This window comes from Mustela lutreola, chromosome 6 (assembly GCF_030435805.1).
Source record: "Mustela lutreola isolate mMusLut2 chromosome 6, mMusLut2.pri, whole genome shotgun sequence".
NCBI lineage: Eukaryota > Metazoa > Chordata > Mammalia > Carnivora > Mustelidae > Mustela > Mustela lutreola.
In genome coordinates, this window is record NC_081295.1 from 44,163,685 (window position 1) to 44,235,773 (window position 72,089).

At 38.7% G+C, this 72,089-nt stretch overlaps 1 protein-coding gene, 1 long non-coding RNA gene and 2 other non-coding genes across 8 annotated transcripts; all 4 read left to right on the plus strand.

Annotated features, from left to right (window-relative positions):
* The first annotated feature begins 21,709 nt into the window (after window positions 1-21,709).
* LOC131833126 (adenosine 5'-monophosphoramidase HINT1-like) lies at window positions 21,710-22,292 on the plus strand. Its single transcript, XM_059176330.1, has one exon. It carries the CDS (start codon window positions 21,758-21,760, stop codon window positions 22,115-22,117), a length of 360 nt encoding a protein of 119 aa, XP_059032313.1. The 5' UTR covers window positions 21,710-21,757; the 3' UTR covers window positions 22,118-22,292.
* A 17,816-nt stretch (window positions 22,293-40,108) lies between these two features.
* Window positions 40,109-54,234, plus strand: LOC131833628 (uncharacterized). 5 transcript variants are annotated; one of them, XR_009354554.1, is made up of 9 exons: window positions 40,132-40,235; window positions 40,567-40,776; window positions 40,876-40,959; window positions 41,043-41,108; window positions 41,400-41,469; window positions 41,700-42,709; window positions 44,073-44,156; window positions 47,573-48,605; window positions 49,749-54,229. It is a non-coding gene; the product is annotated as an uncharacterized LOC131833628 (long non-coding RNA). The 5 variants fall into 5 exon arrangements; XR_009354553.1 differs by having other exon boundaries at window positions 47,573-54,234; XR_009354555.1 differs by lacking the exon at window positions 47,573-48,605 and having other exon boundaries at window positions 49,749-53,923.
* On the plus strand, window positions 41,186-41,255 carry LOC131834989 (small nucleolar RNA SNORD50). Its single transcript, XR_009355070.1, has one exon. It is a non-coding gene; the product is annotated as a small nucleolar RNA SNORD50 (small nucleolar RNA).
* Window positions 41,522-41,592, plus strand: LOC131834988 (small nucleolar RNA SNORD50). Its single transcript, XR_009355069.1, has one exon. It is a non-coding gene; the product is annotated as a small nucleolar RNA SNORD50 (small nucleolar RNA).
* Window positions 54,235-72,089: the final 17,855 nt, after the last annotated feature.

The window sequence follows — 72,089 nt, forward strand, 5'->3', positions numbered from 1 at the left end:
TGATCTCCTCCATTCGTTGACTGGACTCAATGAATCGCCTTAATGCCTGACCAAATTCTGTATTTTTTTATATTTTCTTTGCCTGGCATCAATTCTATAACTACTTAGCTGACAGGCTAGGAGAGACAGATATGAACAGGTAATTATTATTCAGTGAAATAGGGTAATGTAGAGCTATATACCTGACACTGCAATAGCAAGAATCAAAGTGTGTTCTACTCCATTTGAGTAGGAGGCAAGAAAACGGAGTTTTAAAGGATAAGCAGGTATTCCAAGCAAAGGAAATAGCATGTAGAAAGGCATGACAAACAGCTCATATGAGAAACATGAACTACAGTAACCAGAGGGAAGTGATGAAAAGTGAGCGTGGCCAAATAAGCAAATACCCAAAAAGTAGGGTTAGAGTTTCCATACCAAGGAGTTTGGGTTTTTCTGGTAAGTAATTGGGAATCAATAATGACTTTTAAGAAGCACAGGAATATGGGGCACCTGAGTGGCTCAGTGGGTTAAGCCTCTGCCTTCAGCTCAGGTCGTGATCTCAGGATCCTAAGATCGAGTCCCACACTGGGCTGTCTGCTCAGCAGGGAGCCTGCTCCCCCTCCCTCTCTGCCTGCCTCTCTGCCTACTTGTGATCTCTCTGTCAAATAAATAAATAAAATCTTAAAAAAAAAAAAAAAAGAAGCAGCACAGGAACACAACTAGAGTTTCATTTTAGCAATTGCCTCTGGCAACATCACAGAAGGTGAATTCAAAGCAGAGAGATTAGTCAAAAGGACAACTACAAAAGACAAATTGAAGAGCAATTTGACAACATTGGTCAGCATTAAAAATCTACCTACATTTGACTCAGCAATTCCACTTGGAGGAATTTATCCTATGGGTACATTTGCACATGTGTAGAAGGTTATATACAAGGTTATTCTTGGCACCTACATGTTCAATAGTCATCCAGAAAATAAAATAACTTAAAGCTATAAAAAATATTTTATGCACTGATATAAAATGATCTCCAAAAGTTATTATTAAACTACAAAAAAAAATTACAAAACAACATATAGTGTGTGCCATCACTTAAGTAAAAAAGGCAAAAGTATTTTATGATTTTAATATATACTCAGTACATGAAAAAAACCACATATGCATAAAATATCTTTGGAAAGAAACCCTAGAAACCAATAACATTAATTGCTTCTGGAGAAGTGAATCAGGTGGATAAGAAATAGGGGTGGGAACAGATATTTCACTAGAACTTTTGAATCTCAAACCATTTGAGTTTATTGCCATTTCCTAAATGAATAAATTCAAAGTTAATTTAAAGAGGAGGTGATTCTAGTAAGAGATAAAGAGGAGCTCTCAATCAAGACATTGGCCATCACAGGTGGAGCTAAAGAGATAGATAAGAAAAATGTTAAGGAAATAGAAACTAAAGAATTTCATGACTTTGGGGGCACCTGGGTGGCTCAGTCTGTTAAGTGGCAACTGGTTCTTGATTTCGGCTCAGGTCATGATCTCAGGGTCCTGGGATGGAGCCCCACATCAGGTCCATGGGGAGTTTGTTTCAGGATTCTCTCTCTCCCTCTGCCCCCCCACCCTGCTTGCTCTCTCTCTCAAATAAATAAATAAATCTTTAAAAAATTCATGACTCTTTAAAGATAGCTTGTAAGAAAGAAAAATTTATAGTAACCCCAGATTTCTGAACTGGGAAACTAAGTGACCGTACTGATGTCACTTATCAAGATAATGAAGGCAAAAGTAATAATAAGTTGAAGGAAAAGAAAATGAGTAAAATTGTAGGCAGGTTATGTCTAAAGTGTTGCAGGACCACATAACCAACTGCCTAGTAGGTGAGTTATTCATCCAATCAGATATGCTAAACACTGAGAGCATACACAGTGGACCTGTCCAAGAGGTATTGGGCTATACAGTCTGAAGACCAAAAAAAGGAGTCTAGACAAGAGAAATGGTTACAGATCTTTGAGTCATTAAGATATACATAATTGGCATAGACAAATTGTGTTCCCAAAAATTTATACATTGAAATCCTAACGTCTAATACCTCAGAATGTGATTGCATTTGGAGATAAAGTTTTCTAAGAGGTATTAAGTTTAAATAAGGTCATTAGAGTGGGTCATAATCCATTATGATTGGTGTCCTTGTAAGAGGAGGAAATTGGAAGGGGAGGTGAACCATGAGAGACTATGGACTCTGAAAAACAATCTGAGGGTTTTGAACAGGCGGGGGGGGGGGGGGGAGGTTGGGGGAACCAGGTGGTGGGTATTAGAAAGGGCACGGATTGCATGGAGCACTGGGTGTGGTGCAAAAACAATGAATACTGTTACACTGAAAAGAAATAAAAAATTAAAAAAAAAAAAAAGAGGAGGAAATTTGGACACAGACACAAATGAACAGGAGCCAAAACATAGACATAGGGAGAAGATAGCCATCCATACCTAGAACAGAATCCTCTTTCACACCCCCACATAAGATGTCAATGCTGCAAACACCTTGATGTTGGACTTCTCACAATGAGAAAATAAATTTCTGTTGTTTAAGCCATCCAGTCTGTGGTACTTTGTGATAGAAGCTCTAACAAACTAGTATAATAACTGTAGGCAATAAAAGCCATAAGCATGGCTTTTATTATTTTTCTTTAATACAAATCATAGAGGATTCTGGGAAATGCCAACAGAAGCAATATAGTTTTAGGATCTTCCTAAATCTCAACATAAAAACAGATAAAGTGGGGTGCCTGGATTGCTCAGTTGGTTAATCAACTGCCTTCAGCTCAGGTCATGATCCTGCAGTCCCAGAATTGAGTCCCACATCAAGTTCCCAGCTCTGCAGGAAGCCTGCTTCTCCCTCTGAACTTCTCTCCTCTCATGCTCTTGCTCTCTCCTGTGCTCCCTCTCTCTCAAATAAGTAAATAATGTCTTTTTTTTAAAAAAAAGATAAAGCAATTAATAAATTAATTAAAATTTTAAAAAAGATAAGCAATTAAGATAGCAATATAAAAATTAAAATTAAATTAAAATTTTAAAAAAGATAAGCAATTAAGATAGCAATACAAAAAGCCCACAAACAAAACTAGCCCTACAAAACATAAAATGTGGGCATAAAAACCAACAACTACAAGAGCTGCAAAGTACGGAGGGAAATAAAGAGAGGCAAAATGCAGCTGATTGACCTGAGAATCCCAAAAAAGCCAAGAGGTATTCACTGAAAAGTTCAAGGGGTCAATTTAAGAATAGCAGCTGAAACAAGGAAGGGTTTTATACACTCTAACATCAGGGGTCCATATTAAGGTCTGAAGAGGATGGAACAGTCTTGACCATTATCTCTCAAATCTAACCAGCTAAAGGACCTCTCTAGTATAACCCCACACTGAGGAAAATATCTGAGATAAGAACCAAATTGAGCAGCATAATGACAGTAGTGGCAAAGAAAAGAGAGGATTCAGGTAAAAATTGGGGAGGAGAATAGAATACAGAGAGCTCAAAAAAATAAGCCATCATATTTTTTTAATGCTTCACAAGCATAATAGAGAAGGGAACTCTAGAACAAAGAAGTTAGAAAACCCATCTTGCAACAACCTACTTTATTTTTTTTTAAAGATTTTATTTATTCGACAGAGAAAGATCACAAGTAGGCAGAGAGGCAGGCAGAGAGAGAGAGAGAGGAGGAAGCAGGCTCCCCGCTGAGCACAGAGCCCGATGCAGGACTCGATCCCAGGACCCCAAGATCATGACCTGAGCCGAAGGCAGCGGCTTAACCCACTGAGCCACCCAGGCGCCCCGCAACAACCTACTTTAAAAGATCAGCTAGATGAATTTGCCTCTCCCCCCATGCTTTCATGGTGTCTCTCTCTAAAGTAAATAAATAAATCTTCAAAAAATAAAGAAATTAAGAAGGAAATAAATATGATTAGTAAATGAACAAATATAGAAATACCAAAGACTCTTATAACATACCTATTACAGGCATCACCAAAGAACAAAACCAAAGCAAGAGTTAAAACAAATATTAAAATAAGTAATTTTAAAAATTTTTCCTGAAATTATCATATGGTTTCACTTATGTGTGGAGCATAACAAAAAGCATGGAGAACATGGGGAGTTAGAGAGAAGGGGGTTGGGGTAAATTGGAAGGGGAGGTGAATCACGAGAGACTATGGACTCTGAAAAACAATCTGAGGGGTTTGAAGTGGCGGGAGGGTGGGAGGTTGGGGTACCAGGTGGTGGGTATTATAGAGGGCACGGATTGCATGGAGCACTGGGTGTGGTGAAAAAATAATGATACTGTTATGCTGAAAATAAATAAATGAAAGAAAAAAAAAGAAATAACCTGAAAAAAATTTTTTTTCCTGAAATTAAAGAAAAAAATTTGAAATACATAATGAGAGGGCTTAATATTTGAGAAAAATTGACCCAGTGTGTCCCATATCAAGAAATACTGGGAGGATGGTCTTTAAAATGATGACATAGAAGGCTCCTGAAGTCCCCTCCTCCCAAGGATACACCAAATGCACAGCTAATGTGGAGAAATTCCCTCTGAAAGAAATCCAGAAACTAGCTGAGGGACTCTTACACATTGGGTGAAAAGGAGACTATACCCTCAACAAAATGGGTAGGAAAGGCTGAGAAACACTCTCACCATAAAACATATAGCAAGCAAGGCACTCACTATCCCATCAACACCCCACTCACCCCTGGGGAGCAAAGGGTTTGGACCTTATATCTAGCAACACAATATTTAAGACTCCCTCCAAAAGAACAGACCCCAAAAACACCTCACTCTGAAAGCCAATAGGCTTGCATATGGGAGGCCCATAAGACTGTAGCAAACAAAAAAAGCAATTCTTAATGGGCACGCAGCACTCACTATAGCTCAGCAAGAGGTAAGAATCAAAATCACCCATCTCCTAGTCTTTTCCTGAAAGGGTTTTATGTACATACTTTAAAAGATGATGCCTAAGGATCAGGCTTCTAATTTAGCTTACATCTAGTGGTTGACTAAAATCCTCCATGGACACCAAGGAAGCCAGTGGACACCTCCCCTGCTCTTTTCCTCTAACCTACTCCAACTGGTCATTATTCCTAGAGAAAGCTTGACACATATCCAGCACCCCAGCTTTTGCAGCTGCCACCTGAAGGGCAAGCCACCAGACCGCCTGGTTTTTAGGCAACAGGGCTTCTATTCAGCTTTGCCACAAAACTTAAGCAAACAAAGTAGTTCTTAACAGGCCCAGGAACACCTTTCATAACTATACACCCAAGTCTAGTGAGTGCAAAGGGAACAGGAAAATGCCCACTTCCTGGTTTCTCCCTGGAAGGACCCATCTACATACATTCCCAGCTGTTGCTTGATATTCCAGCTTCTCACTAACCTGCAACTAGTTGCTGATGTAATCCTCCCCTTTGGGACTCTGACAGCTCTTGGTACACCCTCAACTACTGGGAGACACCAAAAATAAAGAAGGTATCTTGGACAATCAAAGGTTTGAAAGACAACCAGGAACATGGGCCAGGCTGAATGACAAAGTTCATCTCCTACATGAGACCACTCTGTTAAGACTGTGAGTGGTGGCTGTTTTATACTGTAAACAAAAACCACACACACAGAGAATTAGGGAAAGTAAAGAAACAGAGGGATATGTTCCAAACCAAAAAAAAAAAAAAAAAAAAAAAGATATAACTTCTGCAACAGATCTTACTGAAACAGAGGTAAGTGTTTTATTGATAGTTCAAAATAATGTTCATAAAGATGCTCACCAAGTTCAAGAGAAAAAAGCATGAAAAAAGTGAAAATTTCAACAAAGAAAAAGAAAATACTGAAAAGAACAAAACACCCAAAGCTAGTATCATCCTCAATGGGGAAAACCTGAGAGCTTTCCTACTATGGTCAGTGACAAGACAGAGATATCTACTCTCACCTTTGTTATTTAACATAGTACTGAAAGTCCTAGCCTCAGCAATCCGCCAACAAAAAGAAAGAAAAGGCATCTAAATCGAAAAGGAAGATCTCAAACTTCCACTATTTCAGATGACATAATACTCTTTGTAGAAAACCTGAAAGCCTTCACCAAAAAATTGCTAGAACTGATACATGAATTCAGTAAAGTCACAGGATACAAAATCGACATACAGAAATCTGTTTCATTTCTATATACCAATAATAAAGCAGCAGAAAGAGAGATCCAGGAATCAATCCCATGTATAATTGTACCAAAACCCTTAAAATACCTAGGAATAAACCTAACTGAAGAGGTTAAAATATCTGTACTCTGAAAACTATAGAACACTTATGAAAGAAATTGAAGTTGATGCAAAGAAATGAAAAAATATTCCATGCTCATGAATTGGAAGAACAAATGTTAAAATGTCCATACTACCCAAAACAATCTACATATTTAATGCAATCTCTATCAAAATACCAATAGCATTTTCACAGAGCTAGAATAAACAAATACAAAAATTTGTATGGAACCACAAAAGACCCCCAATAGCCAAAGCAACCTTGAAAAAGAAAAAGCTGGAGGCATCACAATTCCAGACTTTCAGTTATATTACAAACCTATAGTCATCAAGACAGTATGGTACTAGCACAAAAACAGATACATATCAATAGAACAGACTAGAAAACCCAGAAATGAACCCATAGCTACATGGTCAACTAAACTTCAACTAAGCAAGAAAGAATACCCAGTAGAATAAAAACAGTCTCTTCAACAAAAGGTGTTAGGAAAATTAGAGAGCAACATGCAAAAGAATGGAACTGGACCACTCTCTTAAACCATACACAAAAATAAATTCAAAATGGATGAAAGACATAAATATGAATGTTCTTTTTTTTTTAAGATTTTATTTGACAGAGAGAAAGCGATCACAAGTAGGCAGAGAGGCAGGCAGAGAGAGGGGGAAGCAGGCTCCCTGCTGAGCAGAGAGCCTGATGCAGGGCTCCATCCCAGGACTCTGAGATCATGACCTGAGCTGTAGGCAGAGGCATAACCCACTGAGCCACCCAGATGCCCCAAAAGATCTAAATATGAGACAGAAAACCATCTCCTAGAGGAGAACACAGGTAGTAACCTCTTTGATATCACATGGCAACTTCTTACTAGACACATCTCCTGCAGTAAGGGAAACAAAAGCAAAAATAAACCATTGGTGAGCAGGGGCACCTGGGTGGCTCAATTAGTCAAGTGTTGCCTTTCGCTTGGGTCATGATTCCAGGGTCCTGGGATCCAAGCTAAAGGATCCTGGGATACAGCCCCATGTGGGGTTCCCTGCTCAGTGGGGAGCCTGCTTCTCCCTCTCTCTCTCTGCAGCTGCCCCCCCAACTTGTGCTCTCTCTCTCTCTCTGTCAAATAAATAAATTTTTTAAAAGACTTTTATTTATTTATTTATTTGACAGGGAGAGAAAGCACAAGCACAAGCTTTAAAAATCTTTAAAATCTTTAAAAAAATAAACTAGGGACTTTATCAAGATAAAATTTCTGCACAGCAAAGGAAACAATCAACAAAACTGAAAGGCAAACTTTGTAATGAGGGAAGATATTTGCAGATGACATATCTGACAAAGAGTTAGTATCCAATCTCTATAAAAAAATTTATTAAACTCAACACCCAAAAAACAAATAATCCAGTTAAGAAATGGGCAGGACATGAACAGACATTTCTCCAAAGAAGACATATAGATAGGCAACAGACACATGAAAAAATGCTCCACATCACTTGGCATCAGAGAACTACAGATCAAAACCACAATGAGATACCACCTCACACCTGTCAGAATGGTTAAAATGAACAACACAGGAAGCAACAGATGTTGGCGAGAATGTGGAGAAAGGGGGACACTCTTACACTGATGGTGGGAATGCAAACTCGTGTAACCACTCTGGAAAACAATATGCAGTTTCCTCAGAAAGTTAAAACTAGAACTACCTTATGATCCAGCAATTGCACTACTAATGTATTTACCCAAAGGATACAAAAACACTGACCCAAAGGGATACATGCACTCCAATGTGTATAGCAGCATTATCAACAATGGCTAAATTATCAACAATAGCCCGATGTTTATAGCTGCATCATCAACAATAGCCATCAACTGACAAAAGGATAAACATGTGGGATACACATACACACACACACACACACACAGAGTGGAATATTACTCCACCATCAAAAAGAATGAAATCTTGTCATTTGCAATTATATGGGTGGAGTTAAAGACCATTATGCTCTGTTATGGGTAACTGATGAATCATTGAACATTATATCAAAAACTAATGATATACTATATGTTGGTTAATTGAATTAAAATTTTAAAAAGACCATTATGCTAAGTGAAATAAGTCAGAGAAAGACAAATACCATATGATTTCATTCATATGCATGGAATTTAAGAAACAAAACAAATGAACATGGGGGAAAAATACATTTAATAAATGAATATTATAGGGGCGCCTGGGTGGCTCAGTGAGTTAAAGCCTCTGCCTTCGGCTCAGGTCATGATCCCAGGGTCAAGCCCCGCATTGGGCTCTCTGCTCGGCAGGGAGCCTGCTTCCTCCCCCCTCTTTCTCTGCCTGTCTCTCTGCCTACTTGTGATCTTTGCCTGTCAAATAAATAAATTTTTTAAAAATGAATATTATAAATCATGTGATTATCTCAATAGATGCAGAAAATCTTTTGGAAAAATTAAACATGCTTTCATAATTTAAATTTTTTTTAAAAAAGGAAAAAATCTGGGGCGCCTGGGTGGCTCAGTGGGTTAAAGCCTCTGCCTTCAGCTCAGGTCATGATCCCAGGGTCCTGGGATCAAGCCCCACGTTGGAATCTCTGCTCCGCGGGGAGCCTGCTTCCTCCTCTCTTTCTCTCTGCCTGCCTCTCTGCCTACTTGTGATTTCTCTCTCTCTGTCAAATAAAATCTTAAAAAAAAAAAATTTTTTTTAAATAAAAAAATTAAAAAAATAAAAAAGGAAAAAATCTCAACACACTGTGTAAGAGGGGATGTACCTCAAAATAATAAAGGCCATCTATGACAAGTCCACAGCAATATCACACTCACTGGTGAAAAGCTAAAGGCTTGGAGGAAGCAAGATGGTGGAAGAGTAGCAGAACGAACTATCATTAGGTCCCAGGACTTCAGCCAGATAGTCATCAAGCCATTCCTAACACCCACAGACTGAACAAGAGATCGAAGAGAAGAGCAGTGATACTAGGAACAGAAAATCGACCACTTTCTGGAAGGTAGGGCATGCAGAGAAGTGAATCTAAAGCAAGGGGAAGACAGACCACAGGGGGAGGGGCCAGCTTCCGGCAAGCAGTGGAGCTGCAGAGCACAAAATTGGAACTTTTAGAATTCTGCTCCACCAACAGATGTTGCTCCAGAGGCTAAGTGGGGATGAAGCCCTCACAGGGACAGTGTGGTCTCAGGTCCTGTGGGGTCACAAAAAGACCTGGGCTAAGTGTGGCAGAGCTCCCAGGTATCAGAGCGGGGAAGCTGGCTACAGAGACAGAGCCGAGGAGTGAGCTCTTGCCTCAGGGTTACCTTAAACCATGATCCAAGGCACAGTTGGGCCTCTGCTCTTTGAGCAGGGACCCCATAAGTGGCAGATCCAGGGAAACCCCTACCTTCCTCCTCCAGGAGGCGAGGCATAGGAGCACACAGCAGGAATCTGCTGAGTTTGGAGACTCCAAACAGGGCCACATGTCTGTGATAGAAACGTGCTCGGTCACAGGTTGGGTGAGCAAGGAGTGTAGTGGGAGACCAAAGAGAGGGGAGGAATCGACTGCTTCTCACTGAGGGCACACTGAGGAGCGGGGTCCTGGGCTCTCAGCTCCTATGGCCAGAAATTGGGAGGCTGCCATTCTCAATCCTGTCCGTCAAAGCTATAGAGAAAGAATTCAGGGACCAAAAACTCATAAGAGGGAATTAGCCTAGCCCCTGGGAAGGGTGGTACAAATCTGCCTCAGGGAAAGACATTTGAGAATCACTGCAACAGGCTCCTCCCCCAAAAGATCAGCAAGAACATCCAGCCAAGACCAAGTTCAAAGATCAATGAGAACTGTGGAACTCCAGAGCTAGGGGAAAGCAATACATAGAATTCATGGCTTCTTTCCCACGATTCTTTAGTCTTGCAAAGTTAAATTTTTTTTATTTTCTTTTTTTATTCTATTTCTTTATCTTTTCCTCTTTCATCTTTTAACACTTTTTAACTATTTTAGCTTAACAATACATTTTTTTAAATATTTTAAAATTTTTATTGTTATAGTCATATTTTATCCCTTCATTGTAATTAACCTTGTTTTTTGTACACGTATAGATTTTTAATCTAAAATTTTGGGATACAATTTCTTTTACTAGATCAAAATATACACTAAATCTAGCACATGACTTTGTTCTAGTCTCCAGGCTGATTACATTTCTCTTCTCTCTTTTTTTTTCTTTTTCCAACCAACTTATCTTATCAATTCCTTTTTTAGAATCTTTAATTTTCATCTTTACAGTCATATTCCATCCCTTCATTGTGTGTATATATATATATATATATATATATATATATATATATATGTTTTTCTTTCTTTAAAATTTTGGGAGGTAGTTTCCTCTAAGAGAGAAAAATACACACAAAATCAAATGGGTGGCTCTGTTCTATTCCCCAGTCTAATGTGTATATATATATATATATATATTCCCCCTTTCTTCTCACTCTGATTTTGGGTTTCTTCTGATTTGGTTAGCATATATTGTCAGAGGGTTGTTGCCACCCTTTTAGCATTTTATTCTCTTGTTCATATATTGTTATATGGATAAAATTACAAGGCAGAAAAACTCACCACAAAGGAAAAAAAAAAAAAAAAGAACAAGAGGCAGTACTGACAGCTAGGGACCTAATCAATATGGACATTGGTAATATGTGAAAACTAGAGTTCAGAATGAGGATTGCCAAGGTACGAGCTGGGCTCAAAAATGGCATGGAAGATATTAGGGAATCCCTCTCTGGAAAAATAAAATCCCTTTCTGGAGAAATAAAAGAACTAAAATCTAACCAAGCTGAAATCAAAAAAAGCTATTAATGAGGGACAATAAAAAATGGAGGCTTTTACTCTAGGATAAATGAGGCAAAAGAGAATTAGTGATACAGGAGAGCAAATGATGGAGAATAAAGAAGCTGAGCAAAAGAGAGACAAGGAACTACTGGATCATGAGGGGAGAATTCTAGAGATAAGAGATACCATAAGATAAAACAATATTAGAATAATTAGGATCCCAGAATAATAAGAAAGAGAGGGGCAGAAGGTATATTGGAGCAAATTATAGTAGAGAATTTCCCTAATATAGCAAAGGGAACAAGCATCAAAATCCAGGAAGCACAGAGAACCCCCATTGAAATCAATAAAAATAGGTCCATACCCCATCATCTAATACTAAAATCTACAAGTATTAGTGACACACAGAAAAATCTTGAAAGCAGCTCGGGACAAGAGCTGTAACATTGTAACATACAATGGCAGAAATATTAGATTGGCAGAAGACTTATCCACAGAGATGTGGCAGGCCAGAAAGAACTGGCAGGATATATTCAGAGCACTAAACAAGAAAAGTATGCAACCAAGAATACTATATCCAGCTAGGCTGTCATTGAAAAATAAAAGGAGAGATAAAAAAAAAAAAAAAAAAAACCTTCCAGGAAAAACTAAAATTAAAAGAATTTGCAAACACCAAACCAGCCTTACAGGAAATATTGAAAAGGGGTCCTCTAACCAAAGAGAGAGCCCAAAAGTAGTAGACCAGAAAGGAACAGAGACAATATACAGTAATAGTCACTTTATAGGCAATACAATGGCACTAAATTCATATCTTTCAATAGTTACCCTGAATGTAAATGGGCTAAATGCTCCAATCAAAAGATACAGGGTATCACAATGGATAAAAAACAAGACACATCAATATGCTGTCTGCAAGAAACCCATTTTAGACCCAATGACACCTCCAGATTTAAAGTGAGGGGGTGGAAAACAGTTTACCATGTTAATGGACATCAAAAGAAAGCTGGGGTGGTAATCCTTATAATAGATAAATTAGATTTTAAACCAAAGACTATAATAAGAGATGAGGAAGGACACTATATTATACTCAAAGGATCTGTCCAACAAGAAGCTCTAACAATTTTAAGTATCTATGCCCTTATCCTTGGAGCAGCCAAGGATAAACCAGTTAATAACAATTATATAAACCAGTTAATAACAAAATCAAAGAAACAAATCAAAAATAATACAATAATAGTAGGGGACTTTAACACCCCCCTCACTGAAATGGACAGATCATCCAAAAGATCAACAAGAACATGAAAGCTTAAAATGACACAGTGAAACAGATGGACATCATAGATATATTCAGAACATTCCATCCCAAAGCAACAGAATACACATTCTTCCCTAGTGCACATGGAATATTCTCCAGAATACATCACATCCCGGGTCACAAATCAGGTCTCAACCAGTACCAAAAGACTAGGATCATTCCCTGCATGTTTTCATGCTCTGAAGCTAGAGCTCAATCACAAGAGGAAAGCTAGAAAGAACTCAAATGGAGGCTAAAGAGCATCCTACTAAAGAATGAATGGGTCAAACAGGAAATTAAATAAGAATGAAAAAAATTCATGTAAAAAAATGAAAATAAAAGCACAACTGTTCAAAGTCATCATTACACAGCAAAGGTGGTCCTGACAGGAAGGTATATAGCCTTTCTCAAGAAACAAGTATAAGGCCTTTCTCAAGAAACAAGAAAGCTCTCAAGTACACAACCTAACCCTACACCTAAAGGAGCTGGAGAAAGAACAGTAATGAAAGCCTAAACCCAGCAGGAGAAGAGAAATAATAAAGATCAGAGCAGAAATCACTGAAATAGAAACCAAAAAAACAATAGAACAAATCAATGAAGCTAGGAGCTGGTTCTTTGAAAGAATTAATAGGATTGATAAACCCCTGGCCAGACTTATCAAAAAAAAAAAAAAAAAAAAAGAGAGAGAAAGGACCCAAATTAATAAAATCATGAATGAAAGAGGAGAAATCACAACCAACACCAAGGAAATGCAAACAATTATAAGAAGATATTATAAGCAACTATATGCCAGCAAATTTGACAATCTGAAAGAAATGGGTGCATTCCTAGAGAACTATAATCTACCAAAACTGAACCAGGGAGAAATAGAAAAACTGAACAGACCCATAAACAGTAAGGAGATTGAAGCTGTCATCAAAAATCTCCCAATAAACAAGAAGAGCCCAGGGCCAGATGGCTTCCCAGGGAAATTCTACCAAACATTTAAAGAACAACTAATACCTCTTCCCCTGAAACTGTTCCAAAACATAGAAATGGAAGGAGAACTTCCAAACTCATTTTATGAGACCAGTATTACCATGATCCCAAAACCAGACAAAGACCCCATCAAAAAGGAGAATTACAGAGCAATATCCTTCATGAACATGGATGCGAAAATTCTTGACAAAATACTAGCCAATAGGACCCAACAGTACATTAAAAGGATTATACACCACGACCAAGTGGGATTTATTCCTGGACTGCAAGGTTGGTTCAACATCTGCAAGTCAATGTGATACAATACATTGATAAAAGAAAGAACAAGAACCATATGATACTCTCAACAGATGCTGAAAAAGCATTTGACAAAGTACAGCATCCTTTCTTGATCAAAACTCTTCAAAGTGTAGGGATAGAAGGTACATAGCTCAATATCATCAAAGCCATCTATAAAAACCCACAGCGAGTATCATTCTCAATGGGGAAAAACTGAGAGCTTTTCACCTAAGGTCAAGAACATGGCAAGGATGTCCACTATCACCACTGCTATTCAACATAGTACTAGAAGTCCTATCTCAGCAATCAGACAACAAAAAGAAATTAAAGGCATCTGAATCAGCAAAGAAGTCAAACTCTCACATATCTCACATATCTTTGCAGATGATATGATACTTTATGTGGAAAACCCAAAAGACTCCACTCCGAAACTGCTAGAACTCAGACAGGAATTCAGTAAAGTGTCAGGATAGAAAAATCCATCCACAGAAATCAGTTGCATTTCAATACACCACAGCAAGACAGAAGAAAGAGAAATTCAGGAGTCGATCCCATTTACATTGCACCCAAAACCACAAGATACATAGGAATAAACCTAACCAAAGAGGCTAAGAATCTGCACTCAGAAAACTATAAAGTACTCATGAAAGAAATTGAGGAAGACACAAAGAAATGGAAAAACATTCCATGCTCATGGATTGAAAGAACAAATATTGTGAAGATGTCCATGCTACCTAAAGCAATCTATACATTTAATACAATCCCTATCAAAATACCATCAATGTTTTTCAAGGAAATGGAACAAATAATCCTAAAATTTATATGGAACCAGAAAAGACCTCGAATAGCCAGAGGAATGTTGAAAAAGAAAGCCAACGTTGGTGGCATCACAATTCCAGACTTCAAGCTCTATTACAAAGCTGTAATTATCAAGATAGTATGGTACTGGCACAAAAACAGACATATAGATCAATGGAACAGAATAGAGAGCCCAGAAGTAGACCCTCAACTCTATGTCAACTGATCTTTGACAAAGCAGGAAAGAATATCCAATGGAAAAAAAGACAGTCTCTTCAACAAATGGTGTTGGGAAAATTGGACAGCCACATGCAGAAGAATGAAACTGGATCATTTCCTTACACCACACAAAAACATAGACTCAAAATTAATGAAAGACCTCAACATGAGACAGGAATCCATCAAAATCCTTGTGGAGAACAGAGGCAGCAACCTCTTCACCCTCAACGGCAGCAACTTCTTCCTAGAAACATTGCCAAAGGCAAGGGAAGCAAGGGCAAAAATTAACTCTTGGGCCTTAAGATCAAAAGCTTCTGCACAGCAAAGGAAACAGTCAACAAAATAAGAAGACAATCAACAGAATGGGAGAAGATATTTGTAAATGACATACCAGATAAAGGGTTAGTATCCAAAATCTAGAAAGAACTTTTCAAACTCAACACCCAAAGAACAAATAGTCCAATCAGGAAATGGGCAGAAGACATGAACAGATATTTCCTCAAAGACATCCAGATGGCCAACAGACACATGAAAAAGTACTCAAAATCACTCACCATCAGGGAAATACAAATCAAAACCACAATGAGATACCACCTCACACCAGTCAGAATGACTAAAGTTAACAAGTCAGGAAATGACAGATGTTGAGAGGATCAGAGAAAGGGGAACCCTCCTACACTATGGGAATGCAAGCTGGTGCAGCCACTCTGTAAAACAGTAGGGAGATTCCTCAAAAGGTTGAAAAATGAGCTACCCTACAACCCAGCAATTGCACTAATGGGTATTTACCCTAAAGATATAAATGTAGTGACCCGAAGGGGCACCTGCACCCAAATGTTTATAGCAGCAATATCCACAATATCCAGACTTGGAAAGAACCTAGATATCCATCAACAGATGAATGGATAAAGAAGATGTGGTATGTATACAATGGAATACTATGCAGCCATCAAAAGAAATGCTTAGCAAAATAAGTCGATCAGAGAAAGACAATTATCACATGATTTCTCTGATATGAGGAATTTGAGAGGCAGGGTGAGGAGTTTTTTGGGGGGCAGGGAAGGAAAAAAATGACACAAGATGGGATCGGGAGGGAGACAAACCATAAGAGAATCTTAATCTCACAAAACAAACTGAGGGTTTCTGGGATGTGGGGAGGGTAGGGAGTAGGTGGTTGAGTTATGGACATTGGGGAGGGTATGTGCTATGGTGCGTGCTGTGAAATGTGTAAGCCTGATGATTCACATACCTGGACCCCTGGGGCAAATAACACACTATATGTTAATAAAAATAATTTTTTTTTTAAAGCTAAAGGCTTTTCCTCTAGAATCAAAAAACAGACAAAGATGCCCCCACTCTTGCCACTTCTGTCTTAGCTACAGAAATTAGAACAATAAATAAAACTCATCCAAATCAGACAAGAAAAAGTAAAATTATCTCTCTTTGCTTATGATATTATATATAAAAAAACCCTAAAGTCTCTACAAAAAAACTGTTAGAAAAGTTGCAAGATATAAAATAAATATGCAAAAATCAGTTGCATTTCTATACACTAACAACAAAATATCAGAAAGAGAAATGAACAGCTTCATTTATAACTGCATCAAAAGTAGTAAAATGCTTAGGAATAAATTTAACCAAGGAAGTAAAAGATCTATACACTGAAAACTATAATATGTTAATGAAAGAAATTGAAGAAGACACAAATAAATTGAAAGATACTCTATCCTCATGGATTCGAAGAATTAATATTAAAATGTCTGCACTATCCAGATACAATGCCTATCAAAATTCTGATAACATTACTCACAAAAATAGAAAAATGATCCTAAAATTTCCATAGAACCAAAAGACCCTGAATAGCCAAAGAAATCTTGAAAAATAAGAACAAAGCTGGAGGTATCATACACCCTGTTTTCAAATTATATAACAAAACTACAATAATCAAAACAGTACAGTACTGTCATAAAAACAGACACATAGATAAATGGAAGAGAAGAGAGGATCCCCAAAAAACCCACATATATATGGTCAATTAATTTATATGAATATGAATATACAATGGTGAAAGATAGTCCATTAATGATGCTGTGAAAACTGGATAAACGCAAGTAAAAAAATGAAACTGGACCATTATCTCACACTATATACACAAATCAGTTCAAACTGGTTTAAGACATTAAAACTCCTAGAAGAAATCATAGTGGGTACACTCCTTGACATTGACTTTTTGGATATGACACCCAAAGCAAAAGCTAAAAAAAAAAGCAAACATAAAGTGGAACTACATCAAACTAAAAAGCTTTTGTATAACAAAGGAAACCACCAACAAAATGAAAAGGCAGCTTAATGGGAGAAAATATTTGCTAATCATATATCTGAAATGGAGTTAATGACCAAAATATATAAAGAAAAACAACAGAAAAATCTGATGGGAAAAATGGGCAGAGGATCTGCAATAGACATTTTTCCAAAGGAGACATACCTATGGCCAACAGCTCAACATCACTAATCATCAGGGAGATGTAAATCAAAACCATAGTAAGATATTACTTCCCATTTGTTAGAATGGCTATGACTAAAAGACAAGATATAACAAGTGTTGGTAAGGAAGTGGAGAAAAGGTAACCATTATACATTGTTGGTGGGAATGTAAATTGGTACAGCTACTAGGAGAAACAATATAGAAATGCCTCAAAAATTAGAAATAGAACTTCTTTATGATCCTACAATACTTATATACATCTTGGTATATAGTCAAAGGAAATGAAAACAGGATATCAAAGAGATATTCTACACTTCCACGTTCACTGCAGTATTATCCACAATAGCCAACACATGGAAACAACATAAGTGTTCATCAACAGATGAATGGATAAAGATACGGTATCTATATAAACTATTACTCAGCAATGAGAAAGAAGGAAATCCTGCTATTTAGGATAACCTAAATGGACCTTGAGGAAACAAGGCAGAGAAAGACAAACACTATACGATAGCACTTGTATGTGGAATCTAAGAAAGCTGAACTCCTAAGACAAAGTCTAGAATAGTGGTTACCAGGATCTGAGGAGTGGGGAAAATGGGGAGATGATGGTCAAAGAGTATAAATTTCCAGTTACGAGATGAATAAGTTCTGGGGATATAATGCACAGCACGATGACTATAATTAACAATACTGTATTACATAGTTGGAAGTTGCTAAGAGAGTAAACTTAAATGTTCTCACTGCAATAAAAGAAACAGTAATTATGTGATATGATGAAGGTGTTCACTAACAGGTACAGTGGTAATCATTTTTCAATATATAAGTATATTAAATCAACACCTTAAACTTACACAATGTTATGCATCAATAATATCTCAATAAAGTTGGGGAGATGGAGAAAAATACTTGAATAAAATCACTGGCTTTGAAGAAAAGGAGAAAAAATTCTTTGGGGCATAGCCATAGGGCAAAGTTAATTAAATGGGAAAGAAATTCAAATTGTCAGTACACTTTTCAACAGAATAAAATGGCATAACTTATATAAGGTACTTAAGAAAAGAAGCATGTCTCAATGATTTTTATATTTGAAAGCCAACAAAACTGTCTTACAAAATTAAATAACACAGTTAACTGTTATCAATATGCAAGAACTCATATTGTTCACATGAACCTTTCCTACCAAATCTAGGGAATTAACTTCAGATAGCATAATGACTAGAGAAACATTGACATAAGAACTAGTGGTGAATATTAAATATTCATTTAGTTGTAGAATTAAGATTAGATGAAGGTTATGAGAGAATACATAAGAACTAGTGGTGAATATTAAATATTCATTTAGTTGTAGAATTAAGATTAGATGAAGGTTATGAGAGAATATAGTATACAATGGTTACACAAGTTTAGAGTGTTGATACACTGCAGCTATACTATACATCTTTTAAGTGGGGAAATGAGGTGAGGAAAGCATACACAAAAATAATGTAATTGTTAGCAACAATCATATAAGTGGTTGTTGTATTCACATTGTTTTTCTGAGACTACCCTATATATAATGCAGAATAAAACACAAATAATTACGTTATATTATAACATGCCAATATTCTTGAAAACCGGGATTATTCTTGATGAGGAAAAGAGATTAAGAAATTATGTTATAATTTCTAAAGCATTAATGAATTTAGGCATTGAGTTTCAAAGTTAACTAGCATCAAGAGAGACAATCTGCGTAAGACTGAGTAATATATTAAATACACTACGAGAATATAATCCACAAACCAAGACTGTAAGAAACTGTATAGGTCAAATGACTCAATTTTCTCAACAATAAAATATAAGGGAAAGATAAAAAGAGACAGAGGAGAACTCACGGATTAAGAGAGACTTAAAAGAAAGAACTAAACAATGATGTTTAGGGATGCATATATATAGCTGAAAAAACTTAATGAAAGCAAAGAATTCATTACTGTAAAATTTGTAATTATTACTTTTAGGTCGGTACAAAAGGGTTTGTGATTAAGATAAGGCATATATCAGGCATTTGGGGTAGCTGGCAAAATACTGTATCTTGACCTAGGTAGGAGTTACAAAGACATTCAACTTTTTGTAATTCATTAATGTATGTATTGGTTTTATACAGTTTCCAGTCTCTAACACGTTAGGCATAAAAAAGATTAAAAATAAACAAAAATATATATATACTTTTTTTGTACAGAGATCACAAGCAGGCAGAGAGAGAGCCTAGAGGAAGCAAGCTCCCCGCTGAGCAGAGAGCCCGATGTGGGCCTCGATTCCAGGACCCTGGGATCACGACCTGAGCTGAAGGCAGAGGCTTTAACCCACTGAGCTATCCAGGTGCCCCAACAAAAAAAAATATTTTAATGTAAATCATAGTATATTGCATTCCTACCTGTAACCCTCCAATAACATTCCATCACATTTATAATGAAACAAAAATTCTTTCCTTCCAATCTCAACTCCTGCCGTTCTCAGCCTTTAAAAAGCTTTCTAGTCAAGGCACCTGAGTGGCTCAGTCGGTTAAGCCCTTAAGTGTCTGCCTTCAGCTTAGGTCATGATCCCAGAGTCCTGGGATGGAAAACCCACAATGGGTTCACTGCTCTGCGGGGAGTCTGCTTCTCCCTCTCTTTCTGCCCCTCCCCCTGCTCATGTTCTCTTTCGCTTTCTCTTTCAAATAAATAAAATATTAAAAAAAAAAAAAAGCATTCAAGTCACTTTGCTTTTTTTTCTGTTTCTTGACTATGCCAATTTTATTTTACATTAACTCTTCTATCTTGGGACTTCATCATTACCTTTGTTTAAAGCAATATCCCCCTGCATTTTGCATGAAGGCCCCTCTGCTCTGTAGAATCCATTCTTTATTAAATTGAATCATCCTGCTTTTACTCTTTCTAGTACTTATCACCTGAAATTACCTTGCTTACTTTTTCTCACTGTGTCTTCCATTAGAACAAAAGCTCTTTGTAAGGACTTGTCTGACCTGGTCACTGTTGCAATCCCTGCTCCTAGAATAGTACCTGGCACATAGAAGATACTCAATGAATTAAATCACTCAGAAAGAATGAATATATGGAAAAGAACCAAGGACAAAACCATGGGGAAGGTTTAGGAGACAGGTAAAGGAAGAGAAAACAGTGAAAAAATCTTCTGAATCAAAGAAGGAATAGTCCCAGGAACTAGATAGTAAAGTGTCCTGATCAGTTTGGTTCTTGAATCCTTATATCATTTACTGGTTGTAGCTTAGAACTTGCTACTTGGATCTGATGCTTGATATTCTTCACCTGGTACCGACAGACTTCTGGTCTCCCCCTGCTCCAACTACCTCTTGAACTTAGAAGCTTCCAGCTGCTCCTGGAAGAGCTCATCTAAACCTTCACCCTGAGACTCACCCTTGGGACAGCCCTTGGCAGTTTGAATTCCTGCCAGATTCACCTCAGGAATGTGGACTAAATAGAACTAAATTAATTGTATGGTAAATGACAGAGCAACAGTTTCTCAAACATCTCCATAATCATTATCACTGAAAGAAATCACCAAGGGTAAAGATCAAAGATAAAAGTTAGAAAAAGAATTGCACACACAGAGAGAAGAACTCAAAGAAAAATCTGGAAGTGACATTTTAACAAAGAAATATTTGCTGAAGAATTAAAAATGCTAAGTATCAAACACAAACTGAAACGGGGAATAGGTAAGATCTGAAGCATCATCATGTCCACAAACTGTCACCGTTGTCAAATATCATATTTGCCAAAAAAAATGTGCTTCAATAGGAAAGAACCAAGATTCTAAGAAAGAAATCATGGAAAATAATGACAAAGGGATCTGTACAAAATCAAAAACAGAAATGATGAGGAAACATAATATTGTAGAGACATACAACAGGATAATCCATTAGTACATTAATTTGCTCTCTCAGCTAGAAGTATTTTTCCCTCCTCTATTCTAGTGAAATAACCATAAAAACTTTGGAATTTGCTTCTAGGAAACAATCTCAACTCTGACTTCTCTAAAAATCTAAGTCTTCCCTGAGAGGGAGACGTGAGTCTAATGCTTTGAGTGAGACAGTGTTAGGCAAACCAGAGGACTGGAGGAGACTTTCTAAAACAAAGGGAAGGGACAAGAATTGAAAGTAGGATTAAACATGGAAGAGAGTTAGCCCCATATGGGACTGCATATGAATTCCAACGAGAGGCTTACAGAACAAAGCAAACAAGCACCACTAATAATAATAATAATAATAATGAAGTCCTTTTCAAGAAAATCTATGGTCACTGTGAGACGCAGCTGACTTATCTCAAAGAAACAATTGACTTAAAGCAGAGGACCAGAATCTTCAGAAAAACTATATCAAATAGCAGAGAAATTTCAGTGACACTGCCAACAACCTTGGATTAATTAGTTCCTCCCCAGTGTGATAATAACACTAACACTCTTGTGTAAACTAACAGAATGGGGAAGGAGATTCCAGAGGTGAGTGCCATGCTGTAGGTGGAGGCTTAAAGCAGATCTGAGTCTTAGCGAAATTAAGGAATGTGACATTCTTGCAGGTCAATATTTTGGACTAAAATTCATAACAATCATCCCTCCTCTCGAGCTTCTGCCCGGGGCGGCCGCACAAGAAGGAGGCCGAGATGGCAGATGAGATCGCCAAGGCTCAGGCCGCGTGGCCTGGTGGCTACACAATCTTCGGGAAGATCATTCGCAAGGAAATCCCAGCCAAAATCATTTTTGAGGATGACCAGTGTCTTGCTTTCCATGACATTTCCCCTCAAGCACCAACTCATTTTCTGGTGATACCCAAGAAACATATATCCCAGATTTCTGTAGAAGAAGATGATGATGAAAGTCTTCTTGGACATTTAATGATTGTTGGCAAGAAATGTGCTGCTGATTTGGGCCTGAAGAAGGGTTATCGAACGGTGGTGAATGAAGGTTCAGATGGGGGACAGTCTATCATGTTCATCTCCATGTTCTTGGAGGTCGGCAGATGAATTGGCCTCCTGGTTAAGCTTATTTTAGGGTTGATTTTCCCTCCTCTAGGCAGTGGTCAATATTTCCCAGTTCTGTAGGTTAAACAATATACTTCCTTCTGCCTATGTATGGAGAGATTGAGGAAATAATTTTTAAAAGCCAGACATAATAAAAGACAATGTTGCATGGTTAAAACAACAACAAAAAATAAAATTCATAACAATCACAAACTTTTAGATAAAAGAAGCTAGAGTTCCTTAGCTTTGGGGCATCAACGAGAGTTGGGCATCCAGCTCTCGATTTTGACTTGGGTCTTCATCTTGGGGTTGTGAGATTGAGCCCCTCAGCAGTTTCCATGCTCGGTGTGGAGTCTGCTTACGATTCTCTCTCTCCTGGGGCTCCTGGGTGGCTCAGTGGGTTAAAGCCTCTGCCTTCAGCTCTGGTCATGATCCCAGGGTCCTGGGATCGAGCCCCGCATTGGGCTCTCTGCTCGGCAGGGAACCTACTTCCCTTCCTCTCTCTGCCTGCCTCTCTGCCTACTTGTGATCTTTGACTGCAAATAAATAAAATCTTTAAAAAAAAAAAAAAAAGATTCTCTCTCTCCCAAGGGGAACCCTCTTACACTGTTGGTGGGAATGCAAGTTGGTGCAGCCTCTTTGGAGAACAGTGTGGAGATTCCTCAAGAAATTAAAAATAGAACTTCCCTATGACCCTGCAATTGCACTCCTGGGTATCTACCTCAAAGATACAGATGTAGTGAAAAGAAGGGCCATCTGTACCCCAATGTTTATAGCAGCAATGGCCATGGTCGCCAAACTATGGAAAGAACCAAGATGCCCTTCAACAGACAAATGGATAAGGAAGATGTGGTCCATATACACTATGGAGTATTATGCCTCCATCAGAAAGGATGAATACCCAACTTTTGTAGCAACATGGACGGGACTGGAAGAGATTATGCTGAGTGAAATAAGTCAAGCAGAGAGAGTCAATTATCATATGATTTCACTTATTTGTGGAGCATAACAAATATCATGGAGGACAAGGGGAGTTAGAGAGGAGAAGGGAGTTGGGGTAAATTGGAAGGGGAGGTGAATCATGAAAGACTATGGACTATGAAAAACAATCTGAGGGGTTTGAAGTGGTGGGGGGGGGTAGGAGGTCGGGGTACCAGGTGGTGGGTATTATAGAGGGCACTGATTGCATGGAGCACTGGGTGTGGTGAAAAAATAATGAATACTGTTTTTCTGAAAATAAATAAATCAATTTAATAATAAAATAAAATAAAATAAAAAGATTCTTTCTCTCCCTCTCTGTCTGCCCCCCTCTCACGTGCTTTCTCTATCTCTCTCTCTCTAAAATAAGTAAATAAAATCTTTAAAAAAGAAGAGAGCAGAATTTTGAAAGAACTTAGAATAAAAGGCAAAAGACAAATGTCCCAGTACAATGAGAAAGAAAGAATAGCAAATAGAAATAAATCATATGCATTTTCATATGAATTAGGGTTCTCCAGAGAAGCATAACCAATAGGAAATACAGGGTATAAATATATCTAAGTATCTAAATATAGATATCTATATAAATATATATATGTATGTATACAACAATGGAATATTACTCAGACATCAGAAAGGATAAATACCTACCATTTACATCAATGTGGATGGAACTGGCAGGTATTATGCTCATACATAAGCCAATCAAAGAAAAATAATTATATGGAATAATATCATGTGGCATATGAGAAATAACAGAGGATCACAGAAGGGAGGGAAAATTGAATGGTAAGAAATCAGAGAGGGAGACAAACCATGAGAGACTCTTGACCCTGGGAAACAAACTGAGGGTTGTAGAAGACAGGGTGGATGGGGAGATGGGATAACTGGGTGATGGGCATTAAGGAGGGCACGTGATGTGATGAGCCCTGGGTATTATGCACAACTGACAAATCAATGAACACTACATCTGAAATTAATGATGTAGTATACTTTGGCTAATTAAATTTAAATTGAAAAATAAAAATAAATTTACTTATATATACACAGAGAGAGAGAGAGAGACCGTGCTCTATAGCCAGTAGGCTGAAGACCCAGAATAGTTTCAGTTCTAGCCCAAAGCAGTTCTGCTGGCAGAATTCATTCTTGTTCTGGAGAGGTCAGTTTTTGTTCAGTTAAAGCCTTCAACTGACTGGATATGACTTACCCATATTATGGAGGGCAATCTACTTTATTCAAACTCCACTAATTTAAATGTTAATCTTATCCAAAAAAATACTTTCACAGAAACATTCAGAAGAATGTCTTATGAAATATCTGGGCACCATGGCCCAGCCAAGTTAACACATAAAACTAACTACATATCGGGCGCCTGGGTGGCTCAGTGGGTAAAGCCGCTGCCTTCGGCTCAGGTCATGATCTCAGGGTCCTGGGATCGAGTCCCGCATCGGGCTCTCTGCTCAGCAGGGAGCCTGCTTCCTCCTCTCTCTGCCTGCCTCTCTGCTTACTTGTAATTTCTCTCTGTCAAATAAATAAATAAAATCTTTAAAAAAAAAAAAAAAAAAAAAAAAACTAACTACATATCATATGTCTCCTAATGCCAGGGCAATTTCCATTTACCTATGTAAGATACCTGCAGTTGTAAATACTTGAGAATCCACTTTAGAGATCACTTGATACGTAAAACAGAGGAACAGATGTTAGATTATTGCAAATATTTTGAAACAATAAGTACATCTATACTTAACGTTCCAGTGCAAAAATTTAAAGGATGAGGAATAAAAAACTGTCAAATAGTGTAAAAGTCTGAAAACTGATTTCTTCCCATTTCTTTTTTTATCATTTTATTTCTTCTCAGTGTTCCAGAATTCATTGTTTATGCACCACACCCAGTGTTCCATGCAATATATGCCCTCCTTCATACTACCACCAGGCTCACCCAACCCCTCACCCTCCTCCCCCAAAACCCTCAGTTTGTTTCTCAGAGTCCACAGTCTCTCATGGTTTGTCTCCCCCACCAATTTCCCCCAACTCACTTCTCCTCTCCATCTCCCAGTGTCCTCCATCGAAAACTGATTTTAAAAGGATGTATCTTATAAATAGTTTGTGAGAAGTCATTCTATTTTTCCTAAAACAGGGGGAAAGGGGCAAGAAAATAGTCGAGACCATTGACTGGCACAATAGATATAATTCTCTCCCACCTCACTCTTTTTATTTTTTTGAGGTAGGCTCCATGCCCAGCGTGGAGCTCAAACTCACAAACTCACAACCCTGAGAGCAAGACCTGAACTGAGACCAAGGGCTGGATGCTCAATGGACTGGGCTACTCAGTCACTCTTCCCACCTCTCTTTTACCAGAAACTAATTTGACCCTCTCTTCTCCTTCTCAACATCTAGGATCTAAGAGTCAGACGGAATGAAACTAACCCATTGTACTTCACCAACTTGGCCCCCAGCTGATATTTGACCAGGGCCTAGAAACATTCTCTGCTAGGTATAATGAGCCAAAGTAGCCTCAGCTAAATCCCTAACAACTTCAAGCCTTGAAACATGGCAAAAAATTGACGCATTAAAAAAATACAGTGTGACTTTCATTGGCATTATCCTCCATCTGTGTTCTACTGAATAAAAATTGGTAGACTGGCCCTTATTGTGTTAAATACCGTAGGAAATATCTCCATCAGATTTGCTTCCACAGGGCTTCCTTGAACTGCCAAAAAGTTACACCTTATAATATTGTTCTTTAGTTTTTCTTTACTTTTTCAAAAAAGATTTTATTTATTTATTTATTTACTTGTTTACTTGAGAGAGAGAGAACACGAATGGAGGGGAGGGAAGAGTAAGAGGGAGAGGGAGAAGCTGACTCCCCACTAAACAGGGAGCCTAATGCAGGGCTCATCCCAGGACCCTGAGGTCATGACCTAAGCTGTAGGTAGACACTTAACAAACTGAGCCACCCAGGCATCCATATTGTTCTTTAGTTTTTCAACACAGATTTTAGATTTGCTCAAGCAGATCTCCTAATTCTCATAATGATATGTATGTGTTGATCTTTACCTTCAGAGCATGCAATATATATACATAAGTTCTCTTCATAATGTTTATCATGGTTAGTGAATCTCTGAATTTAATCAACCTCTTTCCAAATAAGTTGATTTCCAATGTGTCTTTCTTAACAGGTTATCTTTCATTTTCTATCCTTATACATAAGTATCTCCCAGAAATAAATTCTAAGTTTCTTTTCATTCCAGTATCCTCACTGTATAATCATTTTACAAAGTTCACAAGCTCTAATTACCTACATAATATGAGGTAGAAAAATTCTTTCTATGACACCCCAATAAATAATTTTTCTGAGAGAAAAACTTCTGATCCATGGCCTTGCCCTGCAATGGTACATGCATTTCAGGTTCCTCCATATACCTGAAACAGACTGTTGAGAACATCATGGAGCAGCACTAGTGTGAGGAGAGCAAAGTAAACATGTACACTGAGGAAGCCTCACACTGTAGCCAATTCCCAACTCCACTTTAATTCCCATCACCACCCCCCAAGAAACTGCTCAACCATTCATGATACTTGATACTTAATACCTGAAGTACTTACAAGATATAGCAATCATTATACTGGTTGAATGATAAAAGAGAACTGGCAAAACTTAGTAGTATGCTGGAAAATTACTTTAACAAATACAACAGCCATGATTTCCATCCTTTCGAAATATCTAAGAAATCTGTACTATCTGTTTGCCATCTAGCTGTCATTTAGAGAATTACTAAATTCTCTAAAACCAGAGTTTAAAATATGTAACACATGATTGTGTATTATAAAGCAAAAGGGAGAAAGTGTTGATATGGCACCTGCCTACAAACCTTACTTTTGAAAATTTAGGATTCTAGGATTTATGTCCCTGAAGTTATCATAAAATGAGAGCTAACAGCAATTATATAAAATTTACTGACAAGATATGGGATTCCATTATTATAAAAGCTCCCAATCCATTTCTAGGCAAGCCTTTGCCCACAGCCATTCTAAATAGTGCTTAAGAATTATCTAAACATCTTATTTAATACTCACTATAATTTATTTGTAAAGAGTTACAGTAGAATGGGCAGTTGTAATATGCTTCTCACAGATGCACTTAAAGCCAGCTCTCATTTAGACAATGTTACACAATCTTGGAGAATGGGGTAAAAAAAAAAATAGATACTAGCCACCAGGTAAATCTGGTGCACAGAAACCAAAATATTAATTCACTTTCACAAGGTTGACAAGACTAGACTATCCTTTATTTACATACATAAGTAGTATATGTATTTTTAAGTGTACTTAAATGTAGCTCATCAAACTGGTATTTTATAGGTAAATTTTATTTGGGGTCCCAACAAAAAAAATATATAGATAACTTGAGAAAAGCTCAATAAATAAACTTTACATAGTAGGCAAGATGTAGGAAAACCAAAAAGAATAGTATCCTGGGCATCTGAGTTTTATTACCCTTTGGTCTGAAGGGCAAGGGAAGAAAGAGAAGGGTGAAGTGGGCCAGGTTTAAAGAAGTTATCCCTTTAGCAGAGGCCAACAGCAACTCCATATTCCCTCTGGCGTCCTGCTGGGATTCCCTACTGGCCCAAACCAATGGGAAACCAGAGGACAAGGCATTCATTGATGCAATCCATTTAGGTTAGCTTCTCAGAACAAAAAGCAGGGGAAAAGGGCTAATGAATGGATCTAAAGTGGGAAATGTAAGAGAGTTAGCATAGCAGATTTTTTTTTAAGATTTATTTATTCATTTGAGAGAAAGAGAGAGAGAGAGAAAGTGAGCAGGAGGGGCAGAGGAAGAGAGAATCTCAAGGAGACTCCACACTCAGTGTGGAGCCTGATGCAGGGCTCAATCCCAGGAACCTGAGATCATGACCTGAGCCAAAATCAAGAGTTCAATGCTTAACCAACTGAGGTGCCCCCATAGCTGATCTTTTTTTAATAAGGTAAAGTGAGGCCAATGTATCCCTTTGGTCCATGAAGGAGCTTCAAGAGGTTTAAGAATTAGTAGAAGTAGGGGGCACCTGGTTAAGCAACCAACTCTTGATTTCAGCTCAGCTTATATGATCTCAGGGTTATGAGATTGAGCCCTGTGTCAGGCTCCACGCTGAGCATGGAGCCTGCTTGTGATTCTCTTTATCGCTCTCCCTCTGGCCCTTCCCTTTCCCCTACATTCTCTTTCTCTCTTTCTCTCTTTAAATAAAAAAAAGAAGAATTAGGAGAAGCAGATTGTCACAGATTACAGTAATGACTGACCCTGGCAAATCACACCTCTGAGTACCCACATCCCTGTTCACCACCCTCTCATATTGACCCTGGCCTTGGCCATATGACTTGATATGAACAATGGAACATCTGCATACACGATACAAGCAAAAGTTTAATAAATGACCTCTTGGAATACTGCCCTGATATGTCTATGCCATGAAGACATCCAGAATGAAATTCCATGTGGACAGAGATGACCAGCTGTCCTGTTGTCCAAGCTCAGCCTCACCCTCAGCAGATCTGTTAACTAAACACCTCAGCATGAATAAGCCCAATCAGAAAAACTACCCAGTCAACCCACAGAATCATGAGAAATAACGATTGTTTTTATTGTAAGCACTGAGTTTGGGATGGTTTATTAAGCAGCAATAGATAACTGAACACAACCTCATTTGACTGAGGAAGGGCTAAATTCCAGTGCCTTAAGAATCAATCTTGTTCAAATGATATCCCTACAACCCAGTTCTCTCTGCCTCTCAACTCAGCTCTACTCTCTCCCCACCGTGTGTTAACTTAATTCTCAGAGAGGTTCTCCTCTTGTGGTCAAAAGATGGTTGTAGCAGGATTTAGAGAAAAAGGAATCCTCATGCACCATTAGTGAGAATGTAAATTGGCACAGCCACTCTGGAAAACAGTGTGATAGTTCCTCAAGAAATTAAAAATAGAAATTCCATATAGTCCTGTAATTCCACTAATAGGTATTTACCCAAAGGAAAAAAACATTAATTCAAATATAGGAAAAAAACAAAAACAATAAATACACACACACATACACACACACAATTTATTGTAGCATTATTTAACATAGCCAAGATATGGAAGACATCTATTTATCCGTAGATGAACAGATAAAGAAGATGTGGTACATATACACAATGGAATATTAGCCATAAAAAAAACAATGAGATCTTGCCGTTTGTAACAACATGGTTGGACCTAGAGGGTATTAAGCTAAGTGAAATAAGTCAGACGGAGAAAGACAAACACCCCATAATTTCACTTATATGTGGCATCTAAAAAACAAAATAAATGAAAAAACAAAATGCAGAAACAGACCCATAAATACAGAGAATAAACATGGTTGCCAGAGGGAGGGGGTTGGGATAGGCTGAACAGGTGGAGTGGGAAGTACGGGCTTCCAGTTATGGAATGAAGAAGTCATAGGGATGAATGGTACAGCACAGGGAATATAGTCAATTGTACTAGTAATGGTAATGTGACAGAGAGTAGTTACAGTTGTTATGAGCATAGCATAACATATAGACTAGTTGAATTACTATGCTATACACCTGAAACCAGTGGAACACTGTGTGTCAGCTATACTTCAAGTTTTTAAAAAAGAGATGGTTGTAGCACTTCCAGATTTCACATCCTGAATATGCAATATGGACTTTTTCTCAAAGTTAGACAAAAAAGTTAAATCTGACTCTCACTAGCTCAAACTGGGATATTTCTACCTGCAGACCAATCACTATAGCCAGGTGGGTAGGACTGGAGTGGATAAGACTATCTGGTCCTACCCTACAGCTAAGAATAAGTAGCTGCATCCAAATAATATGAGCTGAGAGTAAATGAAGGTTGAATCCACAAAAAAAAAAAAAAAAAAAACTAAGAGAATTGAAAAACAATCCTGTGGATGCCAGGTAGCCAAAACTGATGAATTTGTAGTACAAATCCCAAATGCATACCTCCACCCTTCACCTTTCTTCCAAATTCTAGGCTTGTTTACTCAATTGCATGCTTGGTATTTTGTGCGGCATGTCTCCAAACATATCAAACTTTAAATGTTCCAAACAGAGCCACTTATGTAGAACAGGCCTAGAGGTGGAGTGCCCCCCTTGTTCTTTGTTCTTTGTTGTAGCTCCCAAATCTTATCTCCACTCTTCTCCTGCCAAAGCCCCATAATCTTGGAAGTAGTCCAATAGATGTCATTTTCAAACCCTGCATCACACCCTCTCATTCACTGATGACTCCAGCACCTATTTCACAATCCCTATTCCCACCACTACTCTTATAGTGCTATCAACATCCACAGTGATGATTTACCTAATACCTTACATTCTCAGTTTCTTATCCTCCTTCCCCCCAATGACCATTTCATTCTTCCAGCTCAACTACCCCATCCTATGGTAATACCTTCTACTCTTATCTTTACCAACAATTATACTACCTCTAAAATCTCAAATTCTAGAACCCTAATTGCTAATGCTCCCATTTCCTATCATTTCTAGTCTTCCCACTGCAGCTCTTCCTGGGACTTAATGAAATCTCCAGTCCACAGATACCATCACTTCCTCACTGCAAATCATCCCCCTACCCAGTTTATATTCCCTTGTTTATTGTTCAAACCATTTCCTTGCAAACACTCTTAACTCTTTTAGTCTTTTCTTCCTTCATTATCTTGCCTGGCAAAACTTTAACCCTAATTAATCCCACCTACTCCATACCTGCACCTAAGTATCTGAATATTTCTAGAAAAGGAAAGCTTAAAACCTTATTCCTAATACATTTATGGCCATAAATGTCATACACACAAAACTCTGGCAACAAATCCTACTTCACTTCCTTGGTCTGCATTTTTTGACTCTGCATATTGACAGAGTACCCTTTCTCCTAAGCCTCTTGTACCTCATTATTTTCCGTTCTTGCTTGATGACCTTGTCTCATGATTATTTGAGAAAATATGAACAATGAGTCAGGACCTGCATCATCTGTACCTCTACTTCCTGCAATGGAGCAAGATACTGCTTACTACCAGAAACTGCAACCCCAGGATGTCAACCACTGCATGATTTGCAGGTATTAGGGTCACCAAGAAATATGACTCACATAAACACTGGATATAACAATTTACTCACACAAGAAGCAGAGTACAATCAGCCTCAATAGTGAGCATCAGTCCCCCACAGCCAGCACATCTCACCCAACAGTAGATGCACAGATGATCTACAATACCCTTCCTGTGCTGCAGATGAAGGATCCCCATCTCTCCCTGCCAGGAACAGATCCAGAAGTGGGGTGCCATATGATGCACACACTTTAAGCAGAACAAAGTATGTATCAAATCAGGAATAGGGAAAGATATTCCCAGACAACTTTATATGTCCAGCACAGGGTAAGAGGCCTCATCTCCACATACAGAAATGTTCCAGGTCCAAGGCACACTGTTATGCAGTCACACAGGGGTCAACAGACTGCCTTTCCCAATGGTCCAACCCCCCCAACCACTGTTCAGCTACTTAAACAGCAGAGACAGTGCACATAATCTGGTAGGATCACTGTCTGCCCCTAATTTGGAGATAGAGCTGGATCTAATGGGCCTCTTGAACTATCTGTATCAATGCAGTTTGCCTGCAGACCCTACCTGTCATTTTGAGACAGCACTTCATCAAGGTCTCTAGAACAAGACCCAGGATGATGATCAAGCCTACCCTTGAGGATGGTCCCTAATTAGGAACCCCGAGTGCCTGGATTAAGCCAGTTAAGGAGTTTTAAAAAAAGAAAAATGAGTCGTGGGAGGTGGAGACTGCAGGTATATAGTCAGTAATCATCCCACCTGGGCATGGATGTTCTTTAGTTTTTACCTGAATTATTGATATATATACAAGAGTTGTTGGCAATAATACAAATGCCTCACTATTCTGCCAACAGATAATCAAAGCTGTTCAGTTATCCATCACTACCTTAGCTAGTGAGTTCAGTGAATCTTGCTGGTTTGGGATAGCTTGGTGGTCTGAGTCATTCTGTAGCCACCAAGCCATCACAATGGGAATATGGGATTAGGGCCTTAACCTCTAATTTAGAGGGCTTTTCTCTACCACATAGCATGTTACCAACAAAAACCATTCTGCTCTGTGGATCAACCCTGTGCTCTCCTTTTTTCCCCCATTTATAATCTCTTGAATTTCCCTTTTGGCCCTCTGGGCATGGATTCACCTTGTTTGTTTTCAATCTGTTTCGCCCAAGTTGTGGGAAACCATTGAAATCAGTTTATTGTTTTCTATCTCAAGCAAGACTTTTCAGTAGAACTTTTACATTGCTTCCCCCACAGTCAGAGACAACCAGTAGTGATAGCAGGGTCTTACACTGGGAAGAGCCCTATTGCATGAAGGCCTCCAGTGCATCATCCATGTTCCCAGAGGCAGGGTCATATAATCAGGAATCTATGGCTTTTACCTGAAATGCAGGCTTTATGAATGATTTTCCAGGGAGTCTTAGTGTTAGGGAAGTCCTCATAGTCAAGATCTCATTCTCTTTGCAATCTACATCAAGAGTGACACAGACTTAATCTCTCTGTCCTGTTTGTTGCCCTATTCAATGTAGGCAAAAAAAAAAAAAAAAAAAGCATTGCAGCAAGGGATCAGTGGTTAGCTTCTACTGCACTACTCAGCCTGAGACATTTGGGTCTACAAGGCCTTCTCATCAAATAGGGGCACCAACCAAGCTGCACGAGACTCTCCTGGCCTCTGCCCATATCTTTCAATTTTTGTATTTCACTCTCTGAAAAGGACCTCATTTCAACAGTTTCATTTTCAGCAATGTCATTTCTGGTTTGCATTTAATGAAAACAAGTCCTACATGGAGCTTTCAAGTGACTTGGATCCAGCAAAGCTTTCCACACGGGGGCCTTTGATTCCCCTTGAGTGTCATCTGCAGCTTCTGGCATGTGGGAATTAGAGGACAGTGGGGGTGTATGAAGGTGGCCAGAAGCCAGGTTAATTTTCCAGTTTTTAGGGCCCACCTCTTGCTTTTCTGCCCTTAGCCATCATAATAGTTTATCCTTGTTGACAGGGAAATTGTCTACATCTTACCTACATTCCCATTAGGCCAGAGAGAGCCCAGTACTCAGCCAGCCGATAATCACCCCCTTGGGAGCTGACATCACCCTGGGATGGCTGGACTAATGAACGCTGTTCGTCTGCATCATGTACTAACATTTCTGGTGACCTTGCTCACTGCCCTAAACTGTTGAGCAACTAACACCTGTTGTCAACCACCAGGAAAAGCAATAGCAAGATGTCTGTAGGGCTTGCATTGCCAAGAAAGACATGACTCACACAGACACTGGATGGAACAGCACTTTATTCACAGAGAAGAAATCAAGCAAGATCAGCTTCAACAGTGACTGCCAGTCCATCATGGCCAGTGCATCTTGCCCCGAAGATGACATAAGGAGGTGATCTGTACTCAATCTTTTTATGAAGCAGGTGAAAAATGTCCTTCCCTTCCCACCAAGAACAGATAAAGCAATGGGGTTGCCCAGGTGCCAAATGATGCACACGCTTTAAGCAGAAAAAAGAGGTACGTATTAAATCCTGAGTAGGGAAAGATAATGCCAGACAAGTCCATATGCCCAGCACAGGCTGTTAGGACTCTTTATCTCCATGAAAGAAAATGTTCCAGGCCCAAGGTACACTCTTATACAGTTCTGCAAGGGTCAGTGGGCTGTGCATGACTGCCTTTCCCAACACCTGCCTTATCTTTTAACAAATGAAACAAATGAAGTGTTCTTGGTCCAGTCAAAGACCTCCATCTTTATTCTGGAAAGGATCTCCTCTTCTTAAGGATTTTGCACCTACAACTTTTTTTTTTTTTTTTTTTGCCTTAAAAAGGAGTCCTGTGACATATAACCCTCTCTAGCTACTGACCCACTTCTGACTTCTCATCCATTTTCTCCTCAGTCCTCTTTAACTGAGCTTCCATCATCACTATTTTGCTGGGACTATGTTCTTCGTGTTGCCAAACCCAATGGTCATTTCTGTTATCATACTCGACCTTTCAGGAGCATTCCAAATGATGTATCTCTCTCCCTCTTCATTTCATTTCGAGATATCATACTCTCCAGTTTTACACCTAAGAGGTCTCCTTTGCTGGCACTTCTTCTCTACTAGAACTCTAAACTAAGCAGTGCACCAAGGTTCTGCTCTGTCCTGGGCTTTCTCCTCTTTATTTATACTCTTTCCCTGATGATCTCAGTGTCATGCTTTAAATATCTTATTCATGCCAGTGACACTCGAGCCCTGACCTCTCCTCTGAACTTCAGACTCATGTATCAAACTGCTCTTGACATTTCCACATATATGAGGCTTTCCCCCTAATGTAAGCTCTTTAACTTTATTTCATGAACTTAACATTTTACTATTTCATAGAGTATTCACAAGATTTTCTTCAATTCACATTTGTCTATTCTGCCATCAAACCTAGAGCTTACTGACTAGTTCAGTTTAGAAACTGGAAAAGAGACATTATTCTAAGATTCTTTCATCCTAATTTTTGAAGTTTGATTTTTTTCTGTTTTGGAATAATTATGCTTACCCTACTTAATGTGGCATATATAGTTCTACCATGATTTTAGCAAAAGTTGTAATAGTGAACTTTATTCTCATGCATTATCTGCCCAGACCTTTATGTATATTGAAATGTTTTCAAAAGTTGTCTATTGTAGGGTATCTTTACACCCTATGGTACTGGCGCTAGGCTACTGCATTTGGCACTTTTCTCTTTTCTCTGCACACTTGTCTGTGCACAAAACTTCAGTCATCCTCTCTATATTTATTTGTCCTTCTCTAGCTCTGACTTTTCTTTTTTTTTTTTTAAGATTTTATTTATTTGACAGACAGAGATCACAAGTAGGCAGAGAGGCAGGCAGGGGGGGTGGGGGCCGGGAAGCAGGCTCCCTGCTGAGCAGAGAGCCCAATGCGGGGCTCGATCCCAGGACCTTGAGATCATGACCTAAGCTGAAGGCAGAGGCTTTAACCCACTTAGCCACCCAGGCACCCCAGCTCTAACTTTTCTCTGGGCTTCATTTCTTCTTTTTTAATTTTTTTTTTTTTAAGATTTTATTTATTTGAGGGGCGCCTGGGTGGCTCAGTGGGTTAAGCCGCTGCCTTCGGCTCAGGTCATGATCTCAGGGTCCTGGGATCAAGTCCCGCATCGGGCTTTCTGCTCGGCGGGGAGCCTGCTTCCTCCTCTCTCTCTCTCTGCCTGCCTCTCCATCCACTTGTGATTTCTCTCTGTCAAATAAATAAATAAAATCTTTAAAAAAAAAAAAAAAGATTTTATTTATTTGAGAGAGAGCGAGCGAGTAAGAAAGAGCACGAGAGGGAGAAGCAGACTCCCTGCGGAGCTGGGAGTCTGAAACGGTACTCAATCCCCAGACACTGGGATCATGACCTGAGCTGAAGGCAGTCACTTAACTGAGCCACCCAGTGCCCTTGGACTTCATTTCTAAATTTCTGATGATCCACTGGATATGTAACTCAGTGTTCCACTCCATATTTAACACAAGCGAAATGAATCTTTTCCATTCTCCCAAATCTCCCTCTTCCACCCAATGGGGTTGCTGTTCTCTTGGCTGCCCAGGCTCCATGCTACTCCCACATCACATCACATCCTCCTATTTCTTCCTTCAACACACCAATATCATGTCTTCATGACAGTATGAATTTGGAGAGAGATTTGGGAATGTTCGTTAACTGAAATTTCTTTTTTTTTTTTAAAGCTCTTTTTTGTTTTGTTTTTAAAGATTTTATTTATTTGACAGAGAGAGAGAAAGACAGCACAAGGGCAGAGCAGCAGGTAGAGGGAGAGGGAGAAGCAGGCTCTCTGCTGAGGAGGGAGCCCAATGTGGGACTCGATCCCAGAACCCTGAGATTATGACCCTAGCCAAAGGCAGCCGCTCAACCAACTCAGCCACACAGGCACCCCAGTTAACGAAATTTCTATGCCTTACTTTTTCCATCACTACTGCAAGGTTAAAAATATACACCAGGATTATTCTGAAGATTATGATCATGAACTAATGTGCAGAAGAACCTAACAGCACCTAGGTTCTGTGTGTTGCTTTCTTCCCTGCCTTCCATTACCATGGCAAAAATTATAGTGGCGTCCCTCATAATATCTCATCTAAATGACTACACTGATTTCTTTTTTTGTTGTTGTTGAACTACACTGATTTCTAAACTCTGCTTTTACTCTTTTTCCAAAACACTATTTGGTTCACATTATGATCTTATCCAAAAGTCTTTAATGGCTAATTTTTAAAACAGAGGTATCTAAAGTCAGATAAACATTTCTTATTAAACTATAAACTCTTTCAGGAAGGACAAGGTCTTCTGTGTATTCTTTTTTTTTTTAATAGGAAGTGATTAAGGGCATCTTTTTTTTTTTTTTAAGATTTTATTTATTTATTTGACAGAAATCACAAGTAGTCATAAAGGCAGGCAGAGAGAGAAGAGGAAGCAGGCTCCCCGGTGATCAGAGAGCCCAATGCAGGGCTCGATTCCAGGACCCTGAGACCATGACTCAAGCCAAAGGCAGAGGCTTCAACCCACTGAGCCACCCAGGCACCCCTCTTCTGTATATTATTAGCTTTCCCTGAAGAACATGGAATGCACCAGGGGCTCAGTGAACATTTTTTCCAAAAAATTATTAAAATGATGATTGTATCTAAAAGTGTATTAAGAGGGGATGCCTAAGTGGCTCAGTCGTTAAGCATCTGCCTTCGGCTCAGGGTCCTGGGATCAAGCCCCACATCAGTCTCCCTGCTAGTGGGGAGTATGCTTCTCCCTTTCTCACTCCTCCTGCTTGTGTCCCCTCTCTCGCTGTCTCTCTCTGTCAAATAAATAAATAAAATCTTTAAAATAAAAGTGTGTTAAGAATATGAAAACTTATTTTTAGCATACTAAAGCATACATGTTTAATTTCAGTTCTGACCTTCATATGGTCTTTCTTAAATCATTTCGAATATTTGGCAGCAATTTGCTTGACTGTTTTAGGTGTAAGAAGCAACGACAGGTGCCTTCATCTCCTGGTATGTTTCTATATTCTTTGATGAGATAAACTCCTTGAATGAGCTGTATACCGCTTCACAGTCATTGCACATGTTCACTGGAGGGGAGTGCTGTCAATAGGCAAGTTCTAGATTCAATTCATCCTGCATTTGTTACTCCTAGTTTGAGTCAAAAGTTAATATGGAAGGATTTTTTTTTTTTTAAGGCTGGAATATGTTTCAGTTATGCAGTACCACACTTACCCTAAAACAGCTGTTCTTGAATTTCTAAATGTATATGAATGACTGTAGACCTGTGCTATCCAATACAGTAGCCACTTGCCATACAATAATGGGACACTTGAAATGTGGACAGTCAAACCAAAATGTGCTGTGACTGTAAAATACACACTAGATTGCAAGGATTGAATACAAAAAAGGAATGTAAAATATCTCAATAACTTGTACTAATCGTGTATTGAAATGAAAATATTTTGGTTATATTGCATTAAATAAAATGTATTAGAAATAATTTCTGATTCTTTTATTTTTTAAAATGTGGCTACTACAGTATTTAAAATTACATATGCAACTCACATTTGGTGTTCATCTTATGCTCTTGTAGAACAGCTCTGGCTCATATACTTGTTTGAAATGTTTCCTGGCTCCCATTTTTGGAGATTCTGCTTTGGTAGTTGCAAGTTTAGGCACAGAAATCTGGTATTTTTTTTAGCTCTCCAAGTAATTCAATTGATAATTCAGGGTAGGCAATCACTGTTTTCTACTGCTTTTGACCAGATGATTTCCGTAGTCTCCAACACAGAAGTGATTCAAAGATAACAGAGTAACAGCTTTCAATTTCATTGGGGTATAATGGCCATCCCATAAAGTCATATGTATGTTTTTCAGTTAGCAAAACACTCTTCAAAATATAAACACAACACAACCATTTTGTGGGAATGGAAGGATGGTAGGAACAATTAAGCAATATCTATCAGAAACTTAAGTGACTCACTTCTAGAAACCGATCTTGCAGATCTTCTCACAAGCTCACTATATCTGAAATTCACTTCAGCACTATTTGAAATTGAAAAATGGGAAACTGAGGAAATAAATTACCATACATCCAACTGAATATTACACAGCTGGAAACAAGAACAAGTTTGTCTAGGGGTGCCTGGGTGGCTCAGTGGGTTAAAGCCTTTGCCTTCAGCTCTGGTCATGAGGAAGCCTGCTTCCTCCTCTCTCTCTGCCTGCTTCTCTGCCTACTTGTGATCTCTGGCTGTCAAATAAGTAAATAAAATCTTAAAAAAAAAAAAAGGAATAAGTTCGTCTATATGTATTGATACAGAGAGCAATCTAGATTTATTGGGGGGCAAGGCAAGCAGAAAAGCATACAGATCTTATCTGCAGATATGAAATATGAAAAAATATGTACCTATATTTGTATATGCATAGAAATTTTAAAAATATTAACAGTGGTTACTGTTAACAGTGGGGAGAGTCCTAGTGATATGGAAAGGAACTTTTTGCTTTTTATACCCTTTTGTACTTTTAGTTTCTTCACTATGAGCAACATGTAAATATACATTTACATTACAAAATACTTTTTAAAAAATCTACATAATGTCTAGCTAGGCAAGTAATCACTTCATCACTTAGGTTCCTGTTACAGAAATTTGCTTTTCACTATTACCTTTTAATCTGCAGTCTGGTCTTTAATTTTCTAAGTTTTCTAAATTTATTTCTAAATTAATTTTCTAAAAGGCCATCATATATACTTTCATTTTTCAACCAGTCGTTACCGACAACCTACTTTATGCCAGACCGTACACTGTTCTAAAGATGAAAATAAAGAACGGACACAAAACGGTATGTTCCTTACACATGGGTAGGACAATAAAAAAAACCCATACGTAAATAATCATTAGTCATGAGTGCCAAGAAGACCTGAATTTTCAGATTCTAGAATGTTCAAATGTCATGTGTGCTTGCGTGTGCATATACACGTATTCGCTCACACATACTAATTAATACAATCATTGCTACTGAATTTTTTTGAGCCATTTGTATATAGTATTCGGGGTATTTCTCAAATTTAACTTTCTCCTGCACTCATTTTAGCGAACTTAGCACAAAGAAATTAAAAACTGCAAAATTGTTCAGTTGTACGATTTTAAGCAAATTAGCTGCTTTAGGGCCTCAGTTTTCTCCGCTGCCAAATGGGGTATTTACCTCTCAGGTTGGCTGTCTCGGGAATTCTAGGTGCGGATCGCGTAACTGCAGTGCCTGGCACAAGGAAACGCGGGGGTGGGATAGCTCCGGCAGCGCAGGGAGCACTGGGGCGCCCGCACTGGGGCGCAGCTGGGCCGCGTGCAGCGTCGCCGGCCGGCTCTCTGGGGAGGCGCGGTATTCTCGCCGTGGACTGCAGAAATGCTACGTTTTCAGGTGCTTTTTTCACCCGAGCACTTCCGCACGGCAATTTCTCTCTCCGGGCGTGCGGAGGCCAGTGCCCGCCCGCTCTTGCGGCGCCCGCTAACCAGTCCGATTTCTCGAGAGGGTGGTACGCTGAGGCCGCCCGGCACTGCAAAACCCCGGGCCCCGAGCCGGCCAATCTGTTCTAGGCAGACTTGGCCCGGAGCGGGCGGCAGTCTCGCCTCCCACTGCAGCAGTTAGTTTGAATTCTGGCGCCACTCCCGCGCCACGTAGAGCCAGGCTCGACAGCGACCGCACGCCGCGCGCAGCGGGCGCGCACCGGGGCCTGGGCGAGCGTGCGGCGAGCGGGCGACGCGCGCACCACGCCCCGGAACGAGCCTCCGAAAGAAAAGAGGCGCCGCGCGCGCTCCCGCTCTCCTCCTTCAGGAAACGGCCACGCCCCGTCCTCTCCCACGTCCAATAGATGCGAGGGGGCGTGGCGACCTCTGCCTGACTCAGGAGAGGCTATAAAGGGAACTGCTGGAGACGCCGCTCGGTCTTTTACGTCTGGACTTGGGAAGTGTGGTCTAGGTTGTGGGTGAGTGGGCCTCGCGGACGAGTACCTGGCGGGCGAAGTTGGCGCGGGCTGAGGTTAGCTGCAGCTCTTTGAGATTTTAGACCTTTGATCTTGGGGTGCTCTGGGTTCGAAAGTTGCACGTGGGAAACACGCAGCCAAACCGCCACGTGTCCTGCGTGATGGTGGCGGCGGCGGCAGGCTTCGAGTTCAGGCGTGCGGAGGCTGGTGCTGATAGCCACGAGCGCTGCGCGCGGCCTTCTTAAGGGCGGACGCCCGGCTGGTGGAACCTGGGCGGCGGCGGCGGAAGAACAACCCTATTCCCAGGATTTGGGGCAGAGACTTAGTTTTACATTGGGAATATGAGGCCTTTACTACTAAGACGATTGTTTTTCTTTCTCGTCGCAGATCAAAAAGATCGTTTGAAAATGGGCAGTCCCCGACCTTGTCTGAGATTGAGCTGTACTGTGCCCAGATGGCGCTGTGTGCAAACCAGATTAGTGAAAGAGGCAGGGATCTGGCATTCTGTGAAAACGCTTAATCTTCAAAATAATTGGTCCGCTGCGGGAACGGTGGGCTCTCTGTGGTGTAAAGGAGCTGTTACCGGGAGATGATGAGGTAAGGACGATTTGAGAGCTTAGTTTTTAAACTGAAGAAGTAAACCTGTTGATACACAGGAAAAGATGTATCCTTGAAATTTTCTTAATTTCTTGATAGGTGCAGAGGGAAATTCCAAAACAAATATCCAAGAGAATATTTGCTAGGAAATGACCTGATTGGAACCTAACGATCTTAACCCAGGTATGTGTCGGGCTAGTCCTTGAATTCAGTATGTTTAATCCATAATGTAGATAAAGTGAAGAAATTTTTTTGTTCTCGAACAGCATCCTGGAGATTGATGAACAATAATGGAGCTGTAAATGTCACAGAGGAGCAACCTTGCTTGTAAGGTGTGTGGTTTACAAAATCTGCTACACTATTTCTAGTACAGTATTTCCCATTTAACATTTCCTATGGATTATGGTCTAATCAGTGATGAAACCTATCCCGAAGCTGACTACCTGAAGAGAAGCATGTACGGATTCGGCTTCTGAGATAAGACCAATAAGTTTTGTTGTTGTCTGGGTTTTATAAATGAGAAGGTTCTGTTAGGTCATAAAACTTGTAGGGAGAAAACTGCTACCTCACAATGATGGACAGTGTGTTTTATTGTGGGTTTTTTTTTTTTTCTTTGCCAACAGTGAGGTGTCGCTGTCTGCTCATGGAAAGACGCCAGTTTGCAGTAACCTTCCTAAGGCATAACTCACTTCTGTGAGTGGAGATTTTTTATTTAATAGTTGGTCAGTATTTTGTCCTTGGTCTTAATCTGTGATGATCTTATCCCGAACCTGAATATCTGTTGAGAAAACTTAATACGGATCTGGCTTCTGAGATAGACCATTATGAGGACAAAGTTTTGTTTTTTTTTTTTTTTTTTAAGAATTCTTTTGCTTTTCTGATGTTAATAGTCTTGTAAATCTCAAATGTTTTTCCTTTTCTAGGGCAAATGCCACCAGATTTACTTGTATGAAAAACATAAGGAAAAGCTCTTCATTTTTACTGGCATGGAAAGAAAATCTACAAATCAAGACCATATATTCATTTTTATTTCTGTAAACAAATAATCAAATCGAATGTATCCATAAGAATTAAGCCTCTTACTTTTGTCACACTGCCCTAGCCACAACCTGTTAGTCAGATTGCTTTGTAGATCTAGTTCTATTTTAAATACAGGAATGTGTAGAAAACTAATTTTTATGGTGAAGTCTTTTTTTTTTTTTTTCTCCAGTTAACCAGACTTGTAATCAGATCACTCTGAATGCTTTGCCTTTGGTCACCTGTTGAATTTAAAGTATGTGGATGTAATTAAAGTGGAGTGAAAATCGGAGTATTGTGGGAAAATCCTTGGGGTTTTTTTGGCGAAATGACTTGGTTTGGCAGTATCACTGAATAAGTACAAATCATATTGGCTTTTTGTGTGGTACTAAGTATTCCTGGGTTAATGGTGAGCAAAATGGAGAGACTGCCTGTTAGGGGAGAGAAAAATACCAGGTATCAAAATGATCAGTGATTACTGGTCCTAATGCAATTGTATTTTGAAAGGATGCTCAAGATGGGAAATGTAGAATGCTGAAAATGAAGAGAGCACAGCGTAACAATTATGGGTAATGGAGGAAGATAAGGGAGTTTAAAGTAGTCAAACATTGCACAGAATGTAGACTGTAATAGCATCTGATCTAACCAAGATGGGCCCCATGCATGATCATTTTCCATAAATAGCTGTATACGTAAGTTGTTCTTTTTTTTTTATTTATTATTTTTTTTAAGATTTTATTTATTTATCAGAGAGAGAGGGAAGAGAGCGAGTACAGGCAGACAGAATGGCAGGCAGAGGGAGAAGCAGGCTCCCTGCTGAGCAAGGAGCCCAATGTGGGACTCGATCCCAGGACGCTGGGATCATGACCTGAGCCGAAGGCAGCTGCTTAACCAACTGAGCCACCCAGGCGTCCCAGTAAGTTGTTCTTAAGCCCATACTTCTGTCAGTCAAAATAATAGAATTTTTGTCAGCTTATAATGAGCTGTATTTTTTCCCAAAATATTTTCCTGGCTTTTAGTGAAAATTCAGTTTTGGACCCATGTAGCTCAGAAGAGGCTCATGAGATTTGACAAGCATGTTGGGTTATTGGTCAGGCACAGAGTGGATTTGCTCACGTATTAAAATGGTGTACAGAATACACATAGGAAATAGTTTATTGCAGCCAAACTAGAATAGAAGGTATTTATGCCACCACGTAGAGATCAAGTATTCTGAGTCCCTACACACTATTAAATTATAGGTTCAATGAATTACAAGTTGTCTGCAGGAAATACGAACCAGTCTTTTTGATAGGAAGTGTGAGGTGTCTAAACTGAGAGTAGGGTGTGGTCCCTTTAATGAGGCCTTAAGACTTGAAATCCAGCAATGGGAAAAGCCATTTGGCATAATGGATTACACATGGTATCTTGTTACCAGAAGGAATTGGGAAAGCTGTGTGGCTTTAAGACTACTTAGAAACTTTTGAAGATCAGTGGTATAATGTATATGATGTGGAGTGATTTGGCAAAATACTAACTACTGAAGTTGTAATTTCTCAATGCTATTCCTAAATTAAAGAGGCTTTGGATTAGTGACCTTGTTGCCTTTTTTCAAAAAACAAATGTGCCTACATTTGGTTTTAATCATCCAAGATCTCAAGTACCTGGATACCTTAGCTACCTAGTTGGCACTGGTTTGCATGCTAAATGTTAGGTGTACATATCATTCATTTTGAAGTAGATGATAGAAGCGAGGTCTGCACAAAATTTTCAGGGACGTGTCTGCCCTTTTGTCAAAGCTGGCACACAGGACTTGAAAACAAGTTGTGAAATTTGCCTTAGGAGCACTCTGACCTCTTTGCCTGCAGTTATTGCTCCCTTCTCAGTTTTTTCTGGTAATGTCACATTTCTTCAGTTGGTAGACTTCAAATCAAGTTAATGTGTTTATGTATTGTACTGTACTGGGCTCTAATGAGGTCAGAAGTAAAAGACTTGCTGTGTCCTCTGTAAATAGTGGTACAAAGTGACAAAAGGCACTGTGAGAGAGATATTTAATATCTGAGGCAAGTGAACAGTGGATTTGAATCAAAACCAACCCAGAGGAATATAAATCTTTACATATAAACACTTGATGTAAAGATTGTATGCCCCAGGACCTGAGAGTGATGAATTGGGAATTTGGGTATCAATTGGGTGGTCAGATATGGAACAAATAATGTGGAAGATAAGGCTGAAGTGTTTGGGGGCAACTGTAATGCTATGGTCATTTGATTTACCTAAAACTTGACTTTTTTTTTCAGCGGGAAGACATAGAGTAGAAAATCACATAATTTAGTCCATTTGATTCTGCAGAGTCCACACTTGAACAAATAAGGACCAAAAAGGTACAATTTAGTGAAATTAAGCTTGGAACTTTAACATATAATTAATATCAGCTTCCATTAAAATGGAAAACAACTACTAGATTTGGATGATGTTTTTCATTCACACAATGGAGGTTTTGACTGTTAGAGTCTACTAGCCTTATCCTTTGGGAATGTTAACACACTAGGTAATACCTTTATATTAACAAGTAGGTAAATACTAGTTACAAACAGGGTCCTTAAGTTACCTGGATAAGGGACTTAACCTTTCTGAGCATATGTGCAACTTAATAGAGAACTTAATGGAGACTTAAAGACCTCAGGAATAAAGGAATATGGCTATAATAGACTGAGATCTGCATGGTTAGTACTGATTTCAGATTTTGAATGAGCAGTCTACGTGTGTGGCTCAAGTATCCTCTGAAATGATTATGCACCTTATAAATCCATATTGTTTGCTTAACCCGTAGGAAATCTCGTGCTTGGGCTCAGATTTTTAACACCACTTGGCCAGTTAGAATCTTTAGTTGAATTCCACCCTGCTAGGATAGTCTGCCTATCTTTTGCTAGTGCTTCCTCCCTGGGGATGAGACCCTCTTTCCCATGTTTCCTCCCAAAAGCTTGATTCAGGATACTCAGAGCATGGTATTTAGTATTCATAATTGCCTAACTGAATATTGCCACTGCCTCTAGTCTCACTCCACCTCACTGAATCTATGTATTTGGATATGTACAGAGATCAGATCAAAGCACAAGTTTGCCATGCAGTTCTGGAAGCTTTGTGGACCATCTTAGGGTGGAGGAGAGGGTGTCTTTACAAAATGAAAACCAGACTAATCTGTCTCATTCTCACAAATCCTGACCTCTTCCCTTTACTAGTAACACATCACTAAAGTCCTGGCATGCCATGTGGCTGAGTTATAACAGGAAATAAGGATTTAATCACAAAATCCCAAATTGAGTATAGTATAATCTAACCTATTTGGGAACTTTAGCTTAGTTTATGCTTACTCGGTTCTAGTTCTTTTCAAGAGTGTTAATAATCGAAAAAGCATTTAAGAATACTCAATATTTATCATTTGAATAAAATAAGATTTAAAATACAGTGCATTACTTTAATGAGGTCAGTTAACTTTTGACCTACCCACCATTGCCTCCTAACTATTGATACAACAAATTGTACAGTTTTAAATACACAGTTTGGCAAGTTTTTCCATTGATATACATCCATGAAATAATTACCACAATCAAAATAATGACCATCCATTTCTCAAAAGTATTATCTTGCAGAGGCTTGATTTTGAACATGTTAGATTTGAGATGGAATCTAATATCCAAATGAAATTTTGAGTTAGGTAGAGAAGTTTGGAGCTCAAGGAAGAGATCTGAGCTGGAGAAATAAAATTGGAGTCCTCAGCATGTGGATGGTATATTTAAAGCCATAAGATTAGATGAGATCACCAAGGAGTGAATATAAAGAGAAACGAAGTGGTCCAAGAGTTGAGTCCTGGAGCATTCCAAGAGTAGGGAATTGCAGGATTAGTTAAAATTTTGGAGGTTATTCTGTGCCAAGGGATAAAAATTGGGAAATAGGAATCTGTTAAGTGCAACTGCCATATCCGGAACAGAAATGAGATGAAAAGTAAAGGAGTTCTGAATGGAAAGCAAGGATGAAAACTAGCAAATAATTGCTTGGGCTATAGGGCTGGAGATAGCCTTGATTTAATGCAGAGCCTTAGCATGGAAATTGAATGAGTTAGTATCTGAGAACAGCTTGGTAAAGTTCCAGGAAAGAATGAGATAAGGAATCTAGGAAGTATGCTAGGGTGTTCTATTAGAGACGGACGTGGAGTTAGCTACAGACAGGTTTTATGTGCGAAAGTGCCTGCTGAGGCTGAAAACTACCAATTTTAATAGCGTAATTCTTACTATTCTATGGGGCTTATCTGCCTGGGAGAAGAAAGCAGATCAGTGAATTAATCCAAAATTAGGAGTAAACTGGCCAGGAGGAGCAAAACAATGACAAGCTAAGGGCACTGAGGATATAGATAAAACTTAAAATTATTAACCTTGAGATCCAGGCTGAATAGGGGGAAAAAAGTGAGGGTCCTATGTAAGACAAAGATCAGACATACCATGGAAAGATGCCGATGAAAACTAGGTAAAATAAGGTCCTCCACTAAAACTACAAAATGACCCATAGCATGTTGTATTCTGATAATTGGTTTATCGCTTTCTGGCCCTAGAATGTGAAGTCTTTACAAGAAGAATCTGTACCCTTTAATCTCTTAAATTCTAAGACAATGTAATGGCTCCTATAAAAAATAATCTAAGTAGAATTCAGTTTGTATATTTAGGGCAATTATGATGTGATTTAACTTCTCCAAAAGGGCTAAAAGAAAATGAGAAAAGTTAGATGATGTTAAGGACAAATATATGTATCCCCCAAAATTAATATGTTGAAGCCCTAACCACCTAGGGTAGCTATATTTGGAGAAAGAGCCTCTAAAGAAGTAAGAGAGTTTAAATAAGCTCGTAAGGGGAAGGCTCTGATCCAGGAGGAATACTGTCCTTATTAAAAAACAAAAATAAGAAAAAAAAAAAAACACCAGAGAGCTCATTCTCTCCCTCTCCCCAGCACATCCACAAAGAGGTCACATGAGCACATAATGCGATAGTGACCACCCACAAGCCAAGATGGAGGCCTCAGAATGTTGGACCTACAGCCTCCAGAACTGTGAGAAAACTTCAGTTCTATTGTTTAAGCCATCCAGTCTGTGGTATTTTGTTATGGTAACTCTAACAGACTAAGAAGCAAAGGATAAATGGCCACTGCTATAATTTTGGAAGTTTATATTTAGCTAAAGAATTATGAGTAATAGCTATGAAAAAAGCCCATGCAATGTAATCTCTCTGGTTTTATACATTTTCCCTTTAGGTTTCTATTTACTAAATCTACAATACGCTTTTTTTATTGAATATTAACAAACAAAGCTGTTTCTCCACTTGGTTCATCAAGTTCAGTTTTTTGAGAAATAGATACTTTTTCAATAAAAATTATCAGTAAAGAGGGATGCCTGGCTGGCTCGGTTGGTAGAGCTTGCAACTCTTAATCTTGGGGTCATGAGTTCAAGCTCATGGGCATAGAGCTCCCTTAAAAAATAAATACTATCAGAAAAACCAGAGATTGAACAGAAACACTTTCAGATAGAAAGTGAATGTTGTCTGAAGTCCTGTGTTTCACAGGAAAAACTTTTTGACATAAGTGAGATTACTTATTTCATAATCACTTCATGTAACAAAAAATGGTTTGGGATTACTAAATATTTCACAGTCTAAAATTTTGTTTTTTCAAAATATTGTTAAAATGTCTCTGCTGTGTAGAACAATCTATACATTCAGTGCAATCCCTATCAAAATACCATCTTTTTTCACAGAACTGGAACAGATAATCCTAAAATTTGTATGGAACTGAAAAAACCCCAAATAGCCAAAGAAATGTTGAAAAAGAAAACCAAAGCTGGTGAGATCACAAACCTGGACTTCAAGCTCTGTTACAAAGCTGTGATCATCAAAACAGTATGGTACTGGCACAAAAACAGACACATACATCATTGGAACAGAATAGAGTACCCAGAAATGGACCGTCAACTCTATGGTCAACTAATCTTTGACAAAACAAAAGAATATCCAATAGATAAAAAGGCAGTCTCTTCAAAAAATGGTGTTGGGAAAATTGGACAGCCACATGCAGGAGAATGAAACTGGATAATTTCCTTATACCATACACAAAAAAATAGACTCAAAATGGATGAAAAACCTAAATGTGAGAGAGGAATCCATCAAAATCCTAGAGGAGAACACAGGCAGCAATCTCTTGTAACTTTGGCCACAGCAACTTCTTGCTAGATACGTTTTCAAAGGCAAGGGAAACAAAGGCAAACATGAACTATTGGGACGTAAATAAAGCTTTTTGCACAGAAAAGGAAACAGTCAACAAAACCAAAAGACAACAGAAAAGAATGGGAGAAGATAATTTGCAAATGTCTTACCAGATAAAGGCTAGTATCCAAAATCTATAAAGGACTTACCAAACTCAACACCCAGAGAACAAATAGTTCAATCAAGAAATGGGCAGAAGACACGAACAGATATTTCTCCAATGAAGACATACATACAGCCAACAGACACATGAAAAAATGTTCCACATCTCTTGGCATCAGGGAAATACAAATCAAAATCACAATGAGATATCACCTCATACCAGTCAGAATGGCTAAAATTAACAAGTCAGGAAATGACAGATGTTGGCAAGGATGCGAAGAAAGGGGAACCCTCCTACACTGTTGGCGGGAATGCAAGCTGGTGCAGCCACTCCGGAAAACAGCATAAAGTTTCCTCAGAAAGTTAAAAATGGAACTACTCTATGACCCAGCAATTGCACTATTGGGTGTTTACCCCAATACAAAGGTAGTGATCAAAGGGGCACCTGCAATTGCTGTTTATAGCAGCAATGTCCACAATAGCCAAATTATGGCAAGAGCCCAGATGTACATTGATAGATGAATGGATAAGAAGATACTGTTTGTATGTGTGTATGGAACATACATATATATGGAACACTACTCAGCCATCAAAAAAATGAAATCTTGGCGATTTGCAGTAACATTGGTAGAACTAGAGGGTATTATGCTAAATGAAATAAGTCAGAGAAAGAGAATTAACATGATCTCAGTGATGTGTGGTATTTAAGAAATGAAACATGGGCGCCTGGGTGGCTCAGTGAGTTAAAGCCTCTGCCTTCGGCTCAGGTCATGATCCCAGGGTCCTGGGATCAAGCCCCACATTGGGCTCTTTGCTCGGCAGGGAGCCTGCTTCCTCCTCTCTCTCTCTGCCTGCTTCTCTGCCTACTTGTGATCTCAGGCTGTCAAATAAATAAAGTCTAAAAAAAAAAAAAGAAAAAACAGAGGATCATCGGGGAGAAGAAAAAATAAGATGAATTCAGAGAGGGAGACAAACCATGGGAGAGTCTTAATCATAGAAAACAAACAGGGTTGCTGGGGTGCGGGGATGGGGTAACTGGGTGATGGGCATTAAGGAAGGTATGTGATGTAATGATCACTGCGTATTACAAGACTCGTGAATCACTGACCTCTACCTCTGAAACTAATAATACATTAAATGTTTATTAATTGAATTGACATTTAAGCTTAAAATCTTTAAAAATAACCCCCCCAGAAATAAAATCTCTTTTTTCTCTATGAACATTAGGATTGCAGTAAGTTTTAAAACTTATTTTTTGTAACTGACAGGTCATACCTATCATAATTTTGTTCCCTATTTAATGGAAAACCGTATAAAACAATGACACTTTCACTTCTTTTAATTTTTCATAGTACTTTGACATATATCATCTAGGTTTCTCTTAGAGAAACCCTGGAAGGTAGATAAAAGAGGCATTATTTGGTATTCATATGTTTTATATGTGATAAACTAAGATTGAAATATTTAAAATATAGGCTGTTTAAGGTCTAGATCACTAGAAGGAATGATTTCATCATCTGTATTTTGCACATAAAAATACTGTTGTTGTTTGTTTTTTTTTTATTTTAGGTGGGACATTTAAGGAAAACACTGACAAGACTAGGAGGCATCCAAAGAAAGAAGACCAAGGCTCTGTAAACAATTCATTCGGGACAGCATTTTAAGGACTTGGAAATATTTAACCTGAAGAAATGAATTTCAAGGAAAAATATGGCGAATTTTAGATATTTGAAAGTACATCAGGTGGAATAATAGTATATTAATAATAATCCCATGTGGTAGGTACTGTTATTAAGCCATTTTACAGATGAGGTAGTTGAACCTTAGAAAAGTAACCTAGTGAAAATCACAAAGGAAGTGGAGGAATTGGCATTTAAAATCTGGTAATCTAAGTCCAAAGATGCTGTTCTTACCCTGCTAAATACCTCCCCCAAAGGAGTAGTTAACTTAAGTGTTTCTCTAGAAAGCACAAAGGAGATTAATGAAATAAATAAAAAGAGGCAAAGTGAACCTAAAAATGAAGTTCCTTATATGAGAATATACAGCCTCCAAATCATAGTCTATCCATATGAGTTGGAGAAAGGAAGCTGGCCCTAATCAGCTTTAAAGACTCTTTCAAGTCTAAGTCCAGATTCTTCACTTGCCCAAGGTAACCCAACTAGTTAATGACCAAAATGACAACCAACATCCTCTGTCCCTTTCTCAGTCCAGTGTTCAGTCCACTAAATACAGTGCCCCAGTTTTTCCCCCCAGAGGTAATGTAAATTTCCTCAAAATTCACTAATCTGTGAAAATGGGTAAAATCACATTAAATTATACCTGTTCACTGCCCTTCTGTTGACACAGAACCTCTAGCCCCTACAAAATTCCTTCAGAGAGGTTCTGGAGTCCCCATTAGAGTATCTCACATATATTCACAAATAGGCCTCCTGATGCCCTTTCTGATATTCTGCCTATTACTATGACCCTTCCATTGGGTACCCCCACATAACCAGTGCTTCCCACAAAGCATCAAGGTCTCCTTTCTTGCTAATATTCATAGTTCAGAGGGGTATTGTGCTCTCATATCCTCCTCTTGGTACTATGCCTCATAAAAGAGAAATCTGTGCAGTTCCTATTGTCAGCCTTTTGTCATAGACATTTTTCCATGAAGGGAACCTGGCTGGCTCGGTCTGTAGAGCATGCAACTCTTGATCTCCTTGGGGCCATGAACTTAAGCCCCATGTTCAGAGTAGAGTATAGTTAATAAAATAAAAAATAAAAATGTATCATACATGTTTTCCCATAGCACTGAGACCTGGTACCTGTAGTCAGACTTGGGTTTAGTACTTTCTTATCCTTCTCCTCTGCCCAATGTCGGATCTCTTCCTAGCAGACTCCTACCTTGCAATTCAACCTAAGATCCAGGAAGGCTTAGCCTCATTAGTCCAGACAAATATGAATCTCAGATTAGGCTTATCCTTGCTATGTCAACAGTAGCCTGAAATCCACTTTTTTTTTTTTTTAAGGTTTTTATTTATTATTTTTTTAAAGTAAACTCTCAACGTGGGACTCGGATTTACAGTCCTGAGATCAAGAGTCACACACTCCACCAACTGAGCCAGCCAGATGCCCCAAGTAACTTTAATCAACTACTTTTATACAAAAATGTTGCTAATAGTTAATAATTTACCTACATTTGAAGAACATGGATATTAAGCATACTAAACTTCTCTGGAGCAATAGTGAGGTGTATTCTTTAGGGCACATCTCAATTCTCATCTTGTAGTTATATTACTGTTGGAGACTATCAGCTTATATTGCATTTCTTTTTCAAAAATGAATGCACAGGGAGCCTGGGTGGCTTCGTAGGTTAAGCATCTAACTCAACTTCAGCTCCGGTCATGATCTCAGGGTTGTGAGATCAAGCCTGTGTCAGGCTAGCATGGAGCCTGCTTAGGAGTCTCTCTTTCCTTCTTACTCTGCCCCTTCTCCCACCTTGCTTCTCTTTCAATATCTCTCTCAAAAAAAAAAAAAAAAAAAAAAAAGAATACACAAACATTGCTCAAAGCCAGAAATGTCAGGCTGGTGTTGAGATTCATGCACTTGTCGCTACATTCTACATACCTGGATATAGCTCAGTTTCTTGAGGGATGTTGTTTGCTTTAAATTGTATCTGTTCCTCTGAGATTGAACTTGATAGGTTAGGCATGTGATGATTCAGAAACATGCTAAAATTTATCCATTTGTTCATTGAGTAAGTAAGTAGGGAATAGCTAACATGTACAGGTACTGTTTGTCCTAAGCACTAAAAATATAGCAGTAAACCAAACAACCAAAATCCCTGCCCTTGTGGAGCTTGTATTTTAGGAGGAGGGGAGGAATACTAAATAAATAGATACATTATAAAGTATATGAGAAAATGAGAAACGATATGAAAAAAATAGAACACAAGACATTGGGAGTGGGTTTGGGGAGGGAAATAGTGTTGTGATTTTTAATATAGTTGACAGAATAGGCTTCCATGAGATTAAGCAAAGACATATAGGAGATGAGGGATTGAGCTATGCACATACCTGGGAAAAGCACATTCCCATGGCAGCAGCCCAAAGACTGAAACAAGCGTGGTAAAGAATAGAAGAAACAGGCCATGCAAATCATGTAGGGCCTTATGGGTCATTAAAAGGATTTTGTTCTGAGTAAAATGGGAAGCACTGCAAAAAACAACAACAAAAACCACACACAGAGAAAACTAGAAGTGTGATTCATATGCATCAAAACTTGTGAACCCTGCCCCCTAGGGCCCCGATTGTGGTCTCTGCCATCTACCATTGAAAGAAAACAGGGCTTATTGAATAAATGACTTTTTACAGATCTTAAGGCAAGAAATATACAAGATGCACCTTGTGCACCTTGTTAGAGCAGAGAGCAAGAAAGCTACCAAAGACTGCTAGGATTGTGTTAAAAGAACTCAGTAGCCAACCTGGAGCATCTCCTACCACACAAAGATGTAAATTTAGACTATTACCAAGGATAAGAACTACAATAGTTTGACATACATAAAATTTGTTTAAATCTGTGAATTCAAAATGATACCTAAACAAAACAAAACTGATTTTGATGCTCTTTGAGGATGCTGGTGAACCAACTCATCAGTTTCAGAACTGGCAAATACACCAATTGTAGTAACAGATAATCAAATAAAAGATAAGTTTCTCTTTATTGCTGTATCCTATTTAATAACTGAAAAGATTAACATAATTAGAATGCCATCATTTTGCAAACACCTAACAAATTAATGTATTTAAGCAATGATCATTAATGGCCGCTACCATTAAGAAAAAGAGTGTAAGTAGTTGATTGGAAGTTCTGGGATCATGTCAACAACATACAGATACTTTACGATCCACTCTCCACAGGAAGTATGCTTTAAATAATTTTTCCATTAAATGTGATATATTTACCCTAAGATATTAGCACTCTCCATTCTTTGCAATAATGTCACACATCAGCAAGATGTCTGATCAGTCTCCCCAGAAAGAGTTCCTTGAATGAGTCTACAGTTGTTATTTTTTTTTTTTAAGATTTTTTTTTATTTGACAGACAGGAAGAGAGGGAACATAAGCAAGGCTAGTGGGAGAAAGAAAAGCAGGTTGCCTGCTGAGCAGGGAGCCCAATGCTGGCTCCATCCCAGGATCCTGGGATCATGACCTGAGCCGAAGGCAGATGCTTAAGGACTGAGCCAACCAGGTCCCCCTCCTAGAATAAATCGAACAAAATTCTAGAAAACTAATTATTAACATGAATAGCATAGCATGAGATTTATCACTTCAGCTTCAGCTACATCTTGGAGAGGTGTGTTATTATTGTTTTTGTTATTGTTTTGTTATTATTGTTTTATTATTATTAATTGTTATTAGTTAGCAATTAATACTTAATGTTATTAATTATTGTTTTATTATTGTTGTTATTAATTAACAATAATTAATAATTGTTATTGTTTTGTTATTATTGTTTTATTATTGTTTGTTGCCCATGTTATTATTGTCTACCTTAATAAACAGCCATATCTCACATGTATCTCAGAAGGTAAAATATGCTCAATACCATATTAATGTTTATTCTAGATTTATAGTTCATAGATGATTCATATTTCAGTGCCCCAAATTTCTTCATTCTTCTTAATATAGAATACATACAACCTCTTAATCCAATGATATCCAAATATAAGAAACTGTCTCCTATGCAATTTCCTGTTTGCCATTTATTGGGAATTTAAATTATTTATCAATTTTTCACTCACATAAAGAATGATCTGCAGTGGGGCGCCTGGGTGGCTAAGTGGGTTAAGCCTCTGCCTTCCGCTCGGGTCATGATCCGAGGGTCCTAGGATCGAGCCTCGAATCTGGCTCTCTGCTCAGCAGGGAGCATGCTTCCCCCTCTCTCTCTGCCTGCCTCTCTGCCTACTTGTGATCTCTCTCTGTCAAATAAATAAATAAAAATTTAAAAAAAAAAAAGAATGATCTGCAGAGCATAAACTTCCAAAGTAAGTAAAATATACATTTTCAACTTTAGGCATGTAAATATATCTCTTTTTCTAAAGGCTATATTTTCATTTTTCTTATTCAACTATTAAAACTTATAAAAAGAAAAAAATTATAAAAAGATATCTTATAAAAATGTAAAAAGAAGGAAGATATTAAAAGTAAAATTAAAATAACTCATAATTCCACAAGTTAAAAATAACCACTATAAAAAATGTTTTATTTCTGTATGCAGATATAAATTTTAGTAAAAATTTGAATATACTGTCCATGGTTTATTATCCCAATTTTTTTACTTAATATTCTTTTTTTTTAAGATTTTATTTATTTATTTGACAGAAAGATCACAAGTAGGCACAGAGGCAGGCTGAGAGAGAGGAGGAAGCTCTCTGCTCATCACCTGATGCAGGGCTCGATCCCAGGATCCTGAGATCATGACCTGAGCCTAAGGCAGAGCTTAATGCACTGAGCCACCCAGGGGCTGCTTTGCTTAATATTCTATGATGACAATCTTCAATGCCTATAGAAATTCTTCTACGTGTTCTCATCAACATCCAGAACATTTCATTTTTTTTTAAGATTTTTATTGATTTAAAATCCAATGCTCTCTGAAATTTTCAAAGAAGCAAGATTTTAAGAGAGAAGAGCAGGAGGTTCTCAATCTAACTTCCAAAGACAAGAACCACCTTGATAATCTTAGGTATCCATTTTATCCCAACAACAACAGTTACATGGGGTGTCTGGGTGGCTCAGTCGTTGGGTGTCTACCTTCAGTTTAGGTCATGATTCCAGGGTCCTGGGAGGAGCCTTCCTCAGCGGGAGCCTGCATATCCCTCTCCCTGTGCCCCTCCCCCCCTGCTTGGGCACACTCTCTCTCCCAAATAAATAGAAATCTAAAAAAAAAAGAAAAAAAGATTTTATTAATTTATTTGAAAGAGGGAGAGCGAGAGAGAACACAAGCCAGGGGAAATGCAGAGGGAGAAACAGAGTCCCACTGAGCAGTGAGCATGATGTGGGCCTCTATCCCAGGACCCTGGGATCATGACCTGCTCCAGGAAGACGCTTAACCAACTGAACCATCCAGGCACTCCAGAATATTTCATTTTTACGGATATTCAATAACTAACCAATTCCCTAGGTAAGACTGAAAGTTTTTATTGCTCTGAATTTTGTCATGATGACCAATTTTATAGCAATAAATATTCCAAATGATAATGCTACACTGGTTATCCTTGGGTGGTGGGTTTATATTACCGTCCATGAATTTTTAAAAAGAATTTATTTATTTATTTGACAGAGAGCGAGCACAAGGGGAAGGAGCAGCAAACGGAGAGGGAGAAGTAGCCTCTCCCCTGAGTAGGGAGTCAGATGTGGGGCTCAGTCCTGAGGCTCCAGGATCATGACCTGAGCTGAAGGCAGACACTTAACCAACTGAGCCACCCAGGCATCGTCTGGGTGAATTAAAATGCTTCTGGTAATGTATCTTCTCACATCCATTTGCCTTTCTAGTCCATACTGCATCCCAACTGGTACCCTCTCTCCCAGTCTTTTCCCCTGCCCAGTCTATAGGAGTAAGAAACCACCTAACACACTTAACCATGTACATCCTTCCAGCTCCTTGCCTTAAGTAAAATCTACTCCTTCCTTGAGGACACCACTTCCTTTTGCATCCTCTTTTTTTTTTTTTAAGGAATCTCCACACCCAACATGGGGCTCAAATTCAGGACCGCAAAATTAAAAGCCAAATGCTTTACCACCTGAGCCAGCTAGGTGCCTCCCTTTGCAGGCTTCTTAAGCTATTTCCCTCAGATGAGAAAGTCGAGGTCAGTATCTTCCTTGCATCCTACTGCCACTTCTTGACAATTATTCTTTCATCTTTATGTACAACCCTTGATTTAAAAAAAAAAAAGAAAGATTTTACTGATTTCGGCGGTGCCAGGGGTGGTGGGGGAGAGGGAGAAAGAGTCCTAAGCAAACTCTGCACTAAGCAAGAAGCCCAAGGCGGGGATGGACCCCAGGACCATGAGATCACGACCTGAGCCCAAACCAAGTCGGTTGCTCAACCAACTGTGCCACCCTGGCGCCCCTCCTTCCCTGATTTTTTCATGTTCATTCCACCTGACTTGCCACCCTTTGAACTGCCTTAAGGCAGTTCTTTTCCAACTGTCTAATTAATGCCTTTTTACTAATTTTGAAGAGTTCAGGACCAGGTTTCCTGTGCTATTCTTCATCATCCATTTCCAGTGTCCACACATCAATGTCCAAACAATTTGGCTTCTCAGTTCATTGACTTCTTCCATTTTCTGACCTCCACACCAAGCATTCATACCTGGGATCCACTGGCCTTCAAGGAGCCGTGATGATTCAAGGGATCTATGAACTTGGGCATGGAAAAATCTGTATCTTTATTTTCACTAAGCATTTACTGAAATGTAGCATTTCCTTCAGTCATAATGGTAGACAATATACCACTGAATTACGTAGTAGCTATGGCTTTATCACCATAGAAAACACAGCTATTTTTATATACATTGCATTACTGTTACTTTCACATACAGTTACTTAAGAATTTTAGGTATGCTTATTTCTACCTAGAAATTATGGTTCTTTTTAAGCCTGCCACTAGATCTTGTTGTTTAATGCAAAGAAGCACATTATCTTAGTCCATTCAGGCTGCTATAACAAAATACCACATACTAGATAGCTTATTAACAACAAAAATTTATTTCTCACAGATACAGAAGCTGGAAGTCCAAGATCAGGATGACACCATGGTTGGGTGAGAGCTCTCTTCTGGGTCACAGCTTCTCGATGTATCCTCCCATGGTAGGAGAGAGGGAGCTCTTTGGGGTCTCTTAGAAGAGCACTCATTGCATTCATGGGGGCTCCACCTTCATAACCTCTTCATCTCCCAAATTCTCAACCTCCTAATACTATCATGTTGTTGTTGGGATTATGACATGTGGGTTCTGGGGGAACACAAACATTCAGGTCATGGCACACATACATTGTGGTAGCATATGTTTAATTTATTTAAAGATTTTTATCACGGGGTACCTGGGTGGCTTGGTCATTAAGTGTCTGCCTTCGGCTCAGGTCATGATCCCAGGATTCCGGGATCATGACCTGAGCCAAAGGCAGTTGAATGAATGAATGTGATTTGTGGAACTAGAGGAGGAATTTGCCTTAGACCAGAAGAGAGATACCATTCGACTGTAGTGAGAGGGAAGGAAAAACTGTGGCTGCATGTGATGCCTGGCACAAGGAAATTGTGTCAGCTGAAATCTTTAAAATTCTCCATGAAGGAGGAGGTGAAATCTCTCCTGAGGTGAAGGGAAAGTTGAGTTAGGGGGAGGGAGGCATTAAGAGGTGTGGAACAGGGGCACCTGGGTGGCTCCGTTGGTTAAGCGTCTACCTTCTGCTCGGGTCATGATCCCAGCATCCTGAGATCAAGCCCCACATCTGGTTCCTTGCTCAGTGGGGGGCCTGCTTCTCTCTCTCCTTCTGCCTGCAGCTCCCCCTGCTTGTGCTCACCCTTGCTCTCTCTCGCTCTCTCTCTAATAAATAAATAAAATCTTAAAAAAAAAAAAAAGGTGTGGAACAGAAAGGAAGTCTGTAATGGGGAAGAAAACTAACAGGGGAAAGGAGGACTGCCTAGAAGGATTGAGGGGCTGCTTCAACAGACGAATGGATAAAGAAGGTGTGGTCCATATATATAATGGAATATTACTCAGCTACCAGAAAGGATGAGTACCTACCATTTGCATCAACATGGACGGAACTGGAGGGGATTATGTTAAGTGAAATAAGTCAAGCAGAGAAAGACAATTACTATATGGTTTCACTCGTATGTGGAACATAGGAATAGCACAGAAGACATTAGGGAAAGGAAGGGAAAACTGAAGGGGGGAAAATCAGAGGAGGAGTGGGGATGAACCTTGAGAGACTATGGATTCTGAAAAACAGTCTGAGGGTTTCAGAAGGGAGGGGGAGGGGGAGGGATAACCAGGTGACGGGTATTAAGGAGGGCACACCTGTTGTAATGAGCACTGGGTTTTATATGCAAATAGTCAACCATAGAACACTATATATTAAAAAAAGATGAATATAACACATTAAAATAATGAAGTGGGAAAAAAACAATGAAAAAGGAAAACAGTATATCCATAATAACTCAGAAATAAAATTCTATGAAGCATGATTTGGTATAATTAAAAAAAAGACTTTTGTCATTTTTCCACTTACTTCAAGGCAATTTCAGATAAGAATCTGAATTTAAGTATGATTTATGGGTATTGTTACTCATATCTGGAAAAATATGCAAACCTGGAAGTGTTTTGACAGGGCTCATGACTTTATAAAAAAATCTAGACCCTTCTAATTTGTCAAAAAGAGGACCATGGAAAGTGTTTATTTAATGGTTTTGTTAAAGATTTAATGGTTTTGTTAAAAAAATATTGTCATAATAAAGTCAAAATCCTTAATCATTAAAAAAACAAAAAAAAAAAAAACAGCATTGAGGGACTGGTTGAGGGTAGAGCCCATGAATGTATAGTGGCATAAATCTGCCCTGCTGTGTGACTTCTGTACCAAGGCAAATGGCTGGGGCAAATAGCTGGGGTTTTGCCAGGAAGTAGCCAAGGAAAGACAATAGGGGTGAGGCAATTGGGAACACTGGCACAAGAGGACCACTGAAAAGTCTTGCAATTAGGCTAGAAGGGAAGGCAAGTTAAACACAAGTACCATATATTTGATATACAGTATTTCCCCCTTATCCACAGTGTCACTTTCTGTAGGTTCAGTTACAGCACCTACATCATTCGCTTTACTTCATCTCATCACGTAGGCACTGTACCATCTCATGTCATAATGAGAAAGGTAAGTACGGTACAATAGATATCTTACGAAAGAGAACATGTTCACATAACTTTTATTACAGTATTGTTAAAACTGTCCTATTTTATTATTGTTGTTTTTATTTTATTTTATTTTTAAAAAAGACTTCCTATGTTTGTTGTAAGTTATATCCCTCCCTCCCAAAAAAGACCTGTTGAAGTCCTAAATCTCAGTGCCTCAGAATATGACCTCATTCGGAAATAGGGTCACTGCAGATGTAATTAGTTTAGATGGGGTGGGCCCCCAATCTAATATGACTGGTGTCCTCATAAGATGGTCACATAAAAGCAGAGACACAGAGGGAATGTCATGTTGCAATGAAGGCAGAGATTAGAGTTCTGCAGCTGCAAGCCGAGGAAAACCAAAGATTGTCTGTGTGCTACCAGTAGCTACGAAGAGGCAAGGAAGGTTCCAGAGGGAGCATAACTCTGCCAACACGTTGATTTCAGAGTTGTAGCCTTCAGAGCTGTGAGACAATAAATCTCTATAGTTTTGAGCCACCCAGCTTGTGGTACTTTGTTACATCAGCCCTAGGAGATAAATATACTGTTGTAGGCACAAAACAGTAAACACAGCAATGATCCCTGGCCTGTTTGTGGAGCTTACCTGCCCTCTTTAGAAACTGGATATAAACATGATCCCTTTTTTCTTCTATATTCAACTTCTTCCTCTCTCCTGGCTCCTCCCAACTTTAGGTATTCAGTATCTCTCTCTCTTTTTAAAAGATTTATTTATTTGAGAGAAAGGGAGGGAAAGAGCAGGGAGAGGGGTAGAAGGAGAGGGAGAGAATCTTCAGCAGACTATGGGCTGAGCGCAGAGCCCACTGCAAGGCTGGATCTCAAGACCCTGAGCCAAAATCAAGAGTCAGATGCTTAACCAACTGAGCCACCCAGGTGCCCCAAAATATCCAGCATTTCTTTACATAGAAATTAAAATACATTCCTTTCTAACTAGCAGGTTATCTCTTGTTCCTTTTTTATAGCCACAATTCTTGAAATAGTTATCTCCACTTGTCTTTATATACTGATCTCCTACTTGCGCTTAAGCCCTTTGTATTCTCACCTTTGTCCTCTACTGAATTTTCCTCTGCCAACGTCCTCAGATGAACTTGTCCCTAAAGCCAATGGAACCTTGCGTTCCCTCCTTGCTTGATCTCTTAGCAGCATCTGACCATGCTGACTACTTCTTCCTGCAATGCTCTTTTCATTTGGTGTCTGTAAAGCTATTCTCTCCTATAGTTGCTCCTTCTCAGACTGTTTTGAAGACATTTCTTCCCCATATATGTTGGTGTTTTTTAAGATAGTAGGCTAGGTCCTTTTCTTATTTTTCACACTCTTTCTAAGCGATCTCTTTTATTTCCCTGGCTTTAGTCACAAAATGTATGTGGAGGATTTCCAAATCAAGAGCTCTAGTTTGTATCTCTTTCCGGAGATTCAGATCTGAATATTCTATTGTCTATAAACCTCACTACCATGGGATACAGGTACCTCAAATGGAACACTTTTAACTTCCTTCCCATCCCTCCATTTCAGTTCTTCCTCTAACTTTCCCAGAAAATGACTTTTCCATTCTTTCCATTGCCAAAGCCATCCTTGGACTTGTTCCTAACTCCTCTCTCCCTTATCCCTCTACAACCCAGAAACCTACACATACTACTGGCCTGGCAGTCCAAATATTTCTTGAAACCACCTGCTTTTCCCCAATTTCAAGGGCACTCCTTTAGTACCAACCACTATTCTCTCTCATCTCAATGATTATACCACCCTCTTTATTGCTCTCTGGGCCAGTTGCAGGGGCAGATGACTTGTGCAATCATGCAGAGCCCTCACTCGAAAGAGCCCCTCACTTGGTTTTATGTTCTGAGGTTGCCATCTTGGAGTACTTAATATTTTTATCTCTGAACTTATATTCTGTAGGGAGGTCCAATAGGAGTCCAATAGAGCATATGTGTGAGCAGAGGAGATAAAGGCAATATGCATGTCAGTCATTTCTTGCCATTCTATTTCTTTTTTTAAAGAAGATTTTATTTATTTATTTGATAGAGACACGGCGAGAGAGGGAACACAAGCAGGGGGCATGGGAGAAGGAGAAGGAAGCTTCCCGCTGAGCAGGGAGCCTGATGTGGGGCTCGATCCCAGGACCCTAGGATCATGACCTGAGTTGAAGGCAGACACTCATTGACTGAGCATCCAGGAACCCCCCCCCCCATTCTATTTCTATTTATTGGCCACAGTGCCTCATGAGCACAGAATTCCAGTGGACCCACCATGTGTGCTAGTTCAATGAGGCTTACTTGAGTACAAGGCAAGAGTGTTAGGTCTGTGTCAGCAAAAGAAAACCACGGTTTCCACTGGGAAATCAGAACTTGTCTTGAAGGCAAAAAGAAGGCAATTGCATTCTAAGGAACATCAATGACCAAGTACCCTATGATGCCCTTTTAAAAAATTCATGTTTATGTCCCGGTGTTAAACAAAAACTTATGCTGCAAATGGAATAGAAAGAAAGGGAAGGGGAGAACCCATATTTACTTTTCCTTTCAGACCCTCCTTACTCAAGAGTATTCCAAAGACAAAGTATTGATAGAATATGCACCTATCAAAAAGGAAAAGGGAAAAGTTGAGATGATTTGTACATTGTTTCCACTGTTCTGAAAGAACAAAATACATACACATGTACCAGTTATGAAATACATATTGTATAATTTCTATGATTCTTCATATGATTTAATGGTTCTTATATTTGCAATTAGAGCTGCCCTTGCACAATATAAAGATGAATGGTAAAATTTATGTTAATTTAAATTTTTAAATTTTTTTATATTTAGAATGTTAGGTAACAAATAGAAAACATTATGACAAGTGAGGGGAAAGACTGCAGAAGAATGAAAAAGCTTTATATTTTAATACCTTTAAGGCCACATTTTTCCCATTTTTTTTTTTCAACAAGAAACTCTACATATGTATTTTGCACTAGACAGCAAATTATGTAGCCAGCTCAGGTTGCCGCTCACCAATCCATCCTATAGCAAGACTGAACTAAATTGTAAATATTAAGTCATTTTCCTTTTTTTTCAAAGATTTTATTTATTTATTTGACAGAGATCACAAGTAGGCAAAGAGGAAAGCAGAAAGAGAGAGGAGGAGGCAGGCTCCCTGCTGAGCAGAGTCCAATACATGGCTCTGTCCCAGGACCCTGGGATGTCAACCCGAGCCAAAGGCAGATGCTTAATGACTGAGCTATGAGGGCACCCCCACATTTTACTTCTTTAAGTAATCTCTATACCCAAAATGGGGCTTCAACTCATAACCCAAGATCAAAAGTCACATGCTGTACCCACGAAGCCAGCCAGGTACCCTCTTTGAGATTCTTCATTTTAGCAAGCTTTCATGTAATGCCCATGATGCTTGTCCGTGGACTACATTTTGAACAGCAAGTCTTTAGAGAACACTGCTCGTGGGGTCCTCAGGCAATGCCACTTTCATACAAAAACCCCATTTGGGTTCAGATACCCAGAACCATAGAATTCCCTGTCCAAACAGTTCTGAATCCACTTTCTAATTGTTTGCTGGGAGAAAGGGAATGGTGAATAGAAGTAACACAAGTGAGTCAAGATGTCAACATGTATATGAACAAGGCCCTTTTTGGTACAGGATGACTTGGAAGTAGAAATAGAAGGGGACTATGCTTGAAGTCATATCCCAACACTGAACTCTGAGTCCAAGAATTTTGAATTTGAACTTGGTCTTTTAAGTCATTATGAAATTATGTGTCAAGTTACAAGAATAGAACACACTTATTTAATAGTCAATTAGATTGATCTACAACGTTAAGATGTGGGCCTGTGTTTGTACTCTTACCCTAAGCTTTGCAAATGTTAGGGGCAAGTCTGTGGAACTTCATCCACTGTGAGGAAGGGGCATCTTATTTGGATGAAGACACTTTCTACTGCCCTTTTTACTCTCCAAGGCTGGGCCTAGAGTCTCTAAGTTGCAATTGCCCAGAGAGGATGCTTATTTCTAATTCACTCAAGGTCTCAGAGGAGGCAGACAGCATTTTTTTTTTTTTAAGTAAAATTTAACATGAAATAGGAAATATAGGAGTGCTTTGCACATAGTAAAAATATTGTCATTAAATATGGTTCATATATACATATCTATGAAATTTATAAATTGGTGGCATTATGAACTCTATCATTTTCTTTGAGTCATGGTCAAAAAAGTGTGAATGCTTCAGTTCCAGATGATAAAGGCCTTCATAATCTGGTTGTAGATTATCTCTCCACAATGACATCTTGCATTTAATTTTCCTTCCCCAGACCTGTCTTCTGCCTATCTAAGCACTTTGCATTCCAACTACAATGAACTTTTCTCCACTTCTAGAAGGCATGTTTCTTACCCCAGCACTTGCATGTTTTCGTCCAGCCTGGAACCTTCTTTCTCTAGGTCTTCACTTAGATAACACCCCCTCAGCCTTGAGGATTCAGTACAGACATCACCTCCTTGGGAAGCCTTCTCTGACCCCTATGTTCAGGTAAGTCTCTCTTCCTAAGCATCCTTTCCCAAGCATTGAATTTATCACCTTTTGGTAAAATCACTCAGGTGACTTTTGGTCTTATATGGGAAGGGTCAATGACTGTTTTGTTTATCTCTACCTCTGTTGTTGAGCACAGAATCTGGCAAATAGGAAGTGCTCAGCAAGTAATGTTTCCCTGAGTTAAAAACACATTTTCTTTTTTCTTTCTTTTTTTAAAGTAATCTCTACACCCAACATGGGGCTCAAACTCATGTCTCCGAGCCAAGAGTCAGATTACCAACTGAGCCAGCCAGATGCCCCACATATTTTCTATTTTCTATGTAAAACATATTATACCATTATATGTGCATCACATTGTACTTAAATGTTTTCAAGGTCTATGATTATTTTCTAAGGATAAAGCCCGAGAAGCAAAACTATTACTGGCTCAAGGAATATTATCATTTTAAAATCCTTGACATATATTGGTAACTTCATTTCTAGAGGGTTATTCCAAATCTATTTAGGGACTATTGACAATTTCTGCAATATTCAGTCAATCTCATTTAGAGTATATATCTCTTTTTCTCTCCATTTATACAAGTCTTATTTTTATAATCACTGAATATAATTTTATAATTTTCCTGATATATGATCTTCATAATTTTTTTTCTTTTCTTTCTTCCTTTTTTTTTTTTTTTCCTTTTTTTAGAGAGAGAGAGGGGCATGGGGAGAGGGACAGAGGAAGAGGGAGAGAGAGAATCTTAAGCAGGCTTCACAGTCAGCACCAAGCCTGACATGGGGCTTGATCTCACCATCCTAAGATCATGATCTGAGCCGAAATCAAAAGTCGGACTCTTAACCACCTGAACCACCCAGGCCCCCCTGATCTTCTTATTCTTTTAAAGGTGACTAAGCATTGAAATATAATGTGTATGTATATGTGTGTGAATATGCACACACACATATGTGTAAAACCATCATTATTGTGAATCCAAAGTCTTTTCCACCATATTTTTATTACCAGGAATTGCTGGCATACAGTCAATCTAATAAAGCTAGTGATTGCTTTCTTATCTGGCTACTGTATTGATCTTTCAATTATAAATGTACATAATCTTATCATATGTAAATAATAATATAAATATTTTTCTCTTTTCTATAGTTATGCTTCTTACTTGTTTACGTTAATTGCTAGAATTTCCAGGGGCGCCTGGGTGGCTTACTCATCTGGGTGTGTGCCTTTGGCTCAGGTTGTGATCCCAGGGTCCTGGAATGGAGCCCTATGTCAGGCTTCCTGCTCAGCAGGGAGCCTGTTTCTCCCTCTCCTCCCCGTTGGTACTCTCTGTCATTATCTCTGTCTTGCTCTTTCTCTCTCTCAAATAAACAAACAAACAAATAAATAAATAAAATCTTTTTAAAAAATTGCTATAATTTTCAGAACTTGTTAGGTAATAAGGTAATGATGACAGTTCCCCTTTGTATTCTTCGCTTTAATGGAAACACTAGTATTTCAGTATTAAGTGTGATATTACCTGTATTTCATGAAAATATTCTTTATTATTTTAAGGAAGTTTTATTTACTTTCTAGTTTACTGTAATTAAGACTCAAAAATAGAGGCACCTGGCTGGCTCAGTTGATAGAGCAAGTAACTATTGATCTTGGGGTTGTGAGTTTGAGCCCCACATTGTGTATAGAGATTATTTTTTTAAGATTTTATTTTCAATTTTATCAGTATTTCCAAATATATGGCCAGTCATTAAAAAGTAGTACGTAAAATATTCATGATTTTTAAAAAGACTTTTAATTAAAAAAAAAAATTTATTTATGTATTTGACAGAGAAAGAGAGAGGCAGCGAGAGAGGGAACACAAGCATGGCGGGGGATAGTGGGAGAAGAAGCAGGCTTTCCGCAGAGCAGGGAGCCTGACACGGGGCTGGATGCCAGGACCCTGGGTCTCAATCCAAGGACCCTAGGATCATGACCTGAGCCAAAGGCAGATGCTTAACGTCTGAGCCACCCAGGCGCCCCTAAAGATTTTTTTTTTTAAATAATCTCTATACCCATTGTGGGGCTTGATCTTACAACCAACCCCAAGATCAAGAGTCACAACAGCCACCAGCTGAGCCAGCCAGGCACTCCAAAATAGACATGATTTAAAAAAAAATCTTGTTCCAGTCATTGTATTATTATTCTTAATTTTCTGAATTGTGTTTTTACCCTCTTTCCTCAATTAAACTGCTGCCTTTTGTCTGCATTACTGGTTCTTTAGGAGGAAAAATAATTTGGAGGTATATAAATCAATTGCATTCTTTTCTTACTTTTCAATTAATTTTTTTCTGTTTTTCCTCATTTTTCCTTTTAAAATTTTACCTTATGTTATTTCATAGTTCTGAATTTCTGATTGGAATGGTATGTGTAGTATTTATTTTCATTCTAATTTTTCCAAAGTGAAAAATATTTGAAATCATAAATTTGCCTGTAATTGCAGCTTTGGCTGCAAGTCTATACCTTTTGCTATACATACTACACTGAAATTTGGCTTTAGCTTTGGGATTAGGCTAAAATCTGCTATTAGATTATTACATTTCAGCTTTAGCCTGTGGAAGACTGACTTGTCAAATGCTGACTTCAAAAGAATTCAAGGTGTCTCTGAACTTGTGTGTAACCAATGACCGGCAGTCATATACATTACGATGATCTTTAATCAGATTAAGTACATTAGTAATGTGAACAAGGCTTGTCATTTTGATATTTTTAAATTTCTTAATATAAGGCAAGGATTTTAGATGTTCCTTTAGTAAAATACCATATGCTTTATATGTTGAAATTCTATCAGTCAGTTGAAGGAAGTATAACAGTATGTTTATTATTGTAAGAGTATAACAATACAATGATTAATGATGATTGTGAAAAGTCAGTAAAGGTGTCCAAAATATACATATTAAGTGAAAAAGTATATTGTATTAGTAAGATTATATATCATATGAAACTATTATTGTCAAATATATAAATACAATATTAGTATCTGGAGAGATAAAAGTCATCGCTTCTCTGCCTTTTGGCTAAGATAAAGTGTGGAGAGATAAAAATCAGAAGATTGTATTTTTGTATAGTAATCATCCCTGGCAATGAAGTTCTAGGACTTATTTCTACTTTATATATTTATATGATGGTTGAAGTTTTATTAAAAGCATACATTATTTTTTATAAGAAAAGACAATAAATATATTTAAAATATATACAAAGCTGAAGATATACAAGTTACCTCTCTGATAAACTATAGGATGATCTTTCTTTTCTTGGAAGATTCTGTGACCAGTTACCTAGGACATTTATTTATTTATTTATTTATTATTATTATTTTTTTTAAAGATTTTATTTATCAGAGAGAGAGAGAGAGAGAGCAAGCACAGGCAGACAGAATGGCAGGCAGAGGCAGAGGGAGAAGCAGGCTCCCTGCGGAGCAAGGAGCCCAATGTGGGACTCGATCCCAAGACGCTGGGATCATGACCTGAGCCGAAGGCAGCTGCTCAACCAACTGAGCCACCCAGGCGTCCCTATTTATTTTTTTTTTTAATGATTTTATTTATTTGTCAGAGAGAGGGAAAGAGAGCGAGCACAGGCAGACAGAATGGTAGTCAGAGGCAGAGGGAGAAGCAGGCTCCCTGCCGAGCAAGGAGCCCGATGTGGGACTCGATCCCAAGATGCTGGGATCATGACCTGAGCCGAAGGCAGCTGCTTAACCAACTGAGTCACCCAGGCGTCCCTACCTAGGACATTTAAATCCCTACACTTTTCTTGCTGGTCTTTCAACCACTTCACAAATCATTATGCATATACAAGGAAAGAAAAACTAGTCAATTAGGTCACATTTTATCAGCTATGATGAAGAAATAGACAAAGTGATGCAATTGATTCATGTAAATTGTTCAGTTTTATTTATTTATTTATTTATTATTTACTTGAGAGAGAGAGAGTGAGAAGGTGAGAGAGGAGAAGGTCAGAGAGAGAAGCAGACTCCCCATGGAGCTGGGAGTCCGATGCGGGACTCGATCCCGGGACTCCAGGATCATGACCTGAGCCGAAGGCAGTCGTCCAACCAACTGAGCCACCCAGGCATCCCAATTGTTCAGTTTTAAATGGTATGTTCAAGTTGGGTCCTTTTGTCCTTGATTAAGGAACTCAATTTAGCCAAATAGATTGTTATTTTAATATGTGAGAGAGGGGTGAGCATTGGGGAGGGGACTGAGGAATCTGAGACTCAGTGATGGAATGATTGTCCAGTTAGGAGTCACAGGAATTGGACCTAGAGGGACAATAGAACCCAGGAGGCTAAAGGGACTCTGTGTCTCTTCTCTTGCTGTGTGTGGCCTTTCTTTTCCAGAATATCTTTCCCTATGTCTGAATTTTTGCTCTATTTTTCTCCTGCTTCCCATTGGCCTAGTCCCTCTCTCTACAATTTACATCCATTCTCTTCACACTTATCTTCTCAGAAGCCTTACTCCTTTGTTCAGCTCCTCTCTCTCCTGCATCTTCAACCTTTTTGTTGTTGTTGTATTTTATCCACAGGTATATAAATATGCTTCTCCCATCCTAAAAACCAAAACAAGCAAACCAAACAAGGCAAACAACAACAACAACAAGCCCTGTGTTGAACTCAAATCTTCCTTAAGCAACCATGTATCTTTCTGGCCCCTTTCTCAAAGGTCTTGAAAAAGCGGTCCAGATACTCTGCCTCCACCTCCCTCCCACTAGCTCCTTGCTGGCTCTCACCCTTACGTTGTTAATGAAACTGCTCTGCTTAAGATCCCGTTTCTGTTCCAGTCTTACCCTAAGCTCTTAACCACATTGATTCAACATAATTGATTCTTTCCACTTCCTTAAATACCCTCCTCTCTTACTGAAACCTCACACTCTTGTTTTTTCTTCTACCGTTCTGGCCGTTTCATCTCATTCTTCCTTTACAGGTTGCTCTGTCTTTACTTATTCTCTATAAATTGGGCTTTACCAGGACTTAATGCTTAGATTTCCTGTCCTCATTCTCTTCCTACTCTTCTACCTCAGTGATTGTATCCATTAACATGGCTTTAAACACCTTTTCTTTTTTAAAGATTTTATTTTTTTATTTTAGAGAGAGAGAGAGAGAGAAAGAGAGCACCACTCAAGTGGGGAGAAGAGTGGAGGGAGAGCGGGAAATTATCTCTAGCACATTTCTCACAGAGTACAGAGCCCAACTGTGGATCCCAGGACCCTGCAATCATGACCAGGTAGAAACGAAGAGTCAGTTGCTTAACAGACTGCAACTCCCAGGGGCCCCTAAATACTTTTATAACAAGATAATTGGAAATGCAAGTAGATTGTTCTAGATTCATGATATCTGGTAGAACATTTTGTAGTGATGGAAATGTTCTGTATCTGTGCTATCCAAAATCATAGTCACTAGCCACTGGTGGCTATTGAACACTTGATAAGAAGCTACTGTGACTAGGAACTAAATTTTAGGTTTTATTCAGTTTAATTAATTTAAGTTGAATAGCCATATGTGGCTAGTGGCTTTGGATTAGACAGTTTGGTTCTAGATTAAAAGAAAACAAAGAGGGGTGCATGGCTAGTTCAATTGGTAGAGCATGTGACTCTTGATAGCAGGGTGTGAGTTCAAACCTCATGTTGGGTGTAGATATTACTTTAAACATTAAATACTATTAAATTGTAGTAATAAAAATTTGTCTGAATTAATGGTTAAATGTAGTGAAAAACAGATGTAATGGTGCTGTGTGGCTTCAGCTTAGTCTCTGCCTCTCTTGGTCTGCACCTAGATCTTCTTCTCAACTGTTAATCCTGCTAACTAACAGTAACTCCAGGCCTGCCACCAGCCACAGAACAGCCTTCCCTATAGCTCTTTACTAGTTCTCCTTCTTGGTCCCAGATTCTCCTACAAGGTTTCCCTTATTCACCCAAGTTTCAGGAGGGCTGGTTAGTGAGTCGCTCTCATTCTCCAACTTTCCCTTTTGAACCATTGATTTCTTAGCTTCTCTCATCATATTAATTCTTATTCCTATAATAAATTCATTTTGTAATATTCGTAGTGGTTCTGCTTTGCTGATTCTTGACACACTCCTGAAATCTTATTCTCTCAGAATTCCTCAACTCAAAAAATAGCATCAACATCCATCAATTTCCACCTTAACTCCCTACTTTCAGTCCCCTACTGAGTCCTTGGCAAACTTGGTACAAAATATATTGTTGAATATGCCCACCTCTTTTCTATTTCCTCTGCAATACTCTTGTCCAAGTAACTTCATCTTTTACCTGGTTCCATCTCCATCATCAACCCCCAATATCAATTCTGTTTCTAAATACTAATTTTAAATTTGTGAAAAATTTCAGTGGCTTCCCATTGCACTAACTCACACAGTTCTGTGTAATTTGGCTCCACTCCTGCTAACTTCTCCAAACTCATCTTGAGCCATTACCTCCCTTACCAAATATACTCCAGCCACAGTAGCTTCCTTTCAATAAAGGCCAAGCTCTTTCTCCTCTCAGTGTTTTCACATACACTATTCATTCTGATTGAAATGTTCCTCCAGCTCTCCTTTATTCTTCATGTTCTGTGGTTTACTCTTTCGGGTCTTAGTTTATACATCACTTCCTTAGAAAGGCCTTCCTTGACCAGCCCAAGTAGGTCCTCCTATTCTGTAACACTCTATTATGTTAATTTCTTCTTTGAATTTATCACATTTTATAAATGTTTTGTTTGCTTGTTTTTTTTTGTTTGTTTGTTTATTTTCCTCACTTAGCTATGGTTTCCATGAAGGCAAGAGGGATTTTCTACTTTATTCACCCAGAACGTAATTCGGTGCCTGGCACATAATTGGTACTCAGAATGTGTTTGTGGAACGATGAATGTAGTGAGTGGATTCCTCCAGCTTCTTATTTATGGTTTCTGTTTTTTTATAATTTTAGTTTGACATGATCTCTCGTAGCCCAGCTCTAACTCCTTCCTCACAACACTGACTCTCTGGTTTTTCTCTAAGAACAGTCTGGTGCCTGATGGTGGTTTAGCAAATTCTGGCAAGACAAGGATGAGTGGTGTTACAGAGTAAAACTCTGACAGCCTAGGCTGCTCCCTTATCAGGGACTTTGGGTAAGGTTACCTTTGAAAAGAACTTTGAGACACACCATGATGGACATGTTCAGTATGAGACTTACCATTCTATTTTCCTCTTTTGTGCCCTCATTCATCATGAAAATCGGAACAACCAAAGATTGCTTGTAGTCTGGGACTCCATTCGAAATAGAGTGGGAATACTTTGATAAAACCATTATGGTTTATGTGTACCTAATTCTTTCTCTTTTTAGTTACTTGCATAAATTCTGTGGCTTCTTATAATTTAATCCATCACTTTCATTATAAAATTTAAGTGCCAGCAGCTAAAATGAGACTGTACTTTTTAGAAGTTATTTTTCTTAATTTAAGTTATCTCTATGCCCAATGTAGGGCTCAAACTCACAATCCTGAGATCAAGAGTCACATGTTCTTGAGATCACATGATCAAGAGCCAGCAAGGTGCCCCTGAGATTGGACTTCTAATTAAAAAAAAAAAAAAAGCAAATAAAGGAAAGCTAAAAGCAATGAAAGAATGTCTAGAATTCCAAGTATATTTAAAACATTGACATTTTTAATTAATAGAGTTTATTTTTAAGAGCATTTTTAGATTTAAGGAAAATGAGCAGAAAATAGTTTCCATATACTCACTCCCCCAGTCCTCCTCTACCCCAGTGTTAACATTGTGTGATAATTGGTACATTTGTTACCATTGACAAACCAATATTGATACATTATTATTAACTAAAGTCCACAGTTAACATTAGTGTTCACCTTTTATTCAGTATATTGTATGAGTTTTGACAAATGTATAATGACCTGTATTAACCATTATAGTATCATATAGAATAATTTCACTGCCCTAAAAATTCCTTATGTTCCACCTAGTTATCTATCTCTCCCTCCTTCTGAACTCTTTACAACCACTGATCTTTTTCTATAGCTTTGCCTTTTCCAGAATGGCATATAGTTTGCAGCCCTTTCAGATTGGTTTCTTTCACTTAGCAACAAGCATTTAAGATCTTTCCATGTCTTTTCATGGCTTGGTAGCTCATTTCTGTATAGCACAGAATAATTTTCCATTATATAAATACCAAAGTTTATTTATCCATTCATTTATTGAAGGACATCTTGATTGCTTCCAAGTTTTGATAATATGAATGAAGTTGCTCTAAATATCATGTGCATTTTTGGAGGAACCTGGGGGTTCAGTTGGTTAAGCGTCCAACTCTTGATTTCAGCTCAGGTCATGATCTCAGAGTTGTGAGCCTGTGTCAGGCTCCATGCTGAGCTCCATGCTGGGTATGGAGTCTGCTTGGGATTCTCTCTCTCCCTCTCCCTCTACCCCTCCTCCCCTAAACAAAACAAAA

Excerpts from the sequence above, each read along its gene's own strand:
- LOC131833126 (XM_059176330.1), top strand. The coding sequence starts at position 21,758 with ATGGCAGATGAGATCGCCAAGGCTCAGGCCGCGTGGCCTGGTGGCTAC.